Source organism: Gracilinanus agilis, chromosome 3 (assembly GCF_016433145.1).
Source record: "Gracilinanus agilis isolate LMUSP501 chromosome 3, AgileGrace, whole genome shotgun sequence".
Taxonomy (NCBI): Eukaryota; Metazoa; Chordata; class Mammalia; order Didelphimorphia; family Didelphidae; genus Gracilinanus; species Gracilinanus agilis.
Window position 1 is genome coordinate 90,989,468 of NC_058132.1, and position 63,654 is coordinate 91,053,121.

General features: G+C 38.9%; 2 protein-coding genes across 2 annotated transcripts; both read right to left on the minus strand.

The window, feature by feature from the left end:
* Positions 1 to 19,447: 19,447 nt before the first annotated feature.
* LOC123241197 (hypoxanthine-guanine phosphoribosyltransferase-like) lies at positions 19,448 to 20,143 on the minus strand. Its single transcript, XM_044668900.1, has one exon. It carries the CDS (start codon positions 20,141 to 20,143, stop codon positions 19,448 to 19,450), a length of 696 nt encoding a protein of 231 aa, XP_044524835.1.
* A 12,927-nt stretch (positions 20,144 to 33,070) lies between these two features.
* Positions 33,071 to 34,417, minus strand: LOC123238762 (heterogeneous nuclear ribonucleoprotein H-like). Its single transcript, XM_044665967.1, has one exon. The coding sequence runs from the start codon at positions 34,352 to 34,354 to the stop codon at positions 33,071 to 33,073; it is 1,284 nt and encodes a 427-aa protein (XP_044521902.1). The 5' UTR covers positions 34,355 to 34,417.
* Between the last annotated feature and the right edge of the window lie 29,237 nt (positions 34,418 to 63,654).

A 63,654-nucleotide genomic window follows, 5' to 3' on the forward strand; every position in this document is an offset into this window, starting at 1 on the left:
CTTTGCTTATCATATCAAATAATTTGTATAGTATTGGGATTAGTTGCTCTTTGAATGTCTGATAGAATTCACTTGTGAATCCATCAGGCCCTGGCGATTTTTTCTTAGGGAGTTCTTTAATGGCTTGTTCAATTTCTTTTTCTGATATGGGATTATTTAGGTATTCTATTTCTTCTGCTGTTAATCTAGGCAGTTTATATTTTTGTAAATATTCATCCATATCTCCTAAATTGTTATATTTGCTTCTCTTAAGAATTAGTTTTAGAGACTTCCGGTTAAGATGGCGGCAGAGTAAGGAGCAGCTGCTCGATCTCTCCTGACCGAACCACACAGGACCCCTCAAGGGGAAATAAAAACGAGTCCAGAGGAACGAAGGAACCCCACAACAGTGCGCAGCATTGAAGGTACGCAGAATCGGAGCATTTCCACACTTTAAAGGGGTGAAACAGTTCACACTAAAACACGAGAGGAAGAAGCCCCTCCCCCACCCCCCACACCGCACAAGCCGGTAAACAGGACTGGGGCAACCAGATAATCACTGGCAGCCCCTGAGCCCGTACCTGTGCGCTGCAAGACGAGGGACCCCAGGTGGCTGGGACTCCCCCTGAGCGCCCACATGGGTGAAGGCACCGCCTCCGGCTGGGACAAAGGCCCCTAAAACTCGGCCTTTCCCTAGCACTGAAGGCATCGCCTCAGGGGCGAATAAAGATCTCCAGCCCACGGACTTTCACTACCTTCTGCGGGGGGTGAAGGCAGGGCCCTAAGAGCAGCAGCGCAGGCAAAGGCAGTGCCCTAGGCTTGAATAACGATCTCCAGCCCAGGCTTGGACCTCCAGTGAGGACCCGGTGCAGACCTGAGCGCAGCTGTGGAAGCAGCCCCAAAGACTGCTGAAGGAACCTCGGGCAGAGGGGCAGACCGGGAACTACCAGGAGGCCTGACCCCGAGGACAAGGAGACCGGAGCCCCCCCCCTCCCCCCCTCCAAGCTTGCAAGGCCCAGGCAGACGCTGAGTGCAAAGACAAAGCGGAAAAGGGGCGGGGCTAACAATGGCCAGCAATAAGGAAATCCAGAAGAAAAAGACCATCAAGAGAAACTCTGGAACACTGGACAACTTCTACACAGAGAAAATCCAGACAACAGAGGAGGGAAAACAAAAATCCAAACCTCCCCAAAAAAATGAAAGCTGGTCACAAGTTATGGAAGAGTTTAAAAATGAAATGCTGAGGAAGATGGAAGAAATCTGGCAAGAAAATAACAGTTTAAAAGGCAGAATTTCAGAATTGGAAAGTGAGACAAGACAACTGAAGACCAAAAATGACCAGATTGAAAAGGAAAACCAGTCCTTAAAGGCTAGAATCGAACATTTAGAAACCAATGATCTCTCAAGACAACAAGAACAAATAAAACAAAGTCAAAAGACTGATAAAATAGAAGGAAACATGAAATATCTCAAGGAGAGAGTGACAGACCAAGAAAACCGGTCTAGAAGAGATAACTTGAGAATCATTGGTATTCCAGAAAAGGCAGAAATTAATAAAAACATGGACTCCATACTCAAAGAAATTATTCAGCAAAATTGCCCTGAAGTTCTACAACAAGAGGGCAATATAGACATTGAAAGGATCCATAGAACACCCTCTAAACTGGACCCAGAAAAGTCAACACCCAGAAATATAATAGCGAAATTGAAGAGCTTTCGAGTCAAAGAAAAAATCTTACAAGAAGCCAGAAAGAGACAATTCAAATATCAAGGAGCACCAATAAGGATCACACAGGATCTGGCAGCCTCAACACTAAAAGAACGCAAGGCTTGGAATACAATATTCAGAAAGGCAAGAGAGCTGGGCCTGCAACCACGGATCAACTACCCAGCGAAACTAACCATATACTTTCAGGGGAAAGTATGGGCATTCAACAAAATTGAAGAATTCCAAGTTTTTGCACAAAAGAGACCGGGACTAATTGGAAAGTTTGACACTCAACCACAGATATCAAGAGAAAGATGATGAAAAGGTAAATAAGAAACAGAGGGAAAAGAAAGAAAACTCATAGTCTTTTAAGCTTGACTCTGTAAGGGCATAAATAAGATCTAAGTATCTGTATTACTAGGTGGAGAAATGCTATGTATAATTCTCTGTAGTGAATTCTATACACTATTATAATATTCACTATTATAGCAACCAGAAGAATAATTCATAGGGAGAGGACAGGATACTAAATGGTCTAAGATGACATGGGGGGTGGGAAAGAGGGGAGGAAGAGTAGGGGACACCAAGAAAAATCCGAGTAAATAAGAAAAATAAGATATTCTATTACACACAAAGAGGGCATGGGAAGGGGAGGGGATAAATACTACCATAAGAAGGAGAGGAAGAGAGCATTAAGAGGTAATAATCAAACCTTACTCTCAGTATAATAAACCTGGAGAAGGAAGAGTAGCTTTATTATCCATCTGGATAAAAAACTCCATCTAACCCTACTGAGAAAGTCAGAAGGGATAAACCAAAGGGAGCAGGGGAGTGGGGAGGCCAAAAAGGGAGGGAAGAAGAAGGGGGAGGGAATTCATTCGGTCTTTAAAAAAAAAACAAAAATAAGGGAACAACAAGGGAGGGGACAGAAAGGGAAGTCAATCAAGGGAGGGGATTAGGGATACTGGCTGAAAGCAAACCACTGGTGTAAAAGAAAATAGTGCAATAAGAAGGAGTGGGTCTAGGGGAGGATACAAAAAATGTCAGTGAATACACAACTAACAATTGTAACTCTGAATGTGAACGGGATGAACTCACTCATAAAACGGAAGCAAATAGCAGAGTGGTTCAGAAACCAAAATCCTACCATAGGTTGTCTACAAGAAACACATATGAGGCGGGTAGACACACACAAGTTCAAGGTTAAGGGTATGAGCAAAATCTTTTGGGCATCAAATGAGAAAAAGAAGGCAGGAGTGGCTATCATGATCTCTGACAAAGCCAAAGTAAAAATAGATATGATTAAAAAAGACAGGGAAGGTCATTACATCCTGATTAAAGGCAGTATAAACAATGAGGAAATAACACTGCTCAATATATATGCACCAAGTGGTATAGCATCCAAATTCTTAAAGGAGAAACTGGCAGAACTCAAGAAGGAAATAGATAGTAAAACCATAATAGTGGGAGATCTAAATATTCCTCTTTCAGATCTAGATAAATCAAACCAAAAAATAAATAAGAAAGAGGTAAGAGAGATGAATGAAGTCCTAGAAAAATTAGATCTAATTGATATGTGGAGAAAAATAAATAGGGACAAAAAGGAATACACCTTCTTTTCAGCTGCACATGGTACATTTACAAAGATTGACCATGTAATAGGGCATAGAATCATGGCAAACAAATGCAAAAGAGCAGATATAATAAATGTAACCTTCTCAGATCATAATGCGATAAAAATAATAATCAGTAAGGGCACCTGGACAGGCAAGTCAAAAACCAATTGGAAATTAAACAATATGATTCTTCAAAACCAAATTGTCAAAGAAGAAATCATAGAAACAATCAACAATTTCATTGAAGAGAATGACAATGATGAGACATCCTACCAAACTATGTGGGATGCAGCCAAGGCAGTACTCAGGGGGAAATTTATATCCTTGAGTGCATATATTAACAAATTAAGGAGGGTAGAGATTAATGAATTGGGCATGCAACTCAAAAAATTAGAAAGCGAACAAATAAAAAACCCCCAGATGAAAACTAAATTAGAAATACTAAAAATTAAGGGAGAAATTAATAAAATCGAAAGTAAAAGAACTATTGAATTAATAAATAAGACTAGAAGCTGGTACTTTGAAAAAACAGATAAAATAGACAAAGTACTAGTCAATCTAATAAGAAAAAGGAAAGAAGAAAACCAAATTGACAGTATAAGAGATGAAAAGGGAGACCTCACCTCTAATGAAGGGGAAATTAAGGCAATCATCAAGAGAGTTTTCTAATCCTCCTACAGGACTCTCCCTCACACAATGTAATGCTTAACTTTTAATCTCTTTCTTAAAAAGGCCTATTTTAAGTTCTATCTGAAGCTTCCTTCATCACTTTAAGCAGGGACTATTTTTAGAGTCAAAAACAGTCACATCTTCACTCAAAAAAAAAAAAAATCCAGGGAGGGCAGCTGGGTAGCTCAGTGGATTGAAAGCCAGGCCTAGAGACAGGAGGTCCTAGGTTCAAATGTGGCCTCTGACACTTCCCAGCTGTGTGACCCTGGGCAAGTCACTTGACCCCCATTGCCTACCTTACCACTTTTCTGCCTTGGAGCCAATACACACTATTGACTCCAAGATGGAAGGTAAGGGTTTAAAAAAAAAATCCAGTTTCTCTGGAGCTCAGCTAAAAAGGTTTTCCCACCTTGGGAATAATACAAAACTTCTAACTTGGAAATAACATAAAACTACTAAAGTAGTCAGAAAAATCAAGTCTTTAATCAGGACATGGATAGGTTCAATATTTGGCCGCCGCACCAAGACTTTTACAGGGTCTACATGCTAGGACTCTGGGGACAGTATCCCTGGGAGAAATCATGGTGCAAGATGACAGCTCCTGTAGAACCCCAAAGTTATGACACAGAAACTAAGCAACCACAAGCAAACACAAGCTAGGGACTCCCAGATCAGGATGGCTCCGAGAAACCTAAAGTTACTAACAGGTCAGGATGTTTTAGAGAAATCCACGGTCACTAACAATAAGGTGTTATTAGGCTCCCAAATGTAGTATAAAGACCCTACATGCTTGGGGAGACAGCCAAAAACCATTAACTACAAAGGCTACTTCAGTAACTACAGGGTGTCCCCTGAGTCTGTCAACACCTGCCACCTTACCCGCCATCCCTTGACCCCACCTTAACCACCAGCCCGGAATCCCAAACGTATATAATCTTTGCTCTGAATATACATCACTGGAACTCCTTTGCTGAGCTCCCCTAGCGTGCACTAGAAATAAAGACTTCCCTTTGCTTGGATTGCATTGTCTCCTTGTGCTCCTTGGGTGGCAATCCATTCGGACCCTAACAGCTGAAACACAGAGAGAAAACACCAACCCCATGAAGCCAAGAGAGAATACTAGGCTTCCTCCCTTCCTTAAAAAATCCTATGGGCTCCACTTCCCTTTCCTTGTCCAGTGGCTTTCCAAGGTCTGTCCTTCCATGTACTCAGGATCAACATCTCCTAAATGATTTACTTCACACATACCTAACATATTTAACTGTTGTTTCTTTAACTTTCCTATGAGCCAGCATTTTGCAACAGGGTATGGTCCCATTCAGACAGAGTGACTAAGTAACGGGAAGGCAAGCATCCTCTAAGTGGAAGGTCCATCAACCATACAGGGTATAACTGAAGGAGGTTGTGGCTTAATCTATCAGTTTAAGAACCATCTGAACCAATCAGGACTCAATAAGAAGCTGAGACACCTCAAGAAGCTAGTTCCCATCCATTCCCATCCCATATAGTATATCCCACCCATTTGAGAAAATATATCATGGTGTAATGTCAGAAAATGTATTTCCCACCCATTATCATAAAACTGTATCTCTCACCCCTTTAGGAAAAAAAAAACAATCTCTCTACCCATTGTTATGAAAATATGTCCTAATGCAATGTAATTTTAGGGTATATGAGCAAGGGAAAAACATCGTAACCTGCCTTAGATGGGAGGAAGCCTAATGACCCAGCTTTGCTGAGAGACACTAGTCTCTCCATAAACCTGTGATTGCCTTGAAGTTTGTCTCTTTGTTTTCTTTCAGATTAGTTGAAAAAAATATTCATCACAGGAAAAGGTGGTAAAGATGGGGGATGCAAAGGAAGAAGGTCCTCATTGGATAATGAGAGGCAGTCCTATTGATGGATGCTTCTATAGATTCAAGAGATGATCCAGTATGAAATGCAAACCAGAACCATTCTGGGATATCATCTTATACCCATCAAATTGGCTAAGATGACAAAAGGACAAAATGACAACCTCTGAAAGGGATATGGAAAAATGGGGATACTACTACACTGTTTTGGAGCTGTCAGCTGATCCAACCATTTTGGAAAGCAATTTGGAATTTATACCCAGAGAGTTGTAAAACTATGTATTCCCCATGGAGTTCATGGGAAAAGAACCCAAATGTTCCAAAATATTTTTAGCAGCTCTATTTGTAGTATCAAAGAATTGGAAATTGAGGGGATGCCCATCAATTAGAAAATGACTAAACTAATTGTGATATATGGTTGTGATGGAATACTATTATGCCATAAGAAATGATGAGCAGACTAATTTTTTTTTTAGCTGGGAAACAACTACACAAGATAATAAAGAGCAAAATAAATAGATCCAAGAGAATATACATAGCTACAGAATTAATACCTGAAGGACAAATTGTGCATATTACCCTCCAGAGAGTAAACTGAAAGGTAGAACATGAAAGAATTTGTACGAACATATCTATCTCCCAGACAATGCCTTCTGTGATGCAGGGACAGCAGGAAGAGGCTGGGACACTGGTGGATAAATTCTATTAATAAGGTTTTTTTTGTTTTGTTTTTAAAAACCCTTACCTTCCGTCTTAGAGTCAATACTGTGTACTGGCTCCAAGGCAGAAGAATGGTAAGGGTAGGCAATGGGGGTCAAGTGACTTGCCCAGGGTCACACAGCTGGGAAGTATCTGAGGCCAGATTTGAACCTAGCACCTCCCATCTCTAGGCCTGGCTCTCAATCCACTGAGCTACCCAGCTGCCCCCACTATTAATAAGTTTTAAAACAGGTTTAAAAAAAAAAAAAGAAAACATGAAGAGTTACCCAATAGTGACAGGAGGTTTCAATATCCCTTTTTCAGTTTTGGATATGTTGAACAGAGAGATAAACAAAAGGAAAAATGAGAAACTGAAAAAATTTCTTTATCTTGCCTGTAACAAAAGCCAGCCCAAAGATATGCCTGTTGGATCCAACCTAGTTTCATAGCCTGGAGGAGAGATCATTTTGTAGTTTTAAAATCAAACCATTCTTTGGGGCCAAAAGGGGAACTATTTCTCAAAAAATATCCCAATTTAATATTAATTTTCCAGAAAAGGGAATGGAGAGGTGGCTAGAGGTATGAAAGGTATTGCTAAGATAGAATCAATAGGATCTAGAAAGTGATGGGATGTGAAAGGAGAGGGAGAAGGGTCAAAGATGACTTTTTCTCTGAGGTTTTGAGCCTAGGTAAGGGTTAGGAGCATGGGAAAGAGTGATGCCATCAACAGAAATAAGTAAGAAGAGAATCAGGTTTTGAGGAGAAGGTGATGAATTCAGTTTTGGACACACTGAATTTAATGAGATCCTATTGGATCATCTAGTCAGAAATATTGAAATAGAGTTTTAGGGAAAGGAAAAGAGGGTCAGTGGTGATGGGAAGGAAAGAATAGGGTTGAGAGAATGCATGAAAGAAAAGTCAGTGACATTAGAGCAGTGATGGCTAAACTTTTAGAGACCAAGTACCCAAACTACAACCCTCACTCCACATGTGAGTCCCCTGCCTTTCCCCAAACAGGAGAGGGAAGAAGTGCTCCCATTGGGCTGCTGGGCAGAGGGGTGGGTGTTGTGAGAAATGCCCTCAGGTGTGCATGGAAAGGGGGAAGGGAATAACTCCCTCTGGCATGCTCTGGCACACGTATCATAAGTTGACAATCTGGCACAAAAGGGTTACATGGTCCTAGACTCAGAGTTAAGGGGAATGAAGCCCAACCTTACTGCCTACAACCTTTCTTTTGGCAAATCACTTGACCTATAGTTTTCCATTTTCTCATATGTAAAATAAGAGTGTTGGCCAACATGGCCTCTGAAATCCCTTTTGGCTGTGAGATCTATTAGAATAGTATAAATTTGTAGTGGACTTAGCCTGATTTCATGTTTTCCCCCAACTACTTGAGGATTAGAGAAATGGGTACATATTGGCAAGGTAGGGGGTTGGTTAACCTTTTCCTTTCAGAGGGCAAGGGGAAGGGCAGTAAGACACCTAAAGAGAACCAAGCCACATTTGTATTGTTCCCAAGGGTTACAGTGAGTGGGAGAATGAGTCCAAAAGTATGATTATTCAGAAACCCAAAGCTAATATGTGTAAGCTCAGAGATGAGCTTCTGAGGCACAAGTTACATTTACATGTCTTGTCCCTCCTACCTCCTAGGTCATAAGGTCCTTCCAAGCACACATTATATGTTCTTTATTGTTGTATTCCTGCCCCCACCAAGTGCATTTTCTGCATGGGATAGTCAATAAATGACAACATAAGAATTCACACCAATGATGCTGTTGGCCACCAGCTTCCGAGTGATGAGTCTATCAGCTCAGCCCTCTAGTGTTAGTGGGAAAAAAGTTCTTGCCTCTGTCTTGCTGATTGATATTCTATCAAATATCTTTGGAAATCCAACACTTTATTATGAGCATTATTACCTTTTGGTGAGCATCTAACTGTGGAGAGCTGTCCAAACAAGAAACAATCCCACCATGGCCAGGCCACAGCTGGAATACCGAGCCCATTTATGGGAGTTATATTTTAGGAAGGAGGTTGACAATGAACACATCCAGAAGAAAGTGGCCCACCTAATCAGGGGGAAGGTGGGGTACAATCGATTATGAGTCCAAGTTGAAGTAACTGGGCTGAATGTCTAGACTAGAAAAGAGAAAACCTAAGGGGAATCTGATCAGTATCTCCTCAAATGGGCTGTTGGGTGGAAGCGGGATTTACTTTATTCTCCTGGTTGTAGAAGTAGAAAAAATGGATTATGGCTACAGATAGACTTCAGTTCTTTCTTTTTTTCCTCCAGCATTAACATTTTATTTATTTATTTTTGGGGGGTTTATTATTTTTTTTATTTAGAATATTTTCCCATGATTACATGATTCATGTTCTTTCCCTCTCCCCCAACCCCTCTTCCCCACTGTAGCCAACAGGCAATTCCATTAGGTTTTGCATGTATCATTGATCAAGACCTATTTCCATATTATTGATAGTTGCACTGGGGTGATTGTTTAGCATCTACATCCCCCAATAATATCCTCATCAACCCATGTGTTCAAGCAGTTGTTTTTCTTCTGTGTTTCTACTCCCACAGTTCTTCCTCTGAATGTGGACAGCTTTCTTTCTCATAAGTCCCTCAGAATTGTTCTGGATCATTGCATTGCTGCTAGTAGAGAAGTCCATTACATTCAATTGTATCACAGTGTATCAGTCTCTGTGTATAATGTTCTCCTGGTTCTGCTTTTTGCACTCTGCATCAATTCCTGGAGGTCATTCCAGTTCACATGGAATTCCTCCAGTTCATTATTCCTTTCAGCACAATAGTATTCTATCATCAACAGATACCACAAAATGTTCAGCCATTCCCCAATTGAAAGACATTCCCTCATTTTCCAATTTTTTGCCACCACAAAGAGCGCAGCTATAAATATTTTTGTGCAAGTCTTTTTCCCTATGATCTCTTTGGGGTACAGACCCAGTAGTGGTATGGCTGGATAAAAGGGTAAGCCAATCTTTTAAAGTCCTTTGGGCATAGTTCCAAATTGCCTTCCAGAATGGATGGATCAATTCACAACTCCACCAGCAATGCATTAATGTCCCATTTTTGCCACATCCCCTCCAACATTCACCACTTTCCTTTGCTTTCATGTTCACTAATCTGCTATGTGTGAGATGGTACCTCAGAGTTATTTTGATTTGCATTTCTCTTATCAGATTTAGAATACTTTTTCATGCGTTTGTTGATAGTTTTGATTTCTTTATCTAAAAATTGTCTATTCATGTCCCTTGCCCATTTATCAATTGGGGTAGGGCTTGCTTTTTTGTATAATTGATTTAGCTCCTTATATATTTGAGTAATTAGACCTTTGTCTGAGTTTTTGTTAAAAAGATTTTTTCCCAATTTGTTGTTTCCCTTCTAATTTTGGAGGTATTGGTTTTGTTTGTACAAAAACTTTTTAATTTAATGTAATCAAAATTATTTATTTTACATTTTGTAATTTTTCCTCACTCTTGCTTGGTTTTAAAATCCCTCCCCTCCCAGAGATCTGACAAGTATACTATTCTGTGCTCACCTAATTTACTTATAGTTTCTTTCTTTATATTCAAGTCATTCACCCATTCTGAATTTATCTTGGTATAGAGTGTGAGATGTTGATCTAGACCCAATCTCTTCCATACTGTTTTCCAATTTTCTTTTTGTCAAATAGTGAGTTTTTGTCCCAAAAGCTAGGCTCTTTGGGTTTATCATAGACTGTCTTGCTCAGGTCACTTATACCAAGTCTATTCCACTGATCCTCCCTTCCATCTCTTAGCCAGTACCATATCTTTTTTTTATAACATTTATTAATATTTATTTTTTAGAAAAGTTAACATGGTTACATAATTCATGCTCTTACTTTCCCCTTCACCCCCCTAGCTCCCCCCACCCCCATGGCTGATGTGTATTTCCACTGGTTTTAACATGTATCATTGATCAAGACCTATTTCCAAATTGTTGATAGTTGCATTGGTGTGGTAGTTTCAAGTCTACATCCCCAATCATGTCCGCCTCAACCCATGTGTTCAAGCAGTTGTTTTTCTTCTGTTTCTATTCCTGTAGTTCTTCCTCTGAATGTGGGTAGCATTCTTTTCCATAAATCCCTCAGAATTGTCCTGGGCCATTGCATTGCTGCTAGTACAGAAATCCAGTACATTTGATTTTACCCCAGTGTATTGGTCTCTGTGTACACTGTTCTTCTGGCTCTGCTCCTTTCACTCTGCATCAATTCCTGGAGGTCTTTCAGGTTCACATGGAATTCTTCCAGTTTATTGTTCCTTTGAGCACAATAGTATTCCATCACCAGCATATACCACAATTTGTTCAGCCATTCCCCAAATGAAGGGCATACCCTGGTTTTCCAGTTTTTTTTTGCCACCACAAAAAGCATGGCTATAAACATTTTTGTAGGTCTTTTTATCTATGATCTCTTTGGGTTACAAACCCAGCAATGGTATGGCTGGATCAAAGGGCAGACAGTCTTTTAGAGCTCTTTGGGCATAGTCCCAATTTGCCAACCAGAATGGTTGGATCAGTTCACAACTCCACTAGCAGTGCATTAATGTCCCAATTTTGCCACATCCCCTCCAACATTCATTATTCTCCCCTGTTGTCATTTTAGGCAATCTGCTATGTGTGAGGTGATACCTCAGAGTTGTTTTGATTTGCATTTCTCTAATTATTAGAGATTTAGAACACTTTTTCATGTGCTTATTATAGTTTTGATTTCTTTATCTGAAAATTGCCTATTCATGTCCCTTGACCTTTTATCACTTGGGGGATGGCTTGATTTTTTATACAATTGAGTTAGCTCCTTGTATATATGAGTAATTAGACCTCTGTCAGAATTTTTTGTTATAAAGATTTTTTCCCAGTCTGTTGTTTCCCTTCTGATTTTGGTTGCATTGTTTTTGTTTGTACAAAACCTTTATAATTTAATGTAATCAAAATTATTTATTTTACATTTTGTAATTTTTTCTAACTCTTGCTTGGTTTTAAAATCTTTCCTTTCCCAGAGACCTGACAAGTATACTATTTTTTGTTCACTTAATTTACTTACAGTTTCCTTCTTTATATTCAAGTCATTCACCCATTCTGAATTTATCTTTGTGTAGGGTATGACATGTTGATCTAAACCTAATCTCTCCCTTATTGTTTTCTAATTTTCCCAGCAGTTTTTGTTGAATAATGGATTTTTGTTCCAAAAGTTGGGCTCTTTGGGTTTATCATACACTGTCTTGCTGATGTCAGTTACCCCAAGTCTATTCCACTGATCCTCCCTTCTGTGTCTTAGTCAGTACCATATTGTTTTGATGACCACTGCTTTATAGTACCGTTTAATATCTGGTACTGCTAGGCCACCTTCCTTCACGGTTTTTTCCATAATTTCCCTTGATAATCTTGATCTTTTGTTCTTCCAAATGAACTTTGTTATAGTTTTTTCTAACTCAGTAAAAACATTTTTTGGTAGTTTGATAGGTGTGGCACTAAATAAATTAATTTGGGTAGAATGATTATTTTTATTATGTTAGCTTGTCCTACTTGAAGCCGTCCAGCAGCTTCACGAAGATTCCTAGTGGGTTGGACACTTAGAAAGGGGAACCAAGGACTGAGTGAAAATGGGTTACGGGTTAAGGATTAATGGAAAGAGAACATAAGGCAAGAATAAAGATACACAGACACAGAAAGTTTTGGCATAAGGTAGACAGACAGCGAGTAAGCTCTGATGGTCAAGAGCTTCATGGTTAGGAGCTCTGATGGTTGAGAGCTCTCTTGCCAACTGATGTCTTGTCACTTTTATTGGGGTTACAACAGTATGGGGGGAAGGGGAGAGGCTGGTAGCCTGATACATTAACATTATGAGGTAATCATCATAAAATGCAAACTGCCAAAACCTAAAACAATAAGTAGAGCTAAGATCAAGATCCAGAGTGGATATGGTCTAAGGCATCTACTGATGTTTGATACCTATGTTAATTGATCATTGAAGGAAAAGTAAGGAGACTGAGATAACTGACTCTCTTCTGGGGTGTAGCCTTAGGGAAGGGCTAGGGATTTGGCAAGGTCAACATTCAATTTGACTCAAGATTGCAGGGATCAATCATTAGCAGTATGAGTTAAGTTTTTGAATACTTCTTAAAATAATATCACAATTAATGTATACCTGGATTGCTACACTACTCATGAGCACTCAATGTTTTTCCAATTGTTTAGATCTAGTTTTAATTGTTTAGAAAGTGTTTTGTAGTTCTGTTTGTATAATTCCTGTGTTCGTTTTGGTAGATAGATTTCTAAGTATTTTATATTGTTTAGGGTGATTTTAAATGGTGTTTCTCTTTCTAACTCTTGCTGCTGTGGTGTGTTAGAAATCTATAGAAATGCTGATGATTTATGTGCATCTATTTTGTATCCTGCAACTTTGCTAAAGTTGATTATTTCTGCTAGCTTTTTAGTTGATTCTCTAAGATTTTTTAAGTATACCATCATACCATCTGCAAAGACTGATAGCTTAGTCTCCTCATTGCCTATTTTAATACCTTCGATTTCTTTTTCTTCTCTAATTGCTATTGCTAGTGTTTCTAGTACAATGTTAAATAATAGAGGTGATAATGGGCATCCTTGTTTCATGCCTGATCTTATTGGGAAGGCTTCTAATTTATCCCCATTGCATATGATGCTTGTAGATATATACTTTTTATTATTTTTAGGAAAGGTCCTTCTATCCCTATACTTTCAAGTGTTTTCAATAGGAATGGGTGTTCTATTTTGTCAAAGGCTTTTGATCTTTTATCTATTGAGATAATCATGTGATTTTTGCTTGTTAGCTTGTTGAAAGGGTCAATTATGTGGATGTTTTTCCTAATGTTGAACCATCCTTGCATTCCTGGTATAAATCCCACTTGATCATGATGGATAACCCTCTTGATCATTTGCTGGATTCTTTTTGCTAGTATTCTAATTAAGACTTTTGCATCTATGTTCAATAGGGAAATTGGTCTTTAGTTTTCTTTCTCTGTTTTTGATCTACCTGGCTTTGAAATCAGTACCATATTTGTGTCATAAAAGGAATTTGGTAGGACTCCTTCTTTGCTTATTATATCAAATAATTTGTATGGTATTGGGATTAGTTTTTCTTTGAATGTTTGATAGCATTCACTTGTGAATCCATTAGGCCCTGGCAATTTTTTCTTAGGGAATTCTTTGATGGCTTGTTCAATTTCTTTTTCTGATATGGGATTATTTAAGTGTTCTATTTCTTCTGCTATTAATCTAAGCAATTTATATTTTTGTAAATATTCATTCATATCACCTAGATTGCTATATTTATTGCCATATAATTAGGCAAAATAGTTTTTAATGATTGCCTTAATTTCTTCTTCATTAGAGGTGAGGGCTTCCTTTTCATCTTTGATACTGTTAATTTGGTTTTCTTCTTTCCTTTTTTTTTTATTAGATTTACCATTACTTTGTCTATTTTATCTGTTTTTTAAAAATACCAGCTTCTAGTTTTATTTATTAATTCAATAGTTCTTTTATTTTCAATTTTATTAATTTCTCCTTTGATTTTTAGTATTTCTAATTTAGTTTTCATCTGAGGATTTAGAATTTGTTCATTTTCTAATTTTTTAAGTTGCATGCCCAATTCATTAATCTCTGCCCTCCATAATTTGTTAATATATGCAGTCAGTGATATAAATTTTCCCCTTAGAACTGGTTTGGCTACATCCCATAGGTTTGGGTAAGAAGTCTCATCATTGTCATTGTCTTCATTGAAATTATTAATTGTTTCTCTCAATGGTTCCCAAACTTTTTTGGCCTACCACCCCCTTTCCAGAAAAAAATATTACTTAGCACCCCCAGGAAATTATGAAACTATTTATTGAACTCAGAATAGAATGTAATGCAAAAAAGTGTGGCCATCACCGCTCCCTTAGATCACTGCAGCACCCACCAGGGGGCAGTAGCACCCACTTTGGGAATCACTGGTTTATATGATTTGTTCTTTCACTAAATTATTTTGGAGAATCATATTATTTAGTTTCCAATCAGTTTTTGGTTTGCCTCTTCATGTATTCTTACTAATAACTATTTTTATTGCATTATGATCTGATAAGGTTGTATTTATTATTTCTGCTTTTTTGCATTTTTTGCCATGTTTCTATGCCCTATTATATGATCTATCTTTGTGAATGTTCCATGTGCTGCTGAAAAGAAGGTGTATTCCTTTTTGTCCATATTTATTTTTCTCCATATATCTATTAACTCTAATTTTTCTAGGGTTTCATTCACCTCTCTTATCTGTTTCTTATTTATTTTTTGGTTTGATTTATCTAGATCTGGTAGGGGAAGGTTGAGGTCCCCCACTAGTATAGTTTTGCTATCTATTTCATTCTTAAGCTCTATTAGCTTCTCCTTTAGAAATCTGGAAGCTATACCATTTGGTGCATACTTGTTGAGTACTGATATTTCTTCATTGTTTATACTGCCTTTTATTAAGATGTAGTTACCTTCCCTATCTCTTTTAACTATATCTATTTTTACTTTGGCTCTGTCAGAGATCATGATGGTAACCCCTGCCTTCTTTTTCTAATTTGAAGCCCAATAGATTTTGCTCCATCCTTTCATTTTTACTCTATGTAAGTCGGCCTGTCTCATGTGTGTTTCTTGTAGACAAAATATGGTAGGATTTTGTTTTCTAATCCACTCTGCTATCTGCTTCCATTTTTGGGTGAGTTCATCCCATTCACATTCAGAGTTATAATTATCAACTGTGTACTCCCAGACATTTTGATTCTCTCTCCTTGTTTTGTCCTTTCTTCTTTCACTATTTCCTTATATACCACTGTTTTGTTTTAAATCAGTTCCCCTAATCTCCTCCCTTATTGTACTACCCTTTCTCCTCTCTCCTTTCTTATTCCCCTCTTATTCTTCTTTAGGATATTTTTAAGTTACACCCCGACCCCTCCCTTCCTAGAGTTACTTCCCTCTCCACCAGTCCTTTTGTTATCCTTCTATTTCCCTATAGGGTGTGAATCAATTCACTGCCCCAATGGATCTGATTGTTCTTCCCTCTTTAAGTTGATTGCAATGCACTTAAGTATTAAATATTTCCTCTCTCCAATCTCTTTACCCTTACAGTGTATTGTTATTCTTTCCTATTGGCTCCACGTGCTTCTTTATGGAATATAAATGTGCTCCATTTGTTTGTTTTCCCATTTTTCTTAATATTACACTGTTCCCCCCTCTAGTTTTGTATATATTTATACATACATACATACATACATACATATACATATATGTATATATATTGCTTGACATTTCATCCTATACAATTTGTTCCCTCTATGTAAACTTCTTCTAGTTACCCTGTTGGTAATAACAATTTTTAATATTTGCCAATATCTTCTTTTCTTCTTGGGATACAAATTGATTGAACTTGTTGGGTCCCTTAAAGAAAAGATTTTTTTCCCCCTTCTCCCATTCTCTTAATTACCCTTATGGTGATTCTCAAGTTCTGTGTTTGGGCAGCAAACTCTCTGTTTAAGTCCGTTTTTTTCTTGATGAATTCTCGGAATCCTTCAATTTTATTGAATGACCATATTTTCCCCTGCAATAGTATAGTCAGTTTTGCTGGATAGTTGATTCTTGGTTGTAGACTCAGTTCTCTTGCTTTCTGGAATACTGTGTTCCATGCCTTCTGGTCCTTCAATGTAGATGCAGCCAGATCCTGTGTCATTCTAACTGTGGTTCTCTGATATCTGAATGACTTCTTTTTAGCAGCTTGTAATATTTTTTCCTTGGTCTGGTAGTTTTTGAATTTGGCTATAATATTCCTGGAAGTTGTCAGTTGTGGATTAAGTGTAGGAGATAATCAGTGGATTCTTTCAATTGCTACTTTTTCCTCTTGTTCGAGAATGTTAGGGCAAATGTCTCTGATTATTTCTTGTAGGATGATATCTAAACTTTTTCTTTTATCATGATGTTCTGGTAAACTAATAATTCTTAAAATTGTCTCTTCTAGGTCTGTTCTCCAGATCTTTGGTTGAATCAATGACGTGTTTCATATTCTCCTCAAATTTTTCATTTTTAAAATTTTGTTTTATATATTCTTGCTGCTTTGTGAACTCATTTATTTCTAGTTGTTGAGTTCTGTTTTTTAAAGACTGAGTTTCATCCCTGGCTTTTTGGTCATCCTTCTCCTCCTGGTCTGATTTTCTTTGTAGATCATCTTTTGCCTTCTTTGCTTCATTTTCAAGCTGACAAATTCTGGCTTTTAAGACTTTATTTTCTTGTTTTAGTTCATGTATTTCCTTTTTCAAATTGTCTTCAGTCTCTCTTGATTGCTTTTTGAGTTCCTCAAGTCTTGAGTTAATTTCTTCCAATGCCTTATAAAGCTTGCCCCATAGAGGACCCTTTTCCATTGTAACTCACTCTTAGTGCTAAAAGAAGATGTTCTTTTCCTCTAAGAAAATGCTCATAAAAAGGTAAATCATAAAGGGAAACTGGGGGAAGATGTCCCTGTGGTTAGTCAAGAGTGTTGATTAGCTAACAGTCAGAGTAAACACAACTGACTGATCAGGGAGCCAATGGCTTCTCCCATTCCAACCATAAAAAGATTATCTGACTGTTTATTTAACTAAATTGGTTTAATAACAAGTCTTTAAGGGGAGGGATTAGGATAGAGGGAAGTTAGGGGTTGCCCTCAATCTTGAACACAGATTGGTTTTCAAGTCTCTGTCAGAGTTTGAGCTGAGCCCAGGGCTCACAGGCTTATGGAAGTTTTCTTTCTTCCTAATCTGAACTATATCTATGCTAGCTTTTATAAATTCAAAGTCTTTAGCAGTAGATAGTAAGAGGAAAAGAGATTCTGGCCTTCACAGCTGGTTTAGCCTGTCTCTTCAGGCTAATGCCCTAAAGCCCCCTTCAAATCCTTTTGGTCAAATCCACAGGAATCCAGGAAGAGAAACAGTTGGGAAAACCCCAGGAATAGAGGTAATTTCTACCCTGAGAGGCAGAGAAGGTCCCTCTTGTCCTGAGGTCCAAGCAAGAGTTTTTTGTTTTTCTTTCAGAGAGCAATTATCACTCTCTTCAGTCTCTCCCCTCCCCCTTTCATACTGCCTTCATTGACAATCCTCTCTTTCTCCAACATTCCAAACCCTTTCTGTGCAATTTTTCCCCAAAGTCCTCAAACATGAGGTAATGCTATGAAGAGAAAATTTTTAAGGAGCTTATTGTAACCCAGAAGACAAAAACATGTCGAATGTGGCCAGGACATCTTAGTTTTTAGACACAACTTTTCAAGGTCCTCCCAGAGATGAATTTTCAATCATATTTCTCAGTAAGAACAAAGCCCATATTGCCCAACACTTATCTTTACCCACCCCTATTTACCCCCTTTCCCCTCATTGGCCTAAAAATCTTCTCCCCAAGTCCATGTGCTCCAACTCCCCCAGGTGACAGTTACCTCCATTGCTTCAACTTCCATCTCTAAATATAGGATAGGTGGAAATTTCAAGTCCCTAATCCCTCAGGGTAAGGGATTTCCTTCTGCCCAGTGTAAAGTCTTCACCTCTCAGACTATCTAGCTTGTATTACTAAGAGGATTCATCAATGGAACCCCCTCTCACTATCAAAGTATGGCCTCCCTCAGTCAATCTTTTCTCCCTCCCTCTCACCCACACCCTGAGGGCCTTTCTTTCAAGGACCACAGCTGTCACCTCCCTTGTTGCTTGCCCTTCACTTGACCCTCTCACCCCATAATTCTCTCTATAACCCCACCACCCTCCACCCCCTTTATGTACCCGGGAAGGTGCAAGCTATACTGTAGTTCCACAAAACAACCCTGATTCTGGCCATAGTCAGCCTCTTCACTGGTTTCTCTGCTCCCACTCTGTTCCTGTCCTGATGATTTCAGAGTGGGTTGAGGTTTGAGGCAATGACTAGTAACAGAAGATGTAAGAGAAGATGATAGAGAAAGCCCCAGAGTCTCAGGAGGGGTTCAGATAGGCCTGGGGATGGCCTGAGAATCACATGGGAGGAGGTAGGCACTTGTCACCTTGAGAGGCCAAAATGACTGACCACAAGACAATTTTTCCATTCTAGGCCTTGAGGGGAGCCACTGAAAAGAGCTGAGATTGGGTTCCTAGTATAAGAGTCTCCAAAGTCATGTGCCACATCAAAGAATAGCATTACTTTTTTTAAGAAAAGCCTTTCTTTTTAAGCATTTTACATTATTGATTTTAAAAGGAAAGTGTTCTAGGTTTCAGAGACAATTCATCTTAAAAAAGAAAATGACTCTTGACTTTGTGCATAGAAAGGAAATAATCCAGAAGACTGAGACAGCTCAGTGGAATGTGGGGTGGGGGTGCTTTTCTTTCTATATCTCAGTAAATAAACTTTTTACTTCCATTTTAATCCCCCCCCTTAGCAACAGTTGCCAAAGTTCTTGAAATGACTGTGTAAATCCAGGAGATAGATGAAGGTAACAGAAAATAATCAAATCTCTTGTGTTCTGTAACAGAAGTGGAACAAATATTGAAATTCTTTTGACCAAGAAAAGGTGTTTACAGCCAAAACTCAATCTCTCTTTTCATGAAATCACCTATTTAACAATCAACATATCCTCATATTCTTGAATCTATCACATTCACAATTCTCTTAACTCTTTCCATTTGTTCAGCAGTCAGTGTGGCTTCAGTCATTTCCCATTCCTAAATCAAACACAGCAAGTCCATCCCTTCTCCCCAGGAGAAGTCATGTCTCTTTTAAGCTGTGTAGTTCCAATCACATTCCTAAAGGATAAAACACACAAGACAGAGTTCTGTGGATGCAAAAAGCTTTAATAAGCACATGCTCACAAGAGCTGAAACAGGGGACAAATTTAGCTGGGTGTCCAGATGTCTCATGGTTGGGTCTCCCCAGGGTGTTTCAGAGCTTCTCTACACAAGGCATGCTTGTCTCTGGCAGTCTCACTCAGGGTACAGATATGGTTTAAGTCCCTGAAGTAGTCATTGTAGTCAAAGGCATATCCCACCACGTATCTGTCTGGAATTTCAAAGCCCACAAAGTCTGGTCTGTATCCCCCACTTTGAGGGCTCCTTTTCACCAGCAGGCTGGCTACTCTCACCACCTTTGGCTGATGCTGCTCCACCAGGGAAAGCAAAGTCTGCATGGTTTTCCCCGTGTCAATGATATCTTCCACAATCAAGACATTCTTGCCAGTTAGGCTGGAGAGATCAGCTCCCCCCATCACTGTGACTGTCCCTGTGGACTGGTCATTACAGTAGCTGCTCAGTCTGATGAAATCCACAGTCACGGGGATGGACTGGTCTCTGTTCCTGTTCAGGGTCTCCATAGAATTCAGCAAATCAGCAAAGAACTTATAGGCCCCCTTGAGGACACAGAGGGCCACAATGGGGCTGCCTCCCATCTCCTTCAGCACGTCTTGTGCCAGGCGTTCAGTCCTGTCCATGATGAGCCCATGAGGGATCAAGACTTTTTCCAGATCTTGAGCATAATGCTTCGGGATGCAAAAACAGTCCAAGTCATAGCCTGCTTCATCATCTCCAATCCAGAAGCTGGGGCTGATGTTTGCCATGATGCTGTACAAAGCTCAGCTGGGGAGAGAGGAGAGAGCAAGAGCAAGATGGGTAGGAGGAAGCAGCCAGGGAGCTGGGAAGATGCAACTCTGCCAGCCACAGCTCTGAGCTGAGTCTCAGGGATTTCTATTTCACCCCTTGGGCCTGCAGAGGGAAGAATGAACGTATAATGAATTATTGTATCTCAAGTTAGAAGTTTACTTACCAAATTAGAGGGGAAACAATAAAGTAGAAAAGTGTGAGAGAGGTTAGAAAAGATACCTATACTAATCCTCAACCAGAAGGGTCAGTAGTGAGTAACTATGAGGCCCTCCAAAAGTGAAGCTAGTCTCTTAGGAAACTAGGAAAGAAGTCAGCCCTTTTCACTCACCCAAGGAAGTAGTCCAGAAGTCAGAATCCAAGCCTCAGTGTCCAGTGAAGTTCCCTCAAAGACTATCTCCAGGAGACACTCTCCACTAGAGTCAACTTCACCACACTGACTGCTCAGGGATTTTCATGGCTTTTATGGTGGTTTCCTGGCCCTGCCCCTTTTCACAGGGGCCAATCACAGTTTCCAAATTGTCTGAGTTGTTCCCTTTGGATTCACACATTTTTGAGTGTGTGAACTCTTAAAAGAATTCAAAAGTTTTTGGCTTTTTGAGTTAGTAAAAAAGGGTGGAGCTCTCCCATTATCTTACTGGTTTCTCACCTAACACAAGTAGAGTGTGAATTCACCAAGTGTTTTGTGAGCTCCTCCACCTAGTTCAAGCCCGTGTTGATTCAATCAAAAGGTAGACAAAGAAGAGTTAATCCTGTCTTCACAATCTAGGGAGATATCAAGGAGGGGTACTTAAGTTATTGTTAACCAAAGTTTTAACTCCAACTAGGCAAAGAGAATAAAGGATTCCCTTTTCACAAGTGTGAACTCAAAGAGAACCAAGAATTGCCTTTCACACTGGGCACCCAGCACCAGCTGTCTAAGTCCACATTATCTTACTTTATATGGGGTTGCAAGACAGAAGGTGAGAATTAAAAAAAAAAAGAACAAAAAACACCCAATAATAATTATTGCAGGGATAGGCAAGAGTGGCCTCCCCAAGCTTAGGAATTGTCCTGTATAGGGGATTTAAGTAGCTAATTGAATTTTTGGAGTTTGCTAGACCCAGGTCATTGATCTTTCCTAAGCTTTTGTTAACTCAAGAGACCTGGCTGTTGGACATTCCCCCTTTTTCTTTTTCTTTTACTTCATTTTATTTTGTTAAATCCTTACTTTCTGTCTTAGAAGCAGTACTAAGTATTGGTTCCAAGGCAGAAGAGTACTAAGGGCTGGGCAGTGAGAGTTAAATGATATGCCCAGTGTTCACTAGGAAAAAAACACAGAACTATTAAATAGTCAGGAAAAAATCACTCTTTAATTAAGGAAAGGGGTTTAGTGCTAAATTAGGCCTCCACAAAGAGCTGAATACTACATACTCATGCAAAACCCAGAAACTCATTGCTCTGGTCACTGATCTCTGGAAGAGCCAACAGAGCTAGATTGACAACTCTGAAGAGCCATTAAAGTGGGAAGCTCAAACACCTTTCTAGGGGAACCTAGGGACTGAGGATGGGAGAATATAGTTGATTAGCTTTACAATGGTAACAAAGGAAAATGAGGAGTCCCAGACAGGAATAACAGAGAGAGGCTGATGCTCTACAGTGGACACAAAAGAGAAGGTTCCAGCAAAGGACTGGGCCACCTTGGTAAAGTATGTTGGACTAAAGCAGGTGTCGGCAACCTTTTTGGCTGTGAGAGCCATAAAAGCCACATTTTTTAAAATGTAATTTCATGAGAGCCGTACAGAGCTCACAGTGCCGCTCCTGTAACAGCGCCTGAAAAAAATTGACTTTATGGCTCCTGCAGAAAGAGCCATATTGTGGGACCCCTGAACTAAAGGGACAAAAGAGTTACCTAACACCTGGTGGGATTAGCCCTCTCACCTAAAATACTTTAAAGTTTATGGTTAGTCTGAGCCTTCTGAAGCTGGACTTTCCCTCAGGGACAGACTCTTAGGAGTCAAGGTCAAACAGGAGGCTTTCACCTTCAAGTTAACTAAACTGAGGGGTCATCAAATCTTACTAGGCTACAAGCTAGAAGCTTGGGGGGGGCTTCTAGATTCACACAGCTGGAAAGTATCTGAAGCCGGATTTGAACCTAGGACCTCCAATGTCTAGGCCTGGCTCTCAATCCACTAGGCCACCTAGCTTTTATTTAAAGCCCATTGTGGGAAATGTAATGTGTCATTTCTAATTAAGTAAGAACAGAGGGGTTGAGGCAGAAAGAAAGTTTTCATTTGTTTTGAACTGTAGGTTTGAGGATAAAAAGTTTGAATGTTTTTAAGTGCTAAAATAAGTATGAGCTAAGGTTAATTTGTAAACTGTTATCCTTTTTGTCATTTATTCATTTGAATTTTAAAAACTGTTCTCTTCCTAGCTACAGAAAGAGAAAAGAAAGAAAAATTGGTAATCATTGTGTGTAAAAGCTGAAAGGAAAAACCTTGCAGAATTCCTTTATCTGTAAGTTTTTCATTTGTGTGAGCAAAGTCACTAGCTCTAGGAAAAGAGCTTGCTTGGATTATGGAATTTCTAAACCATGAACCTGGATTAATGAGAATGTGCATCTGTTTATGATAGAGAAATGATTTTTTTAAATTTAGAATATTTTTCCATGGTTACATAATTTATGGTTCCCTTCCCCTCTTCTTCCCCCTCCAAAAGCTGACAAGCAGTTGCACTGGGTTATACTCATATGATCCTTCAAAACCTATTTCCATGTTATTCATATTTGCAGTAGAGCTAACCTTTAACATCAAGACCCAATCATATCCCCATCAAATCATGTGATTGATCATATGCTTTCTTCTTCATCCCTACTGCATTCTTTTTCTGGAAGTAGATAGCATTCTTTCTCATAAGTCCTTCAGAATTGTCCTGGGTCATTGCATTGCTGCTAGTAGAGAAGTCAGTTACATTCGATTTTACCACAGTGTATCAGTCTCTGTGTATAATGTTCTTCTGGCTCTGCTCCTTTCACTCTGCATCAGTTCCTGGAGGTCTTTCCAGTTCACATGGAATTCCTCCAGTTCATTATTCCTTTCAGCACAATAATATTCTATCACCATCTGATACCACAATTTGTTCAGTCATTCCCCAGTTGAAGGGCATCCCCTCATTTTCCAATTTTCTGCCACCATAAAAAAAGTGCTGCTATAAATATTTTTTGTAGAAATCTTTTTCCTTATTATCTCTTTGGGGTACAGACCCAACAGTAGTATGGCTGGGTCAAAGGGTAGGCATTCTTTTAAAACCCTTTGGGCATAGTTCCAAATTGCTTTCCAGAATGGTTGGACCAATTCACCACTCTACCAGCAATGTATTAGTGTCCCAATTTTGCTGCATCCCCCTCTAACATTTATCACTTTTTTTTGATGTCATATTGGTCATTGGCTAGGTTTAAGGTGGTACTTCAGAGTTGTTTTAATTTGCATAGAAATGATTTTTAAAGACTGATTTTTATATCAGGATGAGTTTAAGATGAAAAAGAAGACAATTAAGTGAAATCTCTTAGATGTGTATGAGTCCTATTAAACTTTTATTATTTTATTGTTTATTCCATGAGATTAAGCTTAATTGCATTCAACCCTAAGCTATAGTTAGTGAAATTTGCCATTTGAGGTAAAAGCTCTTGGGACAGCAATTAATATTATTTTGAATTTTGAATTCAGATATAGTTGATGGACCATTAAGTCATTTATCCACCATCAAAGAAAAAAATCAGAAGTTGCTCAGGAGTGTGACCCTTAACTGTTATAGGTAGAAGTCCTTATCTGGGAAAAACTAAAGGGACAGCCTATTGGAATCCCTTCCAATTTACTTGAACAATTTTATTATTTCCTTTTAAATAGGTATGTTCCCATCTGATTATTCCTGAGTTTGGCTGGAATTGCTATTGCATGATTGATTGTCAACTGTGATTCTTACCTAAAGCCTAACCAAGTTAAGGATGCTGATAGTACATGTGATGAATCCCTCTGTGCCTTTAAAGCTTATTCCCAAAGGGAATGAGTTTAATGCTATTTTAATCCTTTCTGTGCTTTTTCCCTTTGTACCAAATTTCTATAATCTGAGCTAGTTGTTAATAGATGATATGAGCCAATGCAAATATATAGGCTGTTTTCAATCTGAATGGGTAGTCATTCCATATCCCAAACAACTCAAGTAAGTTAGTATTTGGATTTGTTATCTGCCAATTAACACATAGTCATGTATAAGATTAGTTCCATCTGAATGTGTTTGTTTTTTTTTTTTTTAATTTTAAACCCTTAACTTCTGCGTATTGACTTATAGGTGGAAGAGTTGTAAGGGTAGGCAATGGGGGTCAAGTGACTTGCCCAGGGTCACACAGCTGGGAAGTGTCTGAGGCCGGATTTGAACCTAAGACCTCCAGTCTCTAGGCCTGGCTCTCAATCCACTGAACTACCCAGCCGTCCCTGAATGTGTTTTACTACAGGCAACCCATTTGGTGTATAGTGTTCTCTGTATACAGTTGCAAATTCCTTTCTTATGTATATCTTCATAGCACCCCAAGTATTTTATTTTAGTTGGAGTACAATCAGTCTCTTGTAAGTAAATTCATTTGTATAATCATTGAACATGAGAGTAGAAAAATGTATTTGCAAAAAGTGTTATTGATTATGTTTTTATACATAGGATTTGACCCCAATAGCATCTGATTCTCCTAAAGGAATTGAAAGGGAAAGTTTTGAGAAAACAACAGGTTAGATAATTCTGAGTGTTCAGTGTCTAATGGACATATAAAAAACCTAAAAGCTCTGAATTTTAACTATATTGTATTGTTAATAAGATCAGAACCACAAGGTTTTAGATTGTTTTTACCATCTCAACTAGTTATAGAAGAAGTAAAGTTTGAAAAACTGTACTAATGTTTATTGAGATCTGTTTTATAAAAGACTTTATCAAGAACAGTTAAGGAATCTCTAAAAATAATTTGGAACCAAAGAAAATCTACTAGAGAAGAGACCTATTCCAGGATGTCCAAGAGAAGATATTTTTGAAGATAAAACAACCACATAGCTCATCTGAAATCTGAAATTCAATATAGGGACATTGGGGACAGGCTACAAAAAATGCAAAAAGATTTGATGTTAGTAATGTTGATATTCTTTATTGCATTTCTTTGGCTTTTTATTTGTTCTTATAAGTTCTTTTTCTGTTTCTTAATGTCTTCATAGATATGATGTCAAGATACTCACAATAGATTTTGGCTAAAAATTATGTCCTATGTTGTTTTTTTTGGCCATTGGGGCAAAAAGCTTCTTAATAAAAAAATGGGGGAAATGCGAAATGTCAAGTGTTAACAGGATTTCAATGGTTTTTGTGATGTTCATAATTAAATTGGATTATCAAGATTATGGAATGGTGATGTTTGCCTGATATTGGCAGCCAAAAAAAAGTCAGCAGGTCCTGAACAGAACAGTGCCCACATTTCTCTCTACTTTGTGAAACTTGCATCCTGATCCATTCCAAAATATTGATGGTATATTTCTTGTGCTGACCAGAAGTTTCTCCAATTTGAGTTTGCTAAAAGTCTTTTACACAAGATTTCATTTGAACCTTTGAAGTAGACTGGATAAATGAAATAGGTTAGAGAATAAAGTCGAATTGAAGTAGATGAATCCATTCCTGCATTATTTAGGAAGCTGACCTAATCCTTCCAGGAGGCCAAGCAACCTAGGCAAGTGGTGGGTCAGAGTCCAATTCCCCTATGGACAACAAAGGGACATAGCTAACTTTGGATGAGTGTTTAAGTACACACAAATAGGTCAGGATGGAATGCAATGAAAACATACAAGCTAAGTAGGAATGAGTGTTTTTTTTAAGTTTTTCAAAGAAGGGGTCATATATGGTATGTGATAGTCTTCCCTCAACTCAATGTTCAAAGATAATCATGCTTTCACCCTTGCATACCTTATCCTTGATCACCATTGATCTAGCCACATCCTCTTGTACTCACTGAGACCTGGCTCCTTCCCAATAACACAGCTTCTCTCTTCTTCCACATACAGACATGAAGTGATAAATGAGCTCAGATTTCTCATGTGGCTGCCAGGTAATTCCTTCCCTCTTAGATCTCTGAAGAGCTGACTGGAAATGAGGTCTAGGATCCTCAGCAGGCAACAGGAACACTTTCTATAGCAGGAGATCTTCTTCAAAGAGGAGAGCTATGAGACTGAACCCCCTCTCTCAGTAAGAGAGATTTCACATCTGACCAAGGTTAGGACTAGGAATAATGGGTCAAATGCCTGTATTCCAGTAAAAAAGAGCATGTCTCTTATCATGGTCAAGGAAAGGCCTGTATCCTCTATTAATATTGAATGGATTCTTAACCATTTTTTGCATGAACCTCTCTGACATTCTGGTGAAGCCAAAGGACTTATTCTCAGAAGAATGCTTTGAAATATACAGTTTTACAAATGAAATAAATTATTTAAAAATATATTTATTAAAATTTTAAAAATTAGTGGAGATTTGATTTTTTAAACTGGTTCTTCCCTCAAAGGAAGTTTTCTTTTTCACTGCTCCCCTGTAAAAAAATGGCTAATGTCAACTGTGGAAATAAGCTAGAGCTTCTTATCCATTGTCATCTCAGGAAAAAAAGAAATGAAAGGAAGAAAAGATACAAGTATTTGTTAATGAGATACTATGTACCTGGCACTCTGCTAAGTACTTTACTTAGATCATTTGATTTTCACAGTCATCCTAGGAGGAAGGTGATGGAGGTGACTATTATCCCCATTTTATTACAATTGAGGGAAATGAAGTAGAGATTAAGTGATTTGCCCAGGTTCACACAGCTAATAAATGTCTGAGACCCTGAATAGTATTCTCTTTCTCACCTCTGAGGCACTATACTTCAAATTAAATATGTGACTATAATCCTTAGTCAGTTGTACCAGTGCACCCAAATTGGGTACATGAAATCCCGCAATTTAATATCTTCTCCCCTTCTATACATATAACTCTCATCATTCTTCATCTTTTTCTAGCATTCGAATAAGCAGAATTGGCAGAGATTTGCATGATAATTCATATTCTAAAATATTGTCTGACATATACAGAAAAATATTAAACAATGCTATGTACTAGGATAGTTTTTTAAAATAAAATTTTTATGATCCTTTATTTTTCCATCATCAGTATTTCTCCCAGTATTTCTCCCTCATCCTCTCCTAGAGAACCATTTCATATAACAAATAGTATTTATGAAGATTTATGAATCGTATTTATGAAGATTAGGAAACTAATCAATTCATTAGAAAAATATGCAGAAGTATTCAATGTATCACAACCATGATCTGTCTACCTCTGCAAAGGAGGAGAGTCGGGAGTCTAAGTTTGGTCTGTGCTTGTTATTTACACTTTCATAATATTTTTTTTTTATCATTTTGGATTATTCTTGCCCTTTATTTTGTCATAAAATAGTCTTTAAAAACCTACCTCAATTAGGGAAAGTGGGCAGGACCTTGGACAGAGACAAGGTACTGGAGTCAGTCTCTTTTTTGGTCCTATTTGCCTGTATGTGTGTGGAGTAGGATGAGGAGGTAGGGCTACTCACGGTTGTAGTCCCAGAGGCCCACTGGTGTATTTCCTAGTTATATCAAATTAGTCATAATCATACCATTAGCTCAGACATGAAACATTTCAAGAATAATTATAACATCACAGTTTCACAAAATAAGGGAAATACAATAATGATCACTATATCACAGTCCACACATTATTATCTTGAGTAACATTCTCCTTCTCTAGATGTGGGAGAAAGGGAGCATACACAGAGAACTCTAGCTCACGTAAGTGAGGAAGTCTCATGTGACAGGACTTCAAACTCTAAACTGTAGGCATTGATATGTTCTTTTCCTTCATGAATATTCTGCTCCACAAAACACTGCTTCTCTGCCAATGACTGCTTTTAAGATTCCTCTACTGTTCTGCTAAGCAAATCATCATTTTTTCTTCTCTCAGATAAAACAGTGGTAATTTCTTTTAACCTCAAAAATCACCTTTAAATTAGTACTCAGATAGCTTTACGTTATTATGAAGACAAGAATTTCCCTTAAATGAGAGAACTGATAAATTCTTCAGGATGACACTCATAGGTATTACAGACAAGCATAGCCAGCTCCTTCTTCAACTGGATTCTGCACCATCCAATCAGATCTCATCATTTTGTTAGTGGGGGAAAAAAGTTTTATGAGAACAAAGAATTGGCTGGATTACTGAATTTACTCTGCCAACTTGGAACTATCCCTTCAATTAATTTTGAAAGGCTTATTTCACATTTCACTTGATATAACATTCCCAAAATAAATAGTGAAAGATTTAAATCAATGGCTCAAAATTTAATATAAACACCAAGATCAAAATCCTAAAGTATCCATATTATTTCTCAAAATTGGCCTAATTGACTTTTTAAAATGCATATGCCTTATAGGACAGCAAAGGAAATAAACTAGAGCAGTGATGAGCAAACTTTTTAAAGAGGGGACCAAAGGAAAGGAAATGCTCATCTGTCAGCCTGTTTCTAAGGCAACTCTTTTCAAAGTTTCATTGTATTGTATCCTACTCATTGTATTCGTCAGATTAGGAATAATGTCCGAGGGCCAGATAGAACATTTCAGGTCCCCCACCCACATCTGGCCCACAGGCTGTAGTTTACCCATCACTGAACTAGAGCATATCCAACATTTCCCTTTTGAATCCAATAGTTTTTTTTTTTAATTCATGTCTATTGTTGGAGGGGATATGGAAAAATTGGGACTCTTACAGATTGTTGGTAGAGTTGTGAAATGATCTATGTGAATTTATTTTTTGTATAATGTATTAATTCCTTTATATTGGGAGAAATTACCATGTATTCCTCTGTCAAGGCTCTGGGTCAGAGATATCATCTAGTGTACTCTTTGTATTTTTTTTGTCCTTGAGAAATTTAACAGAATTTGGTTAATAAGTGAAGAGGAGAAGGGCTTTTCTGGTCTATGTGCAAAACTTCACCTGTCAGTTTGGGGAAGGATAGATAGTTTAATAGACTACCTCTTATTTAGCCTATCTTGGGATGTTCAAAGGAGAGGCTGAATAATTAGCTCCTTAAAATCCATTTATTGGGTTGCCTGACACTGCTTGGGTCATCCCTGGTCCCCAAAAGAGCCATGGAGACCTATATTAATTTGTTAATTATGATGCTGACCTAACCAATAAACCTAATATAATGAATTAAATATATTCTTAACCAAAAACGAGGCTCTTCAGATCATTTTAATCGTAATAGATCGAACCATTTTGGAGAACAATTGGGAATTATGCTCAAAGGATATCCTTTGATTCATCAATACCTCTACTAGGTCTGTGTCCCAAAGATATTTTTTAAAAAAGGAAAAAGACCTATATGAAACAAAAACATTAGCAGCTCTTTTTGTTGTTGTAAAAAATTGGAAAATGAATGGATTCCCAGCAATTGGGGGATGTCTGAATAAGCTGTGTTATATGATTATGATAGAATGCAGTTGTAGGAATAGGAAATGATGAACAACATGGTTTTAGAGCAGTGATTCCCAAAGTGGGCACTGCTGCCCCCTGGTGGGTGCTGCAGCGATGCAGGAGGGCAATGATGGCCACAGGTACATTTATCTTTCCTATTAATTGCTATCAAAATTTTTAAAAAATTAATTTCCAGGGGGCTAAGTAATATTTTTTTTCTGGAAAGGCCAAAAAAGTTTGGGAACCACTGTTTTAGAGAAACCAGGAAAAATTTATATGAAGCAATGGAAAGTTGACTGAACCGAATCAGAGGAACCTTATACACAGTAACTGTGTGATGATCTACTATGAATAACTAGGTTATTCTCAGCAATCCAGTGATACAAGAAAATTCTGAAAGACATGATGAAAATTTCTATGATGGAGACTGACCGTCGATCAAAGTATATTTTTTAGACTTCTTTTTCTTTGTTGGGGTCTGTTTTGTTGTGCTTGTTTCAATCATGTCTGACTCTTCACAACCTTGATTTCTTTTCCAATGTGGGTGGTGTCGAATTATATTTTGTATGACCATACGTATATAATTTATAGCAAATTGCTCACCTTCTTAGGTAAGGGGGAAGGGGAAAGAATTCAAAACTAAGAATTCTACAAATTAAACGAGAGGGAGTAGATCAATGAATTGGGCTTGCAACTTTAAAAATTAGAAAAAAGAACAAATTAAAAATCCCCAGATAAAAACCAAATTGGAAATCCTAAAAATTAAGGGAGAAATTAATAAAATTGAAAGTAAAAGGAACTATTGAACTAATAAATAATACTAGGAGCTGGTACTTTGAAAAAACAAAATAGATAAAGTACTGATTAATCTAATAAAAAAAGAAGAAAATCAAATTAACAGTATCAAAGATGAAAAGGGAGACCTCACCTCTAATAAAGAGGAAATTAAGGTAATTATTAAAAACTATTTTGCCCAATTATATGGAAATCTAGGTGAAATGGGTGAATATTTACAAAAATATAAATTGCCTAGATTAACAGAAGAGGAAATAGAATACTTAAATAATCCTATCTCAGAAAAAGAAATTGAACAAGCCATCAAGGAACTTCCTAAGAAAAAATCCCCAGGGCCAGATGGATTCACAACTGAATTCTACCAAATATCTAAAGAACAACTAATCTCAATACTATACTAATTATTTGACAAAATAAGCAAAGAAGGAATCTTACCAAATTCTTTTTATGACACAAATATGGTGCTGATTCCAAAGCCAAGCGGACCAAAAACAGGGAAAGAAAACTACATCCCAATCTTCTTAATGAACATAGATGCAAAAATCTTAAATACTAGCAAAAAGACTCCAGGAAGTTATCACAAGGATTATTCACTATGACCAGGTGGGATTTATACTAGGAATACAAGGATGGTTTAATATTAGGAAAACCATGCACAAAATTGACCGTATCAAAAAGCAAACCAACAGAAATCGTGATTATCTCAATAGATGCACAAAAAGCCTTTGACAAAATGCAACACCTATTCCTATTGAAAACACTAGAAAGTATAAGAATAGAAGGGCCTTTCCTCAAAATAATAAACAGTATATATTTAAAACAATCAGCAAGCATCATCTGCAATAGGGACAAGTTAGATGCCTTCCCAATAAGATCAGGAGTAAAACAAGGATCCCCATTTTCACCGCTATTACTTAACATTGTACTAGAAACAATAGCAATTAGAGAAGAAAAAGAAATTGAAGGGATTAAAGTGGGCAATGAGGAAACTAAACTATCACTCTTTGCAGATGATATGATGGTATATTTAAAGAATCCTAGAAAATCAGCTAAAAGGCTAGTGGAAATAATTAACAACTTTAGCAAAGTTGCAGGGTACAAGATAAGCCCCCATAACTCATCAGCATTTCTATATATTTCCAACAAAACTCAGCAGTAGGAGTTAGAAAGAGAAACTCCATTTAAAATCACTCTAGACCAGTGATGGGCAAACTACAACCTGGCCTGCCAGATACGGGCCCCCTGAAATATTCTATCTGGCCAGCGACATTATTCCTAATCTGATGAATACAATGAGTAGGATATATTACAATGAAACTTCGAAAGAGTTGCCTTAGAACCAGATTGACAGATGAGCATTTCCTTTCCTTTGGTCCCCTCCTTAAAAAGTTTGCCCATCACTGCTCCAGGCAATATAAAATATTTAGGAATCTATCTACCAAGACAAACACAGGAATTATATGATCACAACTACAAAACACTTGTCACACAATTAAAACTTGATCTAAATAATTGGAAAAGCATTACTTGCTCATGGGTAGGATGAGCTAATATAATAAAAATGACAATCCTATCCAAATTAATTTACTTATTCATTGCCAAACCTATCAAACTTCCAAAAAACTTTTTTATAGAATTAGAAAAAATTAAAACAAAGTTTATCTGGAAGAACAAAAGATCAAGAATATCAAGGGAAATAATGAAAAAAATGTGAAGGATGGGGGTGCCTAGCAGTATCAGATCTTAAACTGTACTATAAAGCAGTGATCATCAAAACCATATGGTACTGGCTAAGAGGCAGAAGGATGGATCAATGGAATAGACGAGGGGTAAATAACCTCAGCAAGATAGTGTATGATAAACCCAAAGATCCCAGATTTTGGTACAAGAACTCACTATTTGATAAAAACTGTTAGGAAAATTGGAAAACAGTATGGAAAAAATCAGGTCTAGATAAACATCTCACACCTTATACCAAGATAAATTCAAAATAGGTAAATTACTTAAATATAGGGAATGTAATCATGAATAAATTAGGTGAACATAGAATAGTATACCTGTCAGATCTGTAGGAAAGGAAGGAATTTAAGACCAAGAAATAGATAGAGAATATTACAAAATGTAAAATGAATGATTTTGATTACATCAAATTAAAAAGGGTTTATACAAACAAAATCAATGTAACCAAAATTAGAAGGAAAGCAACAAACTGAGGGGAAAATCTTTATAACAAAATTTCATTTACATGTAACTATTTTTCAAAAACCTATTTCCTAAAATGCATTTCAGCATTCCTGGTGGTCTGGCATTAAGAGCAACATTTAACAGAACCAAGAATGCTTTAATCTCAATATTTATATGCTTTCATGCAATATAACTACCTTGAAAAATTATCATAATCTTTACTAGCTTGCTTATTGAATGAATGTTTTCCTGTGTATGAAATAAATCATACCTAAAGTTTTAAAAAATAATCTTTATTTCACTAACAATAAGCATAAATCATAAGCTTGTTTTTCTTTAGTAAAAAGTTGACAAAGAGTCAATTGTTGTAGCTGTTATTCACCACTCCCCTCTCCTTGGTTCTCTGTGCAATGGGTGGTTGAAAAATTGCTGAAGTTTTCCTGTAACACTTGGTCATATTTGTTCATGCTGATATGACCTTCAGAGACTGCTCCATAGCCCTCATTCAGCTCCTGGCTAGACGGGTTGCCGTAAGTAGACTGGTTTAGCAAACTCATGCCTCCTCTCATCTGGGGATCATAAGCACTGCTGTCTGCTTCTGTTGTGGAATTCAAGAAGAGCTCTATGTATCTGTGCTGCATGTTTACTTTGTCTTTAGACATAGCTGCCACAGCATCTTCGTGAGTAGCAAATTCAACATCGGCTTCTCCGGTCACTCTGCCATCAGATCCAATTTCAATGTATGTTCTTCTTGGTTTGAGTGGTAAGAAAAAATCACAGATATCATTTTCAGTAGCTTTGTAAGGTAATCCTCTCATGTGCACGTAATGGCCTGCAGGACTCTGGTGGAAGGTAGGCCTGCTATCTCTGTAGCTGTAACCGGACATCTCCGAGGAGTAATTATGGTATCTTCCAAAGCAATTGTCATCATAGCATCTGCATCCATCTTCATGGGTACCACATCTCATTCCTGCAAACCCGACTCCTCTCCCAAGAGCGTTATAGTCTCTGCCAGCCTGGGGCCTGTCATAAGAATCTGAATGCTGCTTAGCCATCAGCTTTCGAGGAGGATCATAATGTGTCTGAACTTCTGCCTGGCTGCTCTTGAAGATCTCAATGTATCGGTGCCCTATTTTTTCCATGTGTTTCTTTAGAGCCTTTTCAGCTATTTCCTGTGAAGCGAACTGCACAAAGGCTTCACCAGTGTCCCTCCCTTGGAAATCCACTAGCAACGTTATCCCATTTGGCATGATTTCCAGCCCTGAAAAAAACTGAACAATTTCTTCCTTATTACACCCAAACGGGAGACCTCTAAGGCGCACGAAGCCATCTCTGGCAGTGTTGAGACTATTCGGAGCAGTATGCTTCAACACCCAGTCCATCTCAATGTAGTTTGACTTGAATACTTCCACATATCTGTGTCCCATAGTTTCTCTATCTTTTTTCAATGCCAATGTGACTTCATCTTCAGATTCGAGTTCAACGAATGCCTCTCCTCTTGGTCTGCCCTCTCTGGTATAGATGAAATGAATGCCTGCTGCTCCATTTTGAATTTTGCATTCTGAGAAGAATTGTTGGACGTCACTGGCTGAGCATGACCATGGCAAGCCCCGGACCTTCACCACAAAGCCTTCTTCTCCTTTGGTGCTCAGCATCATCTTGTCTAGTTAGTAGCGGCAGCAACAGCTTGAAATGTGACTGTCTGGATCCTTGACTTCAGCTTCTCTGCAAAGAAAATCAATTAATTTTTTAGTTGACTGCCTAGTGATCTCTAAATAAACATCATGTTATCTGTGAAAGGGATTGTCTAAATGAAACATCATATCATCCTCTTTAACTGTATTTATTCCCTCAATTTCTTTTTCTTGTGTTACTGATATCTTCCTGGTGCCACACCTTGCTCTCTGTCTCCTGTGCCACCTGGCTTCCTCAATGAAGGGCTTTTGTATTCTTGCAGAGTTAGAAAAGGGCCATTTCAGGATCTTTAACTTTAAGGGTCCCAAAGGAATAAAAAGACTAACATAGGGACTGGGGATAGTTTTGTTCTTTACCACTGGTTTCAAGTGGGGGGAAAATGGAGGGAAAAGGGAAAAAAACGAATGGATAGGATTTTATTCTTTCACATAATTAGAGTGTATTAAAGTATATAAACCTGAAGGTGAGTAGAGGAGGAAAGAGTATTTATTAAGCTCCTACTATGTGGCAGAGACTGCCTTAAGAACTTTAGAAATATCATGTTGCTCCATGTTCCACAATAGCCTTTGGAGCAAGGTGCTATTATTATTCATCCCATTTTTCATTTGAGGAAACTAAGGCAGATAGAGGTTTAGTTACTTGCTCAGGGTATATACATACATATACAGGGTATAAATACAGCTAGTATTTGAGGCCTGAATTGAACTTCAAGTCTTATTCATTCTCCCTGAGCTCTATTCAGTGTTCCACCTACCTAGGGGAAGAAGGAGTCGGAATATTTATCATGAACTTCACTTTGCTCTAAGCAAAGAAAGGTGGAAGACGAACCAAACACACACAGCTGGGGTAAGGATACAATAAATATAAGGAGAAAATAGAGGAGAGAGCTGGAAGAGGGAAGAGATAGTCAATAAAGCTGTTATTAATCACTAACTATCTCACCAGACATTGAGCTAAGATGCTAAGGGTACAAAAAAGGCACAAACATAGTCACTGGGGGCAACTGGGTAGCTCAGTGGAGTGAGAGTCAGGCCTAGAGACAGGAGGTCCTAGGTTCAAACCCGGCCTCAGCCACTTCCCAGCTGTGTGACCCTGGGCAAGTCACTTGACCCCCATTGCCCACCCTTACCAATCTTCCACCTATGAGACAATACACCGAAGTACAAGGGTTAAAAAAACAAAAACAAAAACAAAACATAGTCACTGCCCTCAAGACCTCACCTTTGTAAATGGGAAGTAATCTCAGAGCCAGGGTTGGGGAAGGGGTAGATAGAGAAGAGAAAGGCTTCCTGCAGAAGGTAGGATTTGAGCTGAATTTTGAAAGAAGCCAAGAGACAGGAAAGGGCATTCGAGTCATGGGAGACAGTGAAAAAGCATGGGAATTAGGCAATGTAGTGTCTTGTGGGGAAAATAGCAAGAAGACCATTATTGCTGCATGGTAGAGTTCATAAAGGGGATAAGAACATTAGAAGACTGGAAATATGTATAAGAAGGGGCCAGGTTATGAAGGGCTAATTTTAAAAGGCAAAGACTTCTTCTTGGAGGTAGTAGGGAGCCATCGGAGTTTATTGTATATGGGAGAGAGGTGACTTGATCATAACTGAACTTGGTAAGATCAGTTTGGTAGCCGAGTGAAGGAGAGATGGCAATGGGAAAAGATAAGAAAGTGTGTTTTTTATCAATTAGCAAACTATTTAAGGGAAATACAAACAGTGGTTATGTTTACGGATAAAGGATGCTGTAAAATAAGATACAGAAAGAGAAAGGAAAGAAAATGCATAATACTGTAACTTTTTGAACCACAAACAAAAAATGTTTAGTTTGCTTTTTAAGGCAGGTGATATTAAGTGCAAAATTGTATTTCCCTGTGGGTCCACTTTCCCTTCTGACAAAGAAACTATAAGAGACAGGGCAGTAGTAATAGATCTTGACACTGCAGCATTTCAGCGCTAGGTTCTCTTCTTCAGAAAGCTAAATGGTCTAGGCATGATAGGATGAAGGTCTGTCTCCCTATGTAAAAGTAGAAATGACAGGATGTGGCAACTGATTTGGATATGTAAAGAGGTCTGCCCTGTGCCTTTTCCCCTGAAACCTAGAAGACTCTCCCTTCCTCACCTCTACCCACCAACCTTTATGGCTTCATTCAAGATTCAGCTCAAATATCCCACTTTCTGGACCAGACCTTTCCCATCACCCTTTTACTCCCTTTCCCCTCTGTGACGAATCTAATGCTAAAATCAGGCTAACCTCAGGACAAACAGCCAGGCTCTATTATCCCCATTTGAATACTTACAGAGTTGTGAGTTAGGATATTACAGGTATTCAAATCTCTATTTCACAGATAATGAAACTGAGTCTTGGGCAGAGTAGGTAAAAAACCTTGGTCATGGAGCTACAACCACGTCACACGGACTGATTCAAACCCTTTACCTCTAATTGACTTTAAGTCCCCATAACAGGTCATCCCTCAATTTTCATAAGATCATTTCCCCAGGAGGAAACTTACCTTTGTTGTCTTTCTAGAAATCAGGAGCACAGCTGCAGCTGGAACCTACATTCTGAGCAGGGATCTCTCAAACTGAGCCGGTTGGGGGCTTTTTATACAGTGCGTTCCCCAGGGATCTCTCCTTTCTCAATCCAACCAGTTAGAAAGATATGAACTCACAACTTCGTAATAAGTAGCTCGATGGAAAAAATCTTTGTCCATCCTCACCAAAGACCACTTCCCAGGGCTTAAGGTTACCCTAGCAGCTCTAGACTGAGAGTCTCATTTAGTTACTTTAAAGCTGAGAGAACTTTCTGAGACAACAAAGTATTCATACCTCGGAAACAATGAAGAGAGTTTATTCCCTTGCTACTTTCTTGATCATACCAGTCTCCTAAATACTTACTAAGTGTAAACAGAGGGAGGCTTCAGTCTTCTTGGCAACGGAGATATTTTTATTGAATGTCCATATATTTCTGGAAGAGCTGACAACAAGATACCAGCAGTCTTCTGAGTAAGCCTACCAGGGCCCAGGATTCACTTTTTCTGATCTCTGGACCATCTACCAGAAGGGAGCCAAAGCATCCTCAGGAGACAGTCCCCGGGGCAGGAAAGTTACATGGGCCAGGCAACGAAGTCATGGCATCAAGAAGGAAGGTCCTAGAGAGACAAACAGAGAAGGAATGACTTCCCCAGGCTGAGGAAGAGTCCTGGACCAGGTACCAATGTTAGCTAGCTGGGTTTCTGGTGTGGGCGATAGGATTTAGATTTAGGAAATGAGCTACCCCAAAGCCTAGACACCTGAGGCAATAGAAAGAATCTGAAAGGCTAAATTTGCGTATCTTTTAATAAAGGTCAGCAGCCTTTCATACCTAGTACTGGCACATTTGCCCTATGTCTTTCCCAGACACAGTCATAATAATAATAATAATAATAATAATAACAACGAACATTTCCAAAGCACTTTGAGGTTTGCTAAAGGCTCTTTACACATGTGATTTCATTAGAACCTAACAACAACCCTGGGAGATTGGTGTTATTATACCCATTTTACAGATGGGGAAAGAGACTGAATGAGGTTAAATAATTTAAATAACTTGCTCAGGTTCTTATACCTACAGTCTTAAGCAAGATTGGAATTCAGGTGTTACGTATACTAAGACCAGCAATCTGTCACCACCTGCCTCAAATCTCTGCATTCTTGTAAGACCAACCCTGAATCTGGTTCTCAAGACCTGAATCTGCATCCAGGGTTTCTCCATTCTTCCCACGCTGTCCCACTTCCATTGGTAAGCACCAACAAGCTATGGGGCCATCACCAGCACCCCCAGAGACCCAATTACTCTTGTACTGTTAAATCAAATCTAGTCAAACCAATAAGCATTTATTAAGGCCTACTATGTGCCTGGCACTATGCTAGGCACTAGATTGCCCGTTAATCATTCAACAAACACAAGCCTTAAAAGTGCTTCCCCCAAACCCTCTGAAAAATAGGAGCTACAATTATTTCACTATAGTTTGATGGTCTAACAACTAGACATCTTTAACCATTCAATGGCTACTATTAGAAGGTTTCCCCAATCCCTATGAAAAAATGATCGCTGCTGTAACAACTATCAATCAATCAACAGGTTGGGAGGCTGAGAGTGCCACAATGGCTGAGGTGTAGATCAGCCACAGAAAGGAATTCAGCCCAGTGGTATTTAGAGGGAAGAAATTATCTGCAGGCCAGTAGTGTTTGGTCTTAAAAAATCCATATAAAATGAGAAATTATGTCCTAAAAAATCACTTCTCTAAGTGATAAAAACGCTGGGCAAGAGGAGCTACTTCAGGCTTCTCCAGACTTGATGGAAAGGCAGTTTTGTAGGCAAGGGTTTTCTTTGTTGTTGTTTCTTTACAAGCCATTATTGTTGTTTAAAAAAAAAAAAACACCTTACCTTCTGTCTTAGAACCAATACTGTGCCAGATCTGAGATCAGGAAGATATCTTCCTGACTCTAGGCCCCCCACTTTATCCACTATATCATCTAGTTTTTAAAACCTTTCATTATTTTTTTCTTTCAGTGTTGCATTAAATCTTTTCTTAGAAGCAGCTAGGTGGCTCAGTGGATAGAGAACCAGGATAGAGAAAGGAGGTCCTGGTTTTAAAATATGGCCTCAGACATTTCCCAGCTATGTGACCCTGGACAAGTCACCTAACTCCAATTGCTTATACCTTAAAGCTCTTCTGCTTTAGCAGCAATACTTATATCAATTCTAAGAAAAAAGGTAAGGATTAAAAAAAAAAAAGCTACCCCCAAAGGTCAATAAGAAAGGTGCTATAGAAAATTGTCCCTTGCTACTCCCCCCTCCAAAAAAAAAAATCAGTGTGAGAAGCTGTAAATACCACACTCTCTGGAATTCTTGCCTACCTATGAATTCACTTAGACAATAAATGAAGACAGTATAGTGAAGTAGAAAAAGCCTTGGAGACAGCTCAGAAAGAGAGAGACTGAGTTTGAATCTAGTTCTGCCATTTACCTAGGATTTTCAGCAAATCATCTAAACTCTTTCTGCTTCTCTGTGTCCTCATCAGTAAAATGAGGGAGGCTTTCCTAACATTTCTACATTTTTTTTTATATCTAGGACACTGTCTATGATGTTTTTATGATCTTTAAGTCAGCATTATACCCTTCTGTACACTGTGTGACAATGTTATTATTTGATGCATATTTAATTTTGTCAGTTGAGTTTATTTCAAGTTAGTGTGTCCTTGGATCCACCAAATTGGGGGAAGGGGGTCTTGGAAAAGGCTCCAAGAAGTACCAGTCATTTTGTCCAAGATGAACTTCATAGCCTTTAAACTGTCATGGACTGCCATGATGGGAACCATCACATCTCTGAAAAAGAAAAACGAATTAATAGTCTACAAGAAGGAGTTTGGTCAGCCTTTATTAAAAGGTTAACTGATGTTAACAAAGATTGTCCCATTGTCCTTCTATTGGTATTTGGAGCATGGCAGGGATCATGCCTTGTTAAACCCCAACCTTGAATTTCTCCCACCACCGTTGGTTGCCCCTTTTGTTTCTTTTCATGTGCTGCTAAAGGAATCTGAAGAAAGTGATCAATCCATATTAACCTGGTCCATTACATATTTCTTACATAACCTCAACAGGGCTCTCACTGCAGAAAGGCAATCCTTTCATATCTCTAATTTATTTTTTGTTCTACAGTAGTCTATTACAAACATTTTTATGCCTCTCAAGCCTCCAACAGCACTCCCCTCCCCCTGCCTTTTCCTTACCCATTCAGCTGATTGAATCCTTGGACATAGGTCCCTCTTTCTCCCTCCTCACCTCAAATAAATCTGATGTCTTCTCCCATTATCTCCTTTATCTTTTTTCCTTATGAAGAGGTGGACCTATTCTTTGGTAAGGGAAACCCTTCTATATGCACCTTTGATTTCAGTCCATCCTTTCCTTTGCAACAGATTATCCACTCAATTTTCCCCATTTTCCCTAATATTTGGCCTCTCCCTGCCTTTTGGCTCCTGAATTCTACTTACAAAGAGGCCCATGACTCCCCTATGATATATCATTTGATTTTCCCTAGGTGTTCATGACAATTCTCTTTCCTAGTTCTCTGAGGTGTCTGACTACTCTTTCTTATTCTCCTTGTTTGATTCTTCATCCAAATTCCCTACCCTTGGGACAGTGCCTGGCTCATAGCAAGTACTTACTAAATGATTATTAGTTAATTGACTGCCTGCTCAGTGTATAGGTAGGTTCTGCCAAGAAAGACAATCAGTCCTGAATCACTCCACTGTCTTTTGGAAGCTGGCTAAGGACTTCTCCAAGAATACAGGTACTCCCAATCTCACTAACTAAGACAGACCATGCAACATAATGATCCATATATCATAATCAAGATATCACTCCCCTACATACAGACTAGCAATTATTGGATATTTGACACTGTCAGCCTGTCTGGGTTAGGATATGAAAATCGTTGTTTTATAGATGAGGAAAATGAAATTTAAGAAGAGTAAGAAGATTGACCATAATCATGGAACCAGGATCACTAGGTACTGATTCAAATTCTTTATTTTTTTAAAAACCCTTACCAATACTGTGTATTGGCTCCAAGGCAGAAAAGTGGTAAGGGCTAGGCAATGGGGGTTAAGTAGCTTGCCCAGGGTCACACAGCTGGGAAGTATCTGAGGGCAGATTTGAACCCAGGACCTCCCATCTCTAGGCCTGGCTCTCAATCCATTGAGCTACCCAGTTGCCCCCTGCCATACCTCTTTAAACTAAGTCCCTAAACAGACCAGCTCTCAGTTTTCACAACTCTAAAAGAGAAAGGGAGAAAATATACTTTTTCTATCCTGCTAGGTGGCTTCTTAGTCAGGAATACAGCTGCAACTGGAATCTAGACTCTGAGGAGGAAACTTTCAAATGAGCCAGTAATGGGTTTTTATGTACTTTTTCCAGGGATCTCTTCCCTTTCCCATTGGCATATGAATAAAGTGTGAATTGCCACCCTAGTGATGAGTGTCAGAGTAGAAAAATTGTTTTGTTTCCCTTAACCAAGGAACACCCTTCAGTATTTGGATACCCTCTTCCCCAGTACTTAATTTAGTTACATTTAATTCCACACTTTCCAAGTATATCAAAATATCTAATCTTCAGACACAAAACTCCAAAGAATTAATCACATCAGTCTTCTAAGCACTTTCTAAGGGTAATGTACTTAAAGAGAGGCTCAAGTCTTCTTTGTAGCAAAAGAGCTTTTGACCAAATGATCACATATTTCTTCTACCCTGACAAAAGGGTCCCAATATCTGAGCAAGCCAAGAAGCTTCACTTTTTCTGATCTCTGCACTATATTAGAATCACTAGAAGGGACTCAAAGCATCCTCAGTAGCTACTGTCTTTGGAGCAGGGAACTAATACAGATCATGTGTGGTAGATGGAAGATGAAATGATGGAGGAATCAAAGGTTCAAGCTTCTGAGCACAGTATTTTATTAAGCAATATATGCCAAATGCATAACAAATTGGCACTCGTGGCCTTCTTCAGCTCTGGCATTGGACCCTAAATACCAGGGGAGACATTTTATGTATTTAAAACAATTAATCAAGTAAGACCAACTAATAGCATGATCTATACTATTACACATGTAAATCATTATCAGAATATTTGCCATCTCAGGGAGAAGGGAAGGGAAAGAAGGAGGGAGAAAAGGTGAAAATTTGGCTCAAACTTCAATTGAGGGAGGAAAATTAAATAGTCAATAATTTTTAAAATAATAATAGTAATAATAATTAACATTGCTTGACACTTTAAGGATTACTAAAAGGCTCTTTTCATCTATTTCTTTTAAACCTAACAAACCCTACAAGATAGCTATTCTTATATTCACTTTGCACATGAGAAAACAGGCTGAAAGAGATTAAGTTAAGAATCGGAAACAGATTGAAAGTCAGGTGGTCTAAGTACCAAGATCAGCACTCTGTCACCACCTAGCTTCCTCGAATCTCCTCTGCTTTTTAATAGGATCTGGCTCCCGTGACCTGAGCCTGCTTCCCATTTCTCCAGTCTATCACATTTCCATTAAGATGCACCAACAAATACTTGAGCCAATCCTAGCCAATATCTAGTCTCTGCCTGGGGCCTAGGTATAGCCTAGCAGAAAGTGGCATCACCTAGCAAAGGCACAATGGGCCCTGAGCCCTAAAAGCTGAACATCAAATAAGACCAGAGAGAACACTAATATGCATAATTTTTACTCTGATTTCTATCCCCCAGGAACTGCTAATATCACAACCTATAAAGTAAATGGAACCATGGGAGCAGTCACCCCAGAGCTGGCTTACTTTTTCCCTCCCAAGATGGAACCATGACCTGGGTCAATGCCAATCTATGGGTTAGGAGCCATTTCTTTCAATTAGTTACTGACTAGCCTCTGAAGACACCTAAAGTAAAAATCTCTTTTCTCAGCCAATTCCTTACTAATATGATCCCTGTGGCCTAGAACCCTCAGTGGTGCCAACTTGCTTGTTGGGGAATAACTGCCTTTTGTTATTGACACAGATGCTCCATTTGTCTCAGCTTTTCTTGGATACAGCCAACAGCATATTCTTTTACTGAGTGGTAAAAATATTTAGGCTAGCCTATGCAATTTTGCTCATCATTATTTTATATCTTATCTTCTAAATATCAGTTAGCTTCTCACCCAGGCAGAGAGAATCACCTAGTCAGGGATTTATTCTCTTATTTTCTTGGTACAGATTTATATTTTGCTTTTATAATAAAGAATTTTTAAAATGAAAAATAAAAAGAGGAAAAGGAAGATGTCCTTATTTTTTTTTATTTATTTTTAAACCCTTGCCTTCCATCTTAGAATCAATACTGTGTATTGGGTCCAAGGCAGAAGAGTAGTAAGGGCTAGGCAAAGGGGGTTAAGTGACTTGCCCAGGGTCGCAGAGCTAGGAAGTATCTGAGGTCGGATTTGAACCCAGGACCTCCAATCTCTGGGCCTGACTCTCAATCCACTGAGCCACCCAGTTGCCCCCCTAGATGCCCTGATTCTTGATATTTACTCTATAAAACTGATTCAAGTCCCAGTTCTATATTAGGAAACAAACAACATAATATGGAAAAAATGAAAGACCCAGGCTACAAGGTGCCTGGCATATAGTAAGTACTTAGTGCCTGTTGTATCCACTATGAGTCCTCTATGCTTTCCTTCTATGATGGATTATAACCTGGGCTAAATCCTGTATAGGGCTGTTATGAGTAAAGTCAGACAATCAGTATTTATTAAGCATCTTCTATGGTAGTGGTTCCTAAACCTTTTTTGGCCTACCGCCCCCTTTCCAGAAAAAAATATTATTTAGTGCCGCCTAGAAATTATGAAACTATTTATTGAACTCAGAATAGAATGTAATACAAAAAAAGTGTGGCCATCACTGCTCCTCCTGGATCGCTGCAGCACCCACCAGGGGGCGGTAGCCCCCACTTTGGGAATCACTGGTCTATGGGAAAGGCACAGTGTTAATACATGTCTATACTGGTCTATCTGTTTACAAGTCTTTCTCACACACTCCAAGAGGCAGAAAGCACTTCAGAGATCACTTTGGTCAATATAGAACAGGCCAAGAAGAACTTTTTAATCCTAACAATAAACTCCAAGCAGAGGCAAATCTACTACATTCTGGGTTTTATCCTTGCTATTTCCTTTGCAGGTTAAAAATTCACAATTCCTGCCTGAGTTGGCATGTTTTCCAGCCTTCTCACCAGCCCACTTGTCCTTTTAGATGTGCTCCATGGAGTTTTCCTTCTTTGAAGTGATGATGTTCAACTGTGCTGGCTTCTCTTTGAACCAATTTTGAGGTTTTCTTGGCAGATACTGGAGTGGCTTACCATTTCTTCTGCAGCTCATTTTATAGATGAGGAACTAAGGCAAACAGGATGAAATGACTTGCCCAGGGTCACACAGCTAGTAAGTGTTTGAAGCTGGATTTGAATTCAAGAAGATGAATTTCCATGATTCCAAACACTGGACAACCTAACTGCCCTTCCTCTAAGTAGGTTATACTTAGTAGGTGCTTTGTTGGCTGCTGTGCTGAATTGATCAAGGTCATAAACTTCCTCTTCCTGGTGTCTGTGGAGAGAGCTCTTTGATGCATTTAGAAGAGTTTTAGAGTTAAATGTTAATTAAATCAGGTGCCAGAGCAGAGAGCTGAGAGGATAACCAAGCACTGAAATGTAATGATTGATGAGGGAGAAGTTAGGGATGTTTCTACTATTCTCCTCCTGATGAGGCTGGATTTAAGTGAAAGGGAAAAGAGAACCCTGGAAGGAAAAGTAATACAAAATCCCAGTAATAGCTCAGTTTGAGAAGTCTCCTATCAGGATCCAGGTTCCAGCTGGAGTTGTGTTCCTGACTGAAAGGATATCAAAGGTAGGTTTTCTCCTGAGTGACTGCTTTTTTTCTTGCAGATTTCGGAAAACTGAGAACAGGCTTTTTAAGGGGAATTGGAGGAAATAGCATATGGGGTTTATATCCGTGTCTGTAACAGTCATGGCTCCATGGCCACAGTCAAGTTTCTTACACTGCCTAAACCTCAGTTTCCTCGTCTATAAACTGGTGACTTTAATGCCTGCAATATCTTTATTCACTCAGGCTGTTAATATCAACTATCCAGAAATTGGCAGGAAACAGGTTGTGAGGTTAGCTTGAAGACACCATTTAGATCAAGTCCACTCAGAAAGGAAGCAATGTTTTTCTTCTGATCCACGATTATGTTGGTCTAGACCAGCAGTGGTGAACATTTTAAAGATCAGATGCCCAAACTGCACCTTTAAGCTGCCTGTGAGCCCGAAAGAGCTGATGGAGGAACTATTCCCATTGGGCTATAGTGCAGGGCATCTGAACATTGTCCTCAGGTGTGGTGGAGAGGAGGAAAAGAGTAGACCCCTCTGGCATGATGGGACACTTGGGCCACATGTTCCACAACATGGGTAGACTATCTTGGCAAGGGAAAATGGTGAACGCTCAGCTCCCAGAGAGGCCCCAAGCTAGAATCCAAAAGAAACTGGAGTATACAACACTGAAATCTTTCCTTGAAAAACCTTACCTCTGCACTCAGTAGGTAATCAGTCAACATACATTTCTCAAGCACTTATGTGCCAGGCACTCTGTTAAATTCAGGAGACTTCAATGAAGAACCAGATAAGGAGACTGAGAAGGAGCAGTCAGGAGAACTAGGAGAGAGCATTGTCATCGAAACCTATTCAGCATTAGGTAAGATTTTGTTAAGGATGGAGGATTCATGTATGGGCTGGTTTGTAGTCAGAAGGCAGGGAGCCAGTAGAGAGGTAGGAGAAGATCAGAGAGTAGGGATAGGAGAGTAGACGAGATGTTACATAAGGAAGGTATGTAATGGGGATAATTTGAGGAAAGGTGTGTGGTACAAGGGAATTTGAAAGGAGGTTGTCAGAGACTTGCTAAGTGAGTAATCTAGGTTACAGGTAGGCTGGGATTAAGGAGATTCAGGATATAATATGGCTGAAGTCAGGAGTATAACACAGAAGGGAACCAGAGATCTTCAGGGAGAGGAGAAATTAAACTAAACAGACAAACAGCAGGCTTTACAGACTGGGACTTAGACTCAAACACAGGCTGAGGGAAATAGACTAAACTGAAATTAACAAACAGTGTTTAGTTAATTTCACAGGAAGGGACTTGTTTTGAAGTTACACCTTCCTTCAAGATGGATAGCCCGGCTTCCCTTCAAGCCCAGAGTATGTTGGTTCTTTCCCTCTTCTTCCCTCTCCTAATAACTAACTGAAAAATTATACTAATAGGTCTGTTGAAACACAAAAGGGTTTATTATTTTTAAAGGATGATTTGTCAGGAAAGTGGATTGAGGAAAGCCCTAACAGTTGTCTCAGGAACCTCAGGTGGGGGAAGGGAGGCAGAGATGGAGTCTGAGTAAGGACCTGCCTTTAACTCAGCTTACAAAATGCTCTTGATATCTAAAGGGAATAAATGATGACTGACTAGTTTCTCTATATCTAATACTGTCAAATATTAATTAACCCTTCACAGATTTGAACTCCTCTCTAATTACTCTCCTTATTAACTTCACAGACATGCAAGGTAAAGGAGGGAAGGTAGGAAATAATATTGGGAAGGAAGATATAAAGGGTTTATCCAAAATAACAATTTCTTAAATAAATATTTCAAAGCTAGGCTAAATTTCAATTCTACAGATAGGTAAGGAAGCAGCTCAGTTGGTTAGACAACCTCTCTCCACGGGAGACCCAAACCAACTGTCTCTTCCCTCAGGATTCCAAACCCCTAACTGCTTTAGAACTCAGCCAAAGCTTGAAAAAACTATATGACCCCCTCTCCTGTTCCTGGCACCTTTTCTGGATCTCTCGAATCCGCCTCACATTCTCCTTCTCATAGTTTTTTGGGTCTTTCCTCTTGGAGCAGGGCTCCCTGTCCAGCGAGACTTCCTGGAGCTGCAGCAGAACACCCACCCATGTCCCGCTGAGATGCAGGGCAGATTCGAGGGGCAGGCTGGTCGAGGGGGGTGCCCTGACAGGGGGGCTCCAGGCCTAGCATTAGTATAAAAGATGTGTGAAAGAAAATTCTTGGTTCTCTTTGTCTATTCTGAGTTTACATTTGTGAAAAGGGAATCCTTGTTTTCTTTGCCTAGTTGAAGTTAAAATTTTGGTTAACAATAATTTAAGTATCCCTACTTAGTACTTCCATAGATTGTGAAGACAGGATTAACTCTCCTTTGGCTACTTTTTGACTGAATCAACACAAGCTTGAAAGAGGCGGAGGAGCTCATAAACAACTTAGTGAATTCACATTCTACTTGTGTTAGGTGAGAAGCCAGTAAGGTACTTGAAGAGCTCCACCCTTTTTTCTAACTCAAACAGCCAGAAACTTTTTTAATTCTTTTAAGAGTTCACACAGTCAGAAATGTGTGAATCCAAAGGTGACAACTCAGAAACCTGTGCATCCTAGGAGGAGAGTTAACACCTTTAGAGGTGAGAAGTCAATCCCACAGACACTACCCCTGGGCAGGGCTGGACAATTTGGAGGCTGTGATTGGCCCCTGTAAAAAGGGGCAGGGACAGGAAAGCACCATAAAAGCCATGAAATCCTTGGACTGGGGGCAGTCTCCTGAAGTTGAGTCTAGTGGAGAGTGTCTCCTGGAGATAGTCTTCAAGGGAACTTCACTGGAGGCTGCTGCCTGGATCCTGGCTTCAACTTAGATTCTGACTCCTGGACTACTTGTTTGGGTGAGTGAAAAGGGCTGACTACTTTCCTAGTTTTTAAGAGATTAGCTTCCCTCTTGGAGGAGGCCTCAGAGTTATTCACTACAGGTCCTCCTGACTGAGGACTAGTATAGGTATTTTCTCTAACCTCTCTCACATTTCTCTACTTTGTTGTTTCCCCTCTAATTTGGTAAAAAAATTTCTAACTTGAGATATAATAACTTCGGTGGCCACTTTATTTCACAGAAGTCCAACCACTAAATTTAACCTTAAGCAGAGAGGGTTCCCTTGGCTAGAAGGGCCACCTCTCAATGAGAAACAGAGTACAGGAAATAACGGGGAAGATAGCTAATTGAGAAGAAATGAGAAGGGAAGAGGGAGGTCTATCCATGGCCTCATTTTTTTTTCAATGAAGTATTAAGTGAAATCCTCAATTCAGAGGATGGGGAAAGGAGGTCCTGGGGGAGCCTTGAAAGTGAATTAAAATGTTTGGAATCACTGCTGTGGTTATGGAATTGTAAGTCAATTAGAGAGATGCAAAAGGATTGCCTTTCTGCAACACCAAGATATAATGGACCCAGTGAACTTAGTTTGGAGACTTTCTCCAATTTCATTTAGTCACACAAAAAGCAAAGTTGGAAGCCTTGTTGAGAGACACCTAAGGCTGGGATATGACCAGGCATGATCCCCAATAGAACAAGGAGGCAAGGCATTCAAACAAAAGGATCAGGTAATAGATATCCTTGAACTTATTAAGTATTATCCTTGAACTAAGCTGGCAGTCTCTGCCCTTTCAGTTATTAAAAAGTCTCCCCAAGCTGTTCTACTAGATCTTCTTGTAGCCAACCAAAAGGCTTTTCTCCACCACAGATGTGCTATTTTTCAGTGTTGCAGCCTAACAATCATGAAGGTTATTTTGGCTTCCTGAGGATTCTTCTCCCATTTGGGTATATCCAGGTACATATAATGGATCAGGAAACTGGGAAACTTAGCTGGCAATGCTCCATATGAGTCCATGTGCTCCTTTTATTACCATAAAATAAAACCCAGGACTACTGGCTCAGGTTGAGAGGTCCCTGCTCAGAACCTAGAGCCCAGCTGGAGCTGTGTTTCTGACTGAGAAAGCTCCCAGCAGCATAGCACAGGTAGGTTTCCTCCTGGGGAAATGCTTTTTTCCCCTTCCTATCTGTGAAAATTGAGAGCTGGCCTGTGGAGGGGCCTTGGAGTCACTAAAGGTATGGGGTGCTTGTGACATGGATATAATTCCATGACCATAGTCCAGTTTCTCACTCTGTCTAAACTTCAGTTTTCTCATCTATAAGATGGGCATCTTAATACCCGTAATATCCTAATTCAAGCAGGCTGTCTGGATCAAATGGGATGATTCATGGAGACTAGCAATAGATCTGAAGGGGAGAAATGTGCTGATTCTAATTCAGTGCCATATTGGTCTGAACACTCTTGGGTATATGGCAGGCAGGAGTTACATTCTGGGGATAGAGAGGCTCCATCTAAATTCTGATGGCTGTCCCATTATTGGGGGGTAGGGGAAGAAGGATCCCAAGGTTTACAGCCAAGGCTCAGCCCCTTTGCCACCAATGTCCAGTTCCACAATGGGCATAAATGGCACTTATCCAAGAAAACCCACTTATCCCAATCAGCATTAAAACAGAAATCAGAGAAAGTATTCATAGGAGAATAAAGATACCAGATAACACAGAGTGGAAGCTCTCTCTCCATCCAGAGTGAGGTAACTCAGATATCAGCCAAGGAGTGTGTAATTAGAATCTATTACCCTAAAAACTATGACTTCCCAGCACCCCACCTTCCCTCTCACGTTAAGTGCTGATGTAGGGAGGATATAAGTTTGGTGTAGCCCCATCTCTAGCTCTTCTTCTCTTCCTGAGGTGGGCCTTTTAAACAGGCAAGGAGAGCTTGATCCTGTGGTCTTATTTTGTTAGATAATTACTGTTTTATTCCTTTACTTCTAGTGATTATTAATAAACTTTATAAAATATGACACTTGGAGTATTGGACATTAATTTAGATCCTACAGGAGCAGGTCCCCAAAGTACAGCAAGCTGGAGATAAAGAGGGACATGAGACTCTCACTTCTTTCCATGCCTTTCCAGGATCTTTTCTTTTAGCAGCTTGAGGTGGGGCAGGCAGGCCTTATCTACCTCCTCTCTTGAGGCTGAGAGCCAGAAGTTCCCAAAATGACTCAAGTCTTCCAAAAGGACTCCAAGAAAATTGGAAGCTCTCTTTGCTCTTGACAACCCCACGCACACATGGCAGGACATTCACCTCCACCACTAAAGAGAGTCCCATAGCAACCCATGAGGAAAATATAATGAAAGGCTTCCTTTAATGCTTTAAAAAATTAAAGCAAAGGGGCAGCTGCGTAGCTCAGTGGAGTGAGAGTCAGGCCTAGAGACAGGAGGTCCTAGGTTCAAATCTGGCCTCAGCCACTTCCCAGCTGTGTGACCCTGGGCAAGTCACTTGACCCCCATTGCCCACCCTTACCACTCTTCCACCTATGAGACAATACACCAAAGTACAAGGGTTAAAAAAAGATCAAAGCAAAGAAAAAATATAATATTTTATTGCTTTTCATTGTGATGTTTTCCACTTAATTTTGCTCAGAGTTGGAGATCGCTTGACTCTCCTCACTCTTCAGACACTCTGACTTCCTTTTCTTCCCTTTCACGCTGCAAGTCCCAGAAAAAGGAATGGACACTAGTTGCTACCTCTTTCACATCTGTAAGCTATGTTTGAGCTATCCCACAGAAAAAAAACTGAAGAAAACAAGGGATCCCCTTCTCAGTGATTTAGCAGCAAAGGGTGGGGGCAGAGCAGATAGCCTGGCTATCAGATAAAGGGGAAGGCATCAGGGGAACACCTCCCTACCACATAGTGCAGGAAGATTAAGGCCAACAGCCACTGCCTGGGCCCAGATTGTCATTTTGACCAATTAAAGCTCCTTTGACATTAACCTTTCTCTCTGCAGGTGTAAGTGGAGAAATAGAAATCATTGCCTCAGGACCTGACACATCACTCTGGGAATTTGTACTAAAGGAGCCCATACCCAGATCATTTCAATGGAAAATCTCATGAAAGAGTCATGGGCCCTGACTTTGGATTATGAAGATTATCAAGAATTATACCTTCTTCTAGGGGTACATTCAATACCATCCTTCTCTGTATGCCACCGAACAAGTTTTTACTTCTACAAACTTCTACCCAAATTGATCCTAGCTATTGTGCTTTTCTTAATTGTTTTGTTTCAATGGCTAATCATCCAGATTCCCTTTTTTGGTGATCTAACACCAACACCGTGAAATTCGAGCATGTATCCTTGGACTTTGTACAAATTATGGTCTATTAAGGACTAATGAAAGACTTCAAAAAAATGAAATAATGAGAAACACAATTATATTTTTTTCTTGTTTTAAATCAAGATGTTGTCCACATAATTTTGTTCAAATTTTGAAACCATTAGACTGCACTCTCTGCTCAAATGCTCCATCCTCAATTTGGAATGAAGACAGTAAGTGAAAACAGGAATTGAGGCAATTGAGTGAGCCACACTAACTCTATCTCTGCATCTAGCTCAGTTTCCTTTCTATTCAATTATGGTTCTAGCCCAAATTCTGTCTTGTGAGAAAATTTTATTCAGTTTTGGGAATTGGAAGAAAAGTTTATTGCATTATTTAACCTGATCCTGCATGGCTGGGAAACCAGATCACCTCCAGTACCTGCTATTTAGAGATGTTTGACCATACCTGGGTTATGCTGAACAGAAACCCAGACTGATAATGCAGTCATGCAAGGAGTTTTCTCTCATAATGGTCCATCTCAAGCAATCCATATGTCTTATCTGAAAACCAGCCCCTACTGATCCAATCAGTTGTTTGCCCTGTTCCTTTGGTTCTTTACAGACTTGGGAGGAGTGAGACATCTCTTTTCCTGAATTCAGGCACTTGTGCTTGTTTACTCTGTGCCTACCAAGTTGGAAATTCCCTGATCTTTCATCCAACTGGAAATGAGATTCCCTAATGTGTCCTTTTGATGAATTGTCTATGTCTGATTGTTTTTAACATATAAAAGTCTCTTTCTCTCTGTATTTGTGGTCCATCCCTAAGCTAAGAAAGGGGCCTGTTCCTGACTTGTTGGGCACTTGCCATGCATGGCTTATTAAATGCAAATGCTCCCAAGATTGAACCTTTGTTTCCTCAGTCATTTTGTCTTTTGGTCACCACAATTTCTTCCCTTTCCCAGTCCAGCTCCTAGAAGAAGGAATGTACATGTGTTGCCACATCTTTCTCACCTGGAAGTTGTGTTTGAGTTAACCTGCAGAAAGCTAAAGAAAAGGAATTCTCCCTCCCAGTGATCAGGGATCAAGGAGTAGAGGTACAAACAGTCTGGCTACCGGATAAAAAAGAAATCATTAGGTAGAGCCCCTGAGGGTACAGGGAAAGAAAAGCCAACACTAAGCAGCCATGCCATTTCAGCCAAGCAAAGCCTCTTTGACACCTGCCCTTTTCTCTGAAGGAGAAAACAATGAAATAGAAACCATTGCCAAAGAACCAGGCCCATCACTTTGAGGACTTGTAGAAGAGGAGCCCAGATGTCTCTCATTTCATTGGATAATTTCATTGGGAGAAATTTGAATGAGGGGAAAAACAAAAGATATCAATAAAAACTTACTTAAAAAAAATACTATTGCTGGGGGCCAGGGGGTAGCTAGGTGTCTCATTGGTTAGAGAGATACATGTCTGGCAATTGGAGGTCCTGGCTTCAAATCTCACCTCAAACATACTTTCTATTGTATAAATGGAGATTTTGAACCTTGGACTGCATCCCCCAGAAGTCCCTTAATATTTCCCAAAATTCCCTTTAATCTCTCCTGTGCCTCCAGTTTGCATGGTCATGTTATTGTTTCATAGTTGGCTGTAACTCCTCTCTCTTTCCTCTTTTGCTCTTGGGAGCAGGCTGGTTAGTACCTTTTAGCTAGTATTTTTTTGTTAGTTTATTATTAATAAAACTTTATAAAAATATAATATTTAGTTATTGAATATTAATTTTAAAATCCACACTCCTTGTGTGATTCTGCACAAGTTGCTTACTATCCACCCCCTTTACTGCTTTTCTGGCTTACAATCTATAATATATAGTATCAATTCCAAGATAGAAGGTAAGGGTTTAAAAAAAAAAGACAATTCTTATAAATAGTACTATTTCTTTATTATGGTGGGAGATCCAGTTATTATAAATGGCATTTTTTCAGACCTTTTCAATGTACCAGTTGGTTGAAATATTTTTTTATTTCTCTCTAAAAAATACTATTTGTCATAAAGGATGGCCCTCTGGGAAGAAGGGGAGGGATATTTGGAATAACTATGGTAGATTAGGAATAGAAAATATCAACAAAAACTTATTTCTATTATATTATTTAATTGTATGTTATACAATAGTATATGTGACATATATGATGCTTTGTATTTTTAAAAATAAAAATAATACTATTTAGGACCTCAACTGCTTACTAGCTATTTAATACTAGGTATGTCACTTAACCTCTCTCTGGCTCAGTCCTCTGTTCCCTTAATTGAAATCCTGCATTCCCTGAGATATATCATGGCCAAAATAATGGACTGTCAGCAGAAATAGCTTACCCCAATAAGCAGATCTAAAAGGTCCTACACCCAAGATTTTTTACTTCAAATTCTTTCTACTCTTTGAAGAAAACATAAACTTGGAATTCAACTTCCCAAGAGTCCTCCAGTTTGGCTGCAATATTCAAAAGTTGGATTTGCACACAGTAAGTTTAAACATTTTGGTTTGAGCTTCAAAATTCCACACACTGCTAAAGAAACCAGAACTTGATGGTGGTTTAATAGCTTCAAACCTTCTAATGCTGGACCTTCACTTTTCTGGAAGCCAGATGAAAATTGCATTCATTCAATGTATGATTTGATAGTTGCTGATCTGGGTTCTGTTTTCTCCCTCCCTTCCATCTGTGAAAATAAGATGCTGGGAGACACTTCTGAGTAGAGAGAGGGCTATTTTGTGACTGAAGGATCCTAGGGCCAGAGGTCTGCAGGTTTCCTTCTAGTTCAAAACCTGAAACCTGGACCATTGACACTGACAATTTTTTAAAGGCAAAATGAGGAACTTACAAAGTCAGAGTGAAGGGTTACAGGGGACACTCTTGACATGAGTAATAGTGACCAGGTCATGGACAGATCAAAACACTTTTGACCTGGGCTTTATGAGTCATTCTGACATAGAACATCCCAATTCCCACAAGCTCTCCAAGGGCTGTTGGCCTCCAAGGCTCCTGTCCTCTATGACTTTTGGGTGACCTTCTGATCCCTAGAGCCTCTCATATAAATTAATTTGATATGAAGTACATTATAAAATAGATTCACACACCCAGGATTAACACAGTAATTCACTTGTCATTAATATGGTAACACACACCTAAAATTACTATAATATTACAGACACTTGAAATTATAACGAGGATTATCCTGGGACAGCATTCTTAATCTGGTTACACAGACTTTTTCCTGGGACTAAATTCTTACTATAAATCATGCTGTTACCTATTTTTAATTCTAAAATCATACTTCATAGAGACTCTAAATGATCACCCCAGTGCAAATATCAATAATATGGAAATTGGTCTTGATCAATGACACATGTAAAATGCAGAAGAATTGCTCATTGGCTATGGGAGTAGAGTATGAGGAGAGGACGGAAAGAATCCTGTAACCATGGGAAAATGTTCTAAATTAATTAATTAAATAAAAATTTAAAAATAAAATAAAATCATACTTCAAGCATTGATTAAGCCATTTATTATTGATTTTCTAGTTATACTTCCTCCCTTCCTTCCTTTCTTTTCTCCTTGTTTTCTGGAGATGAGGGTATAAGAAGCCTGGTTTACCTTGATTTTTAAACAGTTGGCAAAACCCTATATGTGAACAAAGAGTATAAAATAAAGAATGAGTCGAAAGAAGCCAATTCTTCCTGAAGTGAGAAGGTAGGCATTTCTACTCTTGGAACACTGAAAGCCTTTATCATGAGCACCACTTGCTGCTTATAGGCCCTTTCCTTTTTCTCCTTTTCTTTTACATTTGTTTTTTTACATGAATTTATCGATGATAAAATCACTAGTACCAAGAACAAATGGGACACTCCAGTAAAGATGGTCTTCCAAGTACACAGCCCATAAATGACTCTTCCTGAAATTTGACCATTCAACCAAATCTAAGCAGGATTAGGCAGTTCTGTACTGTCTTCTCTTATTTCTTTGGTTAGTCCAGAAAAAATGCACTTTAAACTTTATAAAATCTGTCACTTGAATCTAGGTAAACTAGTTAAACCACATTCTCTTCCTTTTGATCAGTCAAGTAACCCTATCAATAAAGAAAATGAGATCACTACTGTAATTTGGTCTAGATAAAGGCAAACTTCTCTCATAGAAGGATTACTAGTGAACATCTAGGAAAGGAAGTTATCTAAAATAATCTTCTTTCAAAAATTTTCCAGGAACCAAAATCAAGATTACTGTTGTAATGCAAAAGTTGCAAGAGGGGTTTTTGCTCTTGCAGGGGGCCAAATGAAAACTTCTGGCAGTTGAGCCTTAGAATTCTGAGGGAGTTCATTTGGTCCCTGATGCTTGAACAGAGCAGAAGGATCAACCAGAGCTCTATATTGGCTTTCAGTTTGCTTTGGCCTGTGCCTTGTCTCTGGACAATTTGAACCTAGCTAATTTCTCTGGACCTCTCCCTGACCTTCTCCATATTATTTCCCTGTTTCCCTGCCTGTTTTCCCAGGGCTCTGAGAGACAGGGTGGCTTTTGGGTTTTTAGTGAAAAGACTTTGTGGGTTTAGTTTTCCCCAATAGGCAAGTAAGACATCCTTGAATTCAAACTATCCCTGTAGTATACCCTCTACCTTAAAAGTAGCCAAATCTTCCCAGGTTGAGAGAGCAGGTTCTCTCTCCGTCTAACCCATTCCTGTCACCCTCCCCCATCTTGAGTTTCTCCCTAGCAGTTGTCAGAAACCCCAGTCCCCTCTCTCCTTCCAGACCAACCCTGAAACATTAATAAAACTCTTGGTTACTTAATCAAACCCTCTGGAGAATCTTTGTGTTGAAGAAATTAGGCAAGGTTGAAGGGGAAGGAATAATTTTCTTTTATTTCTTGAGGGAAACTGGAGGCATCCATCTTGGGAGGAAGTAGTTGCCCAATGCTTCCTCTTGAATCCCTTCAATTTCACTGACAGGGAGGAGCCTTGTGATTCCTCCTTTGAGGACTTGAGAAACTGACAAGAAAGTCTTCAAGTTAGATTCAAACCACTTCTGTCTGGCCCTATTCCTTGTGTCTGTAAAAGTACCTTTCCTGCCTGGAGGGGTTCAGCCTATTACCCCAATATCCTCTGTCTCTAGCCTGGGTGTCTAGTCTGTGTTAGCTGCCTCTCCTGAATACCTCACCTGTACCCTTACCATCCAAATACCGTCCTGTCCATTCCTCCCTAAACTTAGTCATCCCTTTCATTCCTCTCCAAATATCTCAATCACCTTTTACCCCTCCGTCACTCAGCAAAGGAAGGAGATCACCCTCCTAACTTTAGTGTACCCCCTTTTTATCCACAACACTATCTTATAGCTTATGCATTCCTGCTAACATTTTTTAAAACGTTTGCTGTCTCCTCTTCTCTATGATCATTCTCTTAAAAATAATTCTTTTTCTTTTTCTTTTTTTTACATCATCATCCCTTCCCCTTCCTCAAGACTAGAAGTCATATAAGAGGTTAGGTCTAGTTGAATACAGCTATAAATACTTATCCTAGATATGATACTTGAATGTATGGGACCTAATGATCACCAAGTGAAATAATATAGAGGGACAAGAGAAGAGAGCCCAGCACAGAGCCTCAGTGGACTCCCCCTGCTAAAAATTCAAAAAAGGGCACTGATGTGATCAGACTGGTAGGAAGGGAACCAGAAGGAGAGAAATGTTAAGGAAATGTAAGATCACTCACTTTGCATCTACTACCCTGCCTGGTTTCAAGGAAAATTAATTTTAATAATCAATGTGATCCATCCTTTTTTCATCTTATTTTTGTCAAGACTCCTCTTCTGAAAAGGCAGGCAGTCTCTGAAGTGTGTGACCCCAATAATGGGATCACTCCTAGGCCCCAAAGAATCTGCCTGGGCAGGAACCCTTCCAGCAAGGGTGACATGTCCCTTTCTCTTTACTACTCCCTTGACTGCAATTTGGAGACCTCTGATCTAGAAAAGGAAGACTGAGCCAGGAAAAGTCTGTATGAGATGGTTTATGTTTTTCTGGACAAGTTTTCTAAGAGACAAGCTGGGTTTCACAGACCAGCTAACATTCCATTCCTTAAGTGTTGAAAAGGTAGATAAGAGCCATATAGAGGAGAATTGAGAGAGAGAAAATGATACATCAGGCAAAAAGTTCATAAGGGGACAGATCCAATGGAAGACAAGGAAAAGCAACCCAGAAGAAAAGAAAAGCAGCCCAGAGGAAAAGATTTTTGCAACAGGAAGGAGAAACAGTTAACCTGAGGTTACTGGGATAGTAAAGACTAGAAAGACTACAGAGAAGAGAATTAGATGAAAAATGGACTTGTTGTGATTAAAAATGATCAAGACTGATATAATAATAGAAATCAGTAGTTTAATTAAAACCATGGCCATGCTGGTAAAATATATATAAGACCGCGCCTATCTTTTATATTTACCACTGGAGCCCATCTTCTAGCCAGCCCTCAGGAAGGTCAAGAGACCTTACTTTCGGTTCTCCTCCCATTTAAACTGTCCTATGTGTGGGGATGCAGGCATCCCCACACCCAAAGAACAGGAAACCAGAAACCCATTGGACCACAAGGAATGTAGTTTGATAGTCCCCACGTGTCCATAGAAAATATATATATACTTTTAAATGGCATCTCCCAAATTCCAATTATACAGACTCCAGATTGTAAGATAAAATGCCTCATAGAACACAAAACACTTTCATAGTTAGGTGCATGCAATAGGCTGTACATTTAAGAAAGAAGAGACCCATCAGACAACATGTGAAAGGGAAATCTGAAATCTGGAGGAAGTACTCTGCTTTCAACAAGCACATATTTAGGTTACATGTTCCACTAACTCTATAAAATCTATATTTTGAAAAATGTCCATGTAGATAAATGGCTGTTTCTGGAAGAGAATTGAAATAATAGTGACATAGTTAGGCATTAGATCCATAAGGTCTTATCTAAATAGAAGATCTGTTTGAGATATTCTATTTGGATAACATCAGGGAACAGATAGGGATCATCCTAGAGGTTAGTGTAGGAACATACAGCAAATAGATTACGTATCACACATGCATATGTAAATAGATCTGTAAATTATATACATACTTGTAACATAGTTAGAGATGGCATAATTATAATATACGTATATGTGAGTTGCATGAAATGTAAATAGATGAGGTCATATATATATAGGATATGAAAAAAAGGATGTGCACAGTCAGGTTGATAAGATAAGTTGTTCAGATCACATTTCAAGGTAGGAAGTTTGGTTAAATATATTCAAAATGGCAGGTAGAATAGAAAGGCTTAGTTTTGAATAGTTCAGATAAGAATTTTTTTAATGCATTTTGCATGAATTCAGCAGATTTGTGTTTTTTGTAAAAGCTTATGCTTCATTGTGTTTATTGTAAGTTTATCTAGTTTTTTTCTATTTTTATACAATTTTGAACCTGATTTTTTTAGATAGAAGTGTTTTTGTTCTAATTTAGCATTATAAGGTTTTGATAGTAAATTGGTTTTGAAGAGTTTTATTAAAATATTTAACTTTTGAATTGTATTGCATTTTGTATTCTTAGTAGTTTATATTCATATTTTCTAGATTCTTTTGAGTTTGCAAATGTTGAGGTGTGTTTGAACTTTGTAACAGTTTATTGTAAATCCCTTTCCCTTCCCTTTCTTTCCTTTGTTCAAGTCCCTAGAATAGGGTAGGTAAAATGGGAATAGCTTAGTAAGAGTAGTTGTTTATTATTTTGGGGTTAGACTAGAGAATAAGTAAGCAAGGTAAGTATATTGGTGCACAAAGGATAAAACTAATTTTGTTTGCTTTGTGCAAAGGGAAGAATGAAAAGTTAGAAAATCAAAGGAAAAGCTTTTGCAGAGGTTTGTGATTTACTCTGCAGAGCTGGGGTGGCTCACACATGGAACAGAGCAGGTGTTATGAGCAACCAAATGGCCTAAGCAGATGCTGATGATGGAATATAAATGGGGTGAGAGACTTTAACCATGGCCAAATGTGAGTTTAGATTAGCTCCCACACCAGCAGGGTTAGTTCTCTTTTAAGCCCAAGATTCTCTCCTAAAGCCCAGGGCCTTAGAATCAATCCAGCCAGGCAGTTAACCAGATCTGACAGCTAAAGACTATTTGCTATTGGTAAGGTAAGCAATGGCTTCAAGAACGCTTCAAGAAGCTTTAGGGTTTAAACAGGATTTATTTTAAAACCACACTGAGGATAGGTAAAGGAGTAGGAAGGTGGGAGAAGGGAAACCCTAAAATCTTGCCTAAGTACTTGATGTTAAATAAATCTTGAAACACTAGTTGTAGTTCCTAGGAGCAGAGTAAGAGAAAGCCTTGAGGGCACTTCCCAACTCTGTGCTTTTAAGCTGAGCCAAGAGGCAGTCTGGCCCCTGGGTCCGATGCTGCTGTTCTTGATAGTAGTTGTTGACACTGAATTGAAAAGAAGGTTCTTGGCTATGCCAATGAAGTATAGAACTTGGCTAGCAATGGAGTTTATCTCTGCCTGCCTAACCAAACTTCCCAAACTACCCAGGGGGCCCAGAACCACCTCCTCCCTAACCCTTGAGAGGAGAGAGAGAAGTCCAGTCCCCAGGAGTTTGTGGACCCCCTTCTATACCCTGTCCTTAACTGTCACCCTGGCACACTCCCTGGGTGCTCTGCCAGGTTCTGTGTTCCAAAGTGGCAACTGCTAACTTGTACCCAGAGAGAAATGGCTATCCATTTCTGCATATTACACAGGAAAGTTTCCAAAGAATGTAAGGAATTAATTTAAGGAGACTCCAAGAATTGGAGTGGGGAGTGTTCCTGTCTCTTTGGGAGTTTGAAGGGATCACTTCCTACCTCATTAAACGGACTTTCTGTTGGAAGCCACTGGCTCTGTTCCTGAGGTTTCTCCTGCCAACTACCCTTGTCTCCAAAGGAGAGATCAGATCCATCCAAATTTCTCCTATCAACTTGACTTGATTCCTGTGTTCCAGTGCCCTAATATATTTTCATCTGTTACTGAGAAGAAGACAACCTGAACCAAGAAAGCTATCTGTCTGAACTGAGGGCTCGCCATCTTTGGCTGGACCCACTTGGGTGACTTTTCCAATCCTTTTACCCTATCCAACCTATCTATTCAACTGAACTATAATCAAGCCAACCAATTATATTGGGGACCAGTAGTCAGGAAGCTAGATAGGGTTTGGGGTTTCAAGACAGGCAGAATAGATTAAGGAGAATCAAGAAACTGAAGAGGGGTTCATGAGAGCCCCATAGGTTGGAGGGAGGAGTTAGAAACCTAGAAATTAGGGAAATATTCTGGCCCTCCTTCCTTTCCCTGTTTTGAAACATTATAATAAACCTGTATACTTTTATAAAATCCAAATAGAAGTTGTGGAGATCTATTTATCATCTCTGATAAGGACAGCTTAGTTGATAAGACAGTAACAGGACACAGGAGACGATTTTGACCTTTAACTCATAGCTGCTTCTCTGAAGTACCATTGAGTCACAAGTTTATTATATATGAAAATTCAAACTCCCTTTCACCCAAAAGAACAGAGAGAGTTTTACAGTTTCACAGACATTGCAATTAGTTTAGACAACACACAGAAACCTTGGAAACTTCAAGGTGAAGATAAGAACCAGGCTGGACTTTCAGCTACATGATTATCAGCAAGCTAAGTCTGAGAATACTTTTCTCAGGGGCAAAATGCCCCTGCTAAACAAAAGTTTCAGCCTTGAATGTCTAAAACCACTTTTTGAGACCCAGCAGCTGCATTCCTGACCAAAGGGGAGAATGTTAACCTCTTGACTGCTGCTTTGCTAAAAGCTTAAACTTTTCCAATAAGGAAAGGTGTGAATCATAAAAGAGGTCAAAAAAGGAGTCTCAGATTTTTATCTATTTGAGACTCTGTTTCTCTTATTGGCCTCCCACAAGAAGTCAGATTGCATTTGAACAGAAAGTAAGATGGTAGGCCTACCAACAACCTGTTACAGATGGACGAGCCTGCTTTCCTTGTCTCCCATCAATCTAGGACAAGTAACCCATTTATTTCAGTGCCAGAGAGGGGATACTCAGCTACATTGGAAAGCCATTTGCTCTAGGTGTAGACTGACCCTCCCAATTTGAGGGTTAGTCCTCCCTCTCCTAGCAATGAGGTGATGGGAAGGAACTGGGGATTCTTAGCTTTTCTCCTCATTAAAATATCCAAAATCAGGATTGTCAGGAGAGGTTGCAATGATGTCTAGTCAGGCCAATCAGATGGAAGACACATTTAGGTATAAAACTTACCCTTCCTCTAGGTTTTTGGAGCAAATAGGGTCATGCTATTGACCTGTCTTTTATTAATAGATTTCATGCCCTATTAGTAAATGATATTACAACCAGAGGAATGAGTTCATATTGTTTAATTGGCTAAATTTCACAAGCCACATTGGATGGTCAATGGTTTCCACTCCCTATCTGCCTTCTTCTGTGTGTTGTCTCTCCTTTTAGAGTATGCTTATATGCTCTTTTTAGACTATGATTATATACTTTTAGAACTTCTTTTTCATTAATTACATAGTAGGTACTTATTATTTATATAAGTACATAGTAGGTATTTATTATTATAATTATTAATTACATAGTAGTACATTAATTACATAGTAATTACATAATAATAAATGGGTTACTTGTCCTAGATTGATGGTAGACAAGTGCTCTACAACTATTGAAGGAGGCCAAATGTTCTGATTTTTAAAATTTTTTAGCAAGAAAGCTTAAGTTATAGACCAGTGTCATTGATTTTGATTCCTGGCAAAATTCTAAAACATGATTGTTATCACCACTTCCTGTCCTAGATGTTCATTGATATTTCTTCAAAGAAGAATAGAGCTTCATCAAAAATAATCTCACCAGCCATTCCCCAATTGATGAATGGCAAGGGACATGAATAGGAAATTTTCAGATAAAGAAATCAAAACTATCAATAAGCACATAAAAATGTGTTCTAAATCTCTTATAATTAGAGAAATGCAAATCAAAACAACTCTGAAGTACCACCTCACACCTAGCCGATTAGCTATCGTGACTGCAAAGGAAAGTAATAAATGTTGGAGATGATGTGGCAAAATTGGGACACTAATACATTGCTGGTAGAGTTGTGAATTCATCCAACCATTCTGGATGGCAATTTAGAAATGTACAAAAATATTTATAGCAACACTCTTTGTGGTAGCAAAGAACTGGAAAACGAGGGTATGCCCTTCACTCGGGGATTGGCTGAATAAATTGTGATATCTGTTGGTGATGGAATACTGCTATGCTCAAAGGAATAATGAAATGGAGGAATTCCATGTGAACTGGAAAGACCTCCAGGAATTGATGCAAAAGGCAGAAGAACATTGTACACAGAGACGGATACACTGTGGTACAATAGAATGTAATGGACTTCTGTACCAGCAGCAATGTACCAGGACAATTCCGAGAGACCTATGAGAAAGAACACTATATCCACATTCAGAGGAAGAACTGTGGGAATAGAAACACAGACGAAAAACAACTGCTTGAACACATGGGATGATGGGATTATGATTTGGGATGCAGACTTTAAGTGATTATTCTAATGAAAATATTAATATGGAAATAAATCTTGAACAACGACACATGTAAAACCCAGTAGAAATGAACATCGACTATGGGTAGGTAGAGAAAGAAAGAACATGAGTCATGTAACCATGGAAAATTTTTCTAAAAAAATAAAAAGAAATAAAAAGAAAAAAATGATGATAATCTCACCAATGAGCACATTTTCTTTTTTGACAAGGTTACTAGATTGAGAGATCAAAGTTCAATAATCAGTTCACCTACATTTTAACAAAACATATATTAAAGTTTCATGTGCCAATTTTTCTGGAAATGCCAAAAGATGAGTACAAGAAAATATCTATCTGCCTGTTTGTACATGACTTGTACAATAAGAATCCCAGGGGATGTGAGGTAAAATACCTCTATCCTGGGGCACCCCAATGATGGGTATTACAGAGTAACATCATATCTAATGGCCTGGCATCCCCTGGCGTCATTGTGAGCATCAATGTGCAATGTCACCATGGAGGGAAGAGCTAGCTAGAGGAGTTTAAAAGGCACAGGAAGGAGACAGTGTTTTACTTCTGCCCTTGAACAGAATGACTCCCTGGGCTGGTACTTGGCAAGTGGTAACATGGAGCTGGGGTGAAACCTGGAACCAGATATTACCTTAAATTAGGAAGACTGAAATCGCTCTCTCTCTCTCCTTTCACTCTCTCTCATTTTATTAATAATGATTGTTACTCTGGCCAGACCCCCTCTTATTTGTTATAGGGATATTCTGCAGGACCCATCACAAATTTGCCAGTTAAGAAGTTAGGGCTAAATATATACATCTGTGACTTCTCAGCCTAAGGATAATAATTGAATCCTTGGGAGCTAGTGAGAATCCCAAGTGAAAAAGATATGCAGAATATTGATTCTAAGATGGAAGGTATGGGTTATATGTTTAAAATTTTAAAATAAAAAGAGCTTTCTTTTAATTGCTCACCTTCTAAAATGGCTACTGCTAACTATTTGAAAATTAAAGAAAGTCAGCATTTCTCATCCACTGGCATTTCAGGACATAAAGGAAGGAGTGAAGAAAG

Excerpts from the sequence above, each read along its gene's own strand:
- LOC123238762 (XM_044665967.1), bottom strand. The coding sequence starts at position 34,354 with ATGATGCTGAGCACCAAAGGAGAAGAAGGCTTTGTGGTGAAGGTCCGG.
- LOC123241197 (XM_044668900.1), bottom strand. The coding sequence starts at position 20,143 with ATGGCAAACATCAGCCCCAGCTTCTGGATTGGAGATGATGAAGCAGGC.